Genomic DNA, 70816 nt, shown 5'->3' on the forward strand with positions numbered 1-70816 from the left:
TGGTAGTGTTTAGTTATGGCATCTTTTTATTTTATTTTCTTCTTCGCATGAGGGATGAGTTATTATAGATCCTTTCCTGATTTCATGTTATAACCTAGATTCTTCATTATGAGGTAGCTATTTATACATTATGGTGCTTTAGAAAATATTCGTTGCAAAAAGTATGTAGTTTTCTTTATCTATTGCCAAAAGTGAGTTGTTTTCCCTACATTTTATCGGTTCATCTATGTAATAGACTCACTGTTATTTTCTCATACTTGTGCTTATAAATGCAGCCATTGCTTGTGGATGTGATGAAGCTGAAATGTTGCAAGAGACATAGGATGACTGTTGGGTTCGGTGTGCTAATGTACCAAAGTGATTCAACAGGTAAGGTCTTGTGAATATAGTTTGTGAGATATGAATTATTTGATTTTCTCTTTGAAAAATATCTGGCAGCCAATGTGAGTAACATGCACCCTCAAACTACTAGCCAGTTGGCTATTGAGATTCACACATCTAATAACACAGAAAAACTAATACAATGGGGATGATGCCAAATAAATAATGACTCCTTTCAGCTGTTTCATGACCTATAAGCTGAAAGCAATATATTAGTAGCCATTTTATTATTTCAAACATCAGCCACATCATTCAACTCCACCACCCAACTAATTCGTGCGAAACTGGCTGAAGGATTTTTTTGCTGTCATCAGTATTCATAAGAGATATAGCTCATCTTTTTTTAGAGGCGGTATCATATAACTACCCAGTTGGACAGAGAACCAGCTACACCCCTTCTAACCCCAACCCCGGCAGATAGTAACCTAGTTCCAGTTGACACAACACCGTCTCCACCACAGAGCACCCAAACACGAGCAGTTAGTAAGGAAACTGCAGTGCCCAAAGCACGAGGACCACCACTCCGAATCCCAACTCAACGCTTAAAGGAGAAGAAGATTTGTTCTCAGGTCAGGTTCTGTAGCTATGGTTCATACTCCTTTTCTCTTGCATGATTGTATTTACTCATACCAACTATTTTCAAATTTGAAGGATGGAATTGAAACTCCAATGGCGCAACAGGTATGTTTTAAACCTGTTTCTTTAACTGGTTTGCTGTTGTAACCTGCTCTATGTTGATTTCAGTTTTAATTGAATAAACAGTTATGTTCTCATGTCATGCACATTACAAGTGTTGTTATTGCTCTATAGTTACCCACACTTATATTCTGTCTATTCTGCATTGTCTTGAACGAATATTATTTGAACTGTTTCTTTATCTTGATTTGGCACCAAAAACTAGAATGGTATAGACCATAAAGTGACCATGGTACATAGATATGTGTTTGTTTCATGCTGTTATCCTGTCCACTTTACTACTGAACTCATTTACCAAAATGAGTTTCATATACAACATGGTAAACATGTGATGTGTCTGCTTGTTTCTCTTTTAGAATGCGGACAAAATATTGGAGAACAGTACCGCGTTATCCAATGGTAAAGGAAGTAATGCAGATAAGGTTCAAGATAGTAAGACATCCCTGTTGGTCTCCAAGAAAGCTGATAAAAACTATCTTGACGACAGTGAGGGAACCCAAAAGTCCTGTATTGATGTAGTGTTCGAGTTATTCGCCACTACTGCTGGCACAAACTCTTCGAACTCGCTGCCTGAATCAGTTCGTCTTCTTGAGTCTCAACTTCAAGTTGAAAGACATCGATCAGATGTGCTACGACAGGAAGCTGAAAGACTGTGGAAGTCCCTGCAGAATTCAGATCCATATTTTCTGGTGCAACAGCAAGCGCTGGAGGATTTAAGCGCCAAACAAGAGAAAGTTAATAAGCTTGCTAAGCATCTTGCCAGCATTATGGGTACCCAGGATATTGTTTCTTGAGATCTTCTGAAGTGGTTTCATTTCTGGATTTGTTTTGCTGCGGCGTTTATTTGCGTTGGTCGCCAACTTTGACAACCAGTGTATATGATATGCTGCTTTGTTCCCTATATTTGCACTGGTGGCGAACTTTGATGCCTAGTGGATGTAATATGTGTAATAGCCGTGATAGCCTAGCGTTAGTTGCTTGCTTATTTATTTCCTTGTTGTCTTGTTTATTTGTTTGCTTGTAGTCATTGCAGTTCTTTTTCTGCGGTTAGCTAGTGGCTGCAATAATCTATTTTTTAAAACTAGGCTACAATAACCATGGGCTAATATTTACTGTAGTGACACTGGGCCTCCTACTGGCCGTAGAAACTGTTGGGGAACGTAGCAGAAATTCAAATTTTTCCTACGTGTCACCAAGATCTATCTATGGAGAGACCAGCAACGAGGGGAAGGAGAGTGCATCTACATACCCTTGTAGATCGCTTAGCGGAAGCGTTCAAGTGAACGGGGTTGATGGAGTCGTACTCGTCGTGATCCAAATCACCGATGACCAAGTGCCGAACGCACGGCACCTCCGCGTTCAACACACGTACAGCCCGGTGACGTCTCCCACGCCTTGATCCAGCAAGGAGAGAGGGAGAGGTTGAGGAAGACTCCATCCAGCAGCAGCACAACGGCGTGGTGGTGGTGGAGGAGCGTGGCAATCCTGTAGGGCTTCGCCAAGCACCACGGGAGAGGAGAAGAACTTGGGAGAGAGGGAGGGGCTGCACCAAAGGCAAAAGGTGTGTCTTGAGAGGCCCTCCTTCCCCACTATATATAGGGAGCCCAAGGGGGGGGGGCGCCGGCCCTAGGAGATCCAATCTCCTAGGGGGTGGCGGCCAAGGGAGGTTTCCCTCCCCCCCAAGGCACCTAGGAGGTGCCTTACCCCCTTGGGACTCTTCCTTGGGGTTCCCCCACACCCTAGGCGCACGGGCCCTAGGGGGAAGTGGCGCCCCAGCCCACTTTGGGCTGGATCCCTTCCCACTTCAACCCATGGGACCCTCCGGGATAGGTGGCCCCACCCGGTGGGCCCCCGGGACCCTTCCGGTGGTCCCGGTACAATACCGATGACCCCGAAACTTGTCCCGATGGCCGAAATAGGACTTCCTATATATAAATCTTTACCTTCGGACCATTCCGGAACTCCTCGTGACGTCCGGGATCTCATCCGGGACTCCGAACAACATTCGGTAACCACATACAAACTTCCTTTATAACCTTAGCGTCATCGAACCTTAAGTGTGTAGACCCTACGGGTTCGGGAACCATGCAGACATGACCGAGACGTTCTCCGGTCAATAACCAACAGCGGGATCTGGATACCCATGTTGGCTCCCACATGTTTCACGATGATCTCATCGGATGAACCACGATGTCAAGGACTTAATCAATCCCGTATACAATTCCCTTTGTCCATCGGTATGATACTTGTCCGAGATTCGATCGTCGGTATCCCGATACCTTGTTCAATCTCGTTACCGGCAAGTCTCTTTACTCGTTCCGTAACACATCATCCCGTGATCAACTCCTTGATCACATTGTGCACATTATGATGATGTCCTACCGAGTGGGCCCAGAGATACCTCTCCGTTTACACGGAGTGACAAATCCCAGTCTCGATTCGTGCCAACCCAATAGATACTTTCGGAGATACCTGTAGTGTACCTTTATAGCCACCCAGTTACGTTGTGATGTTTGTCACACCCAAAGCACTCCTACGGTATCCGGGAGTTGCACAATCTCATGGTCTAAGAAAATGATACTTGACATTAGAAAAGCTTTAGCATACGAACTACACGATCTTTGTGCTAGGCTTAGGATTGGGTCTTGTCCATCACATCATTCTCCTAATGATGTGATCCCGTTATCAACGACATCCAATGTCCATGGTCAGGAAACCGTAACCATCTATTGATCAACGAGCTAGTCAACTAGAGGCTTACTAGGGACATCGTGTTGTCTATGTATCCACACATGTATCTGAGTTTCCTATCAATACAATTATAGCATGGATAATAAACGATTATCATGAACAGGGAAATATAAATAATAATCAATTTATTATTGCCTCTAGGGCATATTTCCAACAGAAACAGTGGACCTTCTACGGGTCGTAGAAACAATGGGCCTTCTGTGGGCCGTATTATCAATGGGCCTTATACGGGTCGTATAATCGATTGGCCAAACATGGGCCAAACAGACCGCATTATGGCTATAAACGGGCTAGAGTTGGAATCGTCCGTTCATGGGCCGACCATAACGGGCCATCGTTAATAGGCCGTATTTGATGACGCTATGAAATCGGCCCAACGTATTAACGGACCACAAACGGGCCGACTGTAACCACAGGCTGAATTTGGCCCACAAGCAGAAAAAGACAGTAACAGGCCGTAAGTAAACGAATGCTGGAAATGAGCCCAAGAATAAATGGGCACTGAGAAGGCCGAAAGATAACATGGGCTGGAAACGGCCCAACGGAATAACGGGCCGTTAATGCGTATAAAGTGATACACTGTTCATTACGGGACAGTTTTATCACGGGCCGTTAATGGGTGTAAAGTGATACACTGTTCATTACGGCCCAGTTTCACCACGGGCCGTTAGTAGGCCAAGAGTTACATAGGTCCTCATATGGGCCGAAAGACGTCATGGGTCATACATGGGCCAGAAGTGAAAACGGGCTAGAATCATATTGGATGGCCCAGATGACGCTACTGGGCCTAATTCGGATAGGGTGTAACGGGCCTTGGGTTAGCAGGCTGTAAATGGGCTATATTTGAATAGGCCGTTAACAGGCTTTCCATGGGCCGGCCCGCCAGCTTTTGACCAAGTCAAATGGGCCGGCCTTTTCATAGGAATGGGCCACTGTTGGGCCGTGCCACATGTCGACGTATCATAGGCACCTTCCGTCCAATGAGTGGTTGACATCTGTCCCAACGATGAGCCGACACATGTTTCCTCCAGCCAATGATGATTTTACAGGTGGAAAATCCCCATTGGTCGGGGTTGTTAACGGGTTATGGGATCCAAAACCAGACCCGATAGCTTAACGGTGTACCGTTACGGTGGATGTCACGTGTCGGTCACCCTTGACGAAAGCACTTCTGTGACGCGCGATTTATCATCATGGAAGTGGACACTTCCGTGATGATAATTTTGGTAATGTCATGGAACACTTCTACGTACGACAGCACATGTATGACTATCTTGATTCTGTCATAAATTTGTCATGGATGTACATGCATGACAAAAAAGCGACCTACTGTGACAAACACGTATCATCACGGAAGTGTATTTTTTTGTAGTGGTGGCACTTCTGTGCCAAGCTCGCCCGCCAATTCATGAAGGGTTGGGGTGCTAACCTTGGCCGGGACCTTAGAGAGCGCAAAAAGGCCCTCCTGTTGGCTATCCAAGCCCTGGACGCCCGCGCCGACACGACCGGGATCTCCCCGAATGAATGGATGCTACGATATGACCTTGAAGACAAGCTCTCCACCATCTACACGGATGAAGAGGCATACGGGCGTCTGTGTGGCACCCAACAGTGGGTGCTTCGGGGTGATGCCAACACCGCCTATTTCCAGGCGGTGGCGAACGGTCGGCGACGGCGCAACTCCATCCACTGCCTGTGGGATGGTGAAATGCCTCTCGTTCGCCCTTCTTTCATCCGGACCCATGTTGATGGCTTCTATAAAGCCCTATTTACCCCCACCCCTCGGGGTGGGGCTAGTCTTGCCCCCGACATTTGGTCGGGTGTGTTGGGGAACGTAGCAGAAATTCAAAATTTTCCTACGTGTCACCAAGATCTATCTATGGAGAGACCAGCAACGAGGGGAAGGAGAGTGCATCTACATACCCTTGTAGATCGCTAAGCGGAAGCGTTCAAGTGAACGGGGTTGATGGAGTCGTACTCGTCGTGATTCAAATCACCGATGATCCTAGTGCCGAACGGACGGCACCTCCGCGTTCAACACACGTACAGCCCGGTGACGTCTCCCATGCCTTGATCCATCAAGGAGAGAGGGAGAGGTTGAGGAAGACTCCATCCAGCAGCAGCACAACGGCGTGGTGGTGGTGGAGGAGCGTGGCAATCCTGCAGGGCTTCGCCTAAGCACCACGGGAGAGGAGAAGGACTTGGGAGAGGGAAGGGCTGCACCAAAGGCAAAGGTCAGAACTCCTCCATCTCCCCCACTATATATAGGAGGGCCAAGGGGGGTGGCCAGCCCTAGGAGATCCAATCTCCTAGGGGGGCGGCGGCCAAGGGAGGATTCCCTCCCCCCCAAGGCACCTAGGGGTGCCTTCCCCTTGTGGGACTCTTCCCTTCTTGTAACCCTAGGCGCATGGGCCTCTTGGGGCTGGTGCCCTTGGCCCATGTAGGCCAAGGAGCACTCCCTACAGCCCATGTGGCCCTCCGGGGCTGGTGGCCCCACCCGGTGGACCCCCGGGACCCTCCCGGTGGTCCCGGTACGTTACCGATAAAACCCGAAACTTTTCCGGTGACCAAAACAGGACTTCCTATATATATAAATCTTTACCTCCGGACCATTCCGGAACTCCTCGTGACGTCCGGGATCTCATTCGGGACTCCGAACAACATTCGGTAACCACATACAAACTTCCTTTATAACCCTAGCGTCATCGAACCTTAAGTGTGTAGACCCTACGGGTTCGGGAACCATGTAGACATGACCGAGACGTTCTCCGGTCAATAACCAACATCGGGATCTGGATACCCATGTTGGCTCCCACATGTTCCATGATGATCTCATCGAATGAACCACGATGTCAAGGACTTAATCAATCCCGTATACAATTCCCTTTGTCTATCGGTACGATACATGCCCGAGATTCGATCGTCGGTATCCCGATACCTTGTTCAATCTCGTTACCGGCAAGTCTCTTTACTCGTTCCGTAACACATCATCCCGTTATCAACTCCTTGATCACATTGTGCACATAATGATGATGTCCTACCGAGTGGGCCCAGAGATACCTCTCCGTCACACGGAGTGACAAATCCCAGTCTCGATTCGTGCCAACCCAACAGACACTTTCGGAGGTACCCGTAGTGTACCTTTATAGCCACCCAGTTACGTTGTGACGTTTGGCACACCCAAAGTATTCCTACGGTATCTGGGAGTTGCACAATCTCATGGTCTAAGGAAATGGTACTTGACATTAGAAAAGCTTTAGCATACGAACTACATGATCTTGTGCTAGGCTTAGGATTGGGTCTTGTCCATCACATCATTCTCCTAATGATGTGATCCCGTTATCAACGACATCCAATGTCCATGGTCAGGAAATCGTAACCATCTATTGATCAACGAGCTAGTCAACTAGAGGCTTACTAGGGACATGGTGTTGTCTATGTATCCACACATGTATCTGAGTTTCCTATCAATACAATTCTAGCATGGATAATAAACGATTATCATGAACAAGGAAATATAATAATAACCAATTTATTATTGCCTCTAGGGCATATTTCCAACAGGGTGATCAATTGGTCTCTAACGAGGCCAATGCGGCATTAGTGACCCCATTTGCCGAAGATGAAGTCCTCGCGGCCATTAAAGGGATGAACCCCTCTTCGGCCCCGGGCCCGGATGGCCTGTCAGTAACGTTCTTCAAAATGTTCTGGCCGACTATCAAGACGGAGGTCATGGCCTTGTTTGAGGAATTGTATTTGGGCTCCATGGATCTTGGGTGTCTCAACTATGGAATCGTGCCCTCATTCCCAAGGTCCCGGGCGCTTCCGACATCCGCCAGTTCCGGCCTATCACAGTGATTAATGTGATATTCCGGATCCTGGCCAAAGGGTACGCCAATAGGGTGACCCTGCTCACTGACGCGATTACCCATCCGAACCAATCCGCCTTCATTCAAGGCAGATTTATTCTGGATGGGGTGCTGGTATTCCACGAAGTCCTTCACGAAGTCCAGATGAAACACCATTGGGCTGTCTTTCTGAAGATGGACTTCCACAAAGCGGATGACACGGTCCACTGGCCATTCTTGCGGGAAGTGCTGCTTCGCAAAGGCTTTGATGACCGTTGGGTGACCCGTGTCATGCAGCTTGTCTCCTGTGGCCGGACTGCCGTGAACATCAATGGCGACATTGGGCCCTACTTCCCCACACTTTGTGGGGTCCGTCAGGGTGACCCGTTCTCGTCATTCCTGTTCAACATGGTAGTGGACGCCCTGGCATCCATCTTGGATAAGGCCAAGGATGCGGGCCATATCCACGGCATAGTCCCCCACCTAGTCGGAGGGGGAGGGGTCTCCCTCCTTCAATATGCGGATGACACGATTATAATGGTGGAGGGCTCCGTCCAGGACATTGCTAACCTGAAGTTCCTCCTTTTGTGCTTCCAACAGATGTCGGGCCTAACCATCAACTTCGATAAAGAGCAAAGTGATGGTGCTCGGGTACCCCCCGGCGGAAGCCCAGGCTATTGTTGACCGACTCAACTGTCGGTTGGGTTCTTTCCCCCACGACTTACCTGGGGATCCCCATTAGCGACTCACGCCTCATCGTGGCGGATATTCGCCCCACAGTGACCCATATGCAACACCGCGTTGAGCCTTGGAAAGGGCGCTAGCTGTCGAAGGCTGCTCGCGTCATCCTTATCAACTCTTCGCTTGCTAGCCTCCGTTGGTTCCTCGTGAGCTTCTATAGCCTCCATGAGACCCTCCATCAGGAAATCGCCAAATACCAATCTAGATTCTTCTGGGCTGGGGAGGGGGATAAGCAGAAGTACCATATGGTAAGCTGGCCCGATATCTGCAAACCCAAGGACCAGGGCGGTCTTGGGATCTTGTCCTCCCGTCGCATGAACATTGCCCTCCTGACCCGTTGGCTCTGGCGCATTGCCAATGGTGATGGAGGTCTTTGGCTCACCATCATCCAGAACAAGTACCTTCGAGGACAGCCCCTTGCATTCTGTCAGCGCTCGGGCGGCTCCCAGTTTTGGTAGGCCGTTGTCCAGCTGCTGCCTGTGCTTCGCATTGGCACATCCATCTCGGTTGGTACTGAGTCCTCGACCCTGTTCTGGTTTGATCGGTGGATTGGCGACACCCCCCTGGCAGCTCGCTTTCCAGGGCTCTTCGACATTGCAGTTGACCCTCGTGTCTCTGTCGAGATGGCCCTTATTGACCTAGGGCGCCTCGCTTTCCGCCGACCCTTTGGCCCAACTGAAGTTGCCGCTTGGGATGCCCTCCTTCAGGACATCGCCCTCCTCCCCATAGACGTCGCCGACACCCCGGATGCCATCTCTCGGCGCCTGGAACCCTCTGGCTGCTTCTCCACCAAATCCCTCTATGCGGCCATCGCCCCCTCGACGGCCCCCGAGCCCTTCAGCTTGATTTGGGACATCCGCCTACCCCTGAAGATCAGGATCTTCCTGTGGCAATGGATCCGCGGCCGCCCCCCGTCCGGCGTCGAGGTCCGTAAGCGTAATGGGCCTGGTGATGGGATGTGCCCCATGTGCGGCACGGTGGAGGATGCTAACCACATCTTCTTCTCGTGCTCCACGTCTCAGTTCCTTTGGTCCTGCTTCCGCGAGACGGTTGGGGGGCCAGTGGTGTAACACTAACTTCCCTGACCTGCTTGTGGAAATTCACGCCTCCCTCCTCGCTACCGCCATATTAAATGGCTTTGCGTTGGGGTCCTTGCCTGGACGCTTTGGACCATTCGCAATAAGCTTGTCATCCAGAAGGTGCCTCTTCGACATGCTACTGACGCCATCTTTAAAATGTGTGGATACTTGCAGCTCTGGCGGCCGCTTAGCCGCCCCCAGGACCAGGACGTCATCAGCAACCTCCTCGCGAAACCTTGTATGTGTGTGTGTGTGAAAACCTTGTTGGATATTTGGCTTGGGCAGTGGCTTTATATAATATAAAGCGGGGCGAAAGCCTTTTTCGGTAAGCACGATTTTGGTGTTGCTCTAGAAGTTATTTCGATGTTTACACGTTTGAAATAATTTGCTGTCTATATTTGGTTGAAATGATTGATGTGACAATTTGGTTGACAGATACAGGACTTACTTTGCCATGGGCTTGAGGTTGCTGCTCGAATGTGCTTAAGACTGAATTTTCTTCCCCTGAGAGTGATTGCGGAAGCAACTGGCTGGTGTCCACTGCTTTTCAATCATTCATATGTGCCACGCTAACACTGATGTCCACTCAATATGTAAAGGAAGGATTAGTCATTTTCCCAGCAATTTACTTGATGTTGATGATACTGGACCCGGAATTTCATTTTCGCATAATGTCTACAGTCACATTCATGATTACTGTAATGGTTGTTTCCGGCTGAAGATGCGGGACACATACGGCAGCAGCGCTTCTACAGCCGTACTCCCTCCATTTCCTTATACAAAACCATAAACTCAAATTATAGGTACCAAGATAAAATTTAATGACTGCTTTGCAAGTTAATTTTTTTTTCATTAACCGGGATCATTAATATGCCCGCATGCGTGCAAGGGAGGAATGAGAAGGAAGTAGCACAGTGTCATTACGACTACATGCATACAAGTATTAAACAAGTTGATAGACGAGAAAACATCATTAATTTTTGCCTCGATTATTGTTAGTGGCCTTGTATAGATGCAAAAGGTATTTTTTTTATAGTGGCTTTATATAAGGGAATGGAGAGAGTATTGGAAATCGGAAGAACACATAAGGCAGGAGGTTTCTTTCTTAGCTTTTAGGCCTCCAAGTCACTTGAATGGTTTTTATATGGCTGAAATTACCGCTGATTAAATCAGTACGCGTATGGCAACAAGAAATCCAACTTAAACTTTCTTATACTGAGCTGAGAGTGAGGATGCTGCTCATGTCTGCAATCACATGAAATTTGACTGAAGTTTCAGAGATAATGGTACGACTGATGTTCCAGAGATCTGTACAACAGAGCCATCAGTACTCCATGGCAATGACTGAAACGCCAACTCAATTTCTTGTTGAGACTGACGTTACTACAGCTGCTCACTGATTTGTAATGGTCCATATGTGCCAAAGGACTCGTCATTTTCGCACTAATTTACTTATCGATGATACTGGAGACCTGGACCTGAACGGTCATCGTCAGCCTATCAGGCACACTGCTATGATCATCGTCGTCGTCTCGTACAAAGAGAAGAGCAAGCTTGCTACAGGAGGAAGGAAACATAGGTTACTTCGTCCCCTCGGATGCGGGCGAGCAACCATGGTCGCTCGGGCGGCATGCCTGCAGGTGGTTGGCGAACTAGGGAAGCGGCGGAGGGGTGAAGCACCGGGGTTCATCACTTACCTAGTCCGTGCATGGGTTGATGGTGGCGGCGTTTGCGGACGTCGTGTTCCTCCTTGCAGGCTCCGTCGTGGTGCTCCCACTCCTCCCGTCTAGCTCCGGATGAAAACCGGATCTATGGATTAGACGATGGCAACGGTCCATGGTCGTGCCCTTCTTGGAGGCATCGTATTGGAGTCCTCGGTCCGGCGTTGTCCGTTGCACTTCTTCCCGGATGATCTCTCATCTTGGTGATGGTCTTCGTCGGCTACAAGCGGATCTTTTTGGTCATTTGGTTGATACTTGGTAGTTGTTGAGGTTGTGTGTTGGTGCTCGGCATTCTTCTACCTTGCCTTGGGTTGTGTATGGTGTGTGTTTGTATCGGTTGCTCGGACGTAAGTGTTGGTGCTTTATATATAGGGGAAGCCCTTTTTGGTCGGAAGGAAACATACGACACACCGAGAACAACTTTTGCCAGTTGGCCAATCTTTCAAGAGGGTTCATACAGCATAACTCCATAATATTCTTTTATGCTAGCAATGTTTCGACAACAATCGCAAATAACACTTTGAATAATATATACACACATAAGATTATAAGAATAATATGGTATTTCCATTCACAAACTGCTATTGCTCGTAAATTCGAATAATACGTGTCTTCCGGAAAGACGATGCTTACATTTCTAATAATCAAATAGTCAGAGTTGGAACATTTCATGGGGGTAACTACTACTCGTAGTAACAACATGCAGTTGAACATGCATTTCACAGTGCATACTTACGTCTCCAGGCATCCATCTTGGCCAGCAGTTTTCCCTCCGTCTTCACCAACAGCTTTACCTCGTACACGGTGGACACCGGCGTCGGGCTCCATACGGCCTTGAGAACGCAGTACCCGCGCGCCATCCTGAACGCGCCAGTGCCGCCCACCACGGCGGTCTCGTAGGGGCCCTCGGAGCTCACGATGCTGCCCACCATAACCAGCGTGCTCCCGGCGTGCTCCCCGGCCGTGAACACGAGGCTGGTCGCCGTCTGCATGCCGGGTGGCGTCACCAGCCCCGCGAAGGCGAAGAGGGACTGGAACCGCCCCACCAGCGACGAGTTGCTCGGGTCCGGGCCGTCGCGCAGCTCGTCGTCCAGCACCCCGACCATCCCGAACATGCTTGTGTTGTCGCCCACGCCCACCAGTGGCGGCACCACCGCGAACAGCGTGGCGTTCGGGCCCGTGAAGGTCTCGTGCATGTACAGGTGGATGTGCTTGAGCCCGGCGCCGCGGGCGCGCGCCATGCCCCACGCCGACGAGCTAGCCAGCAGGAAGACGAGGGAAAGCAACTTCCAGTTCCAGGAGGAAGTCATAGTGATCAGACCAGACCAACGTGTGGAGGTAGGATGAGTAGGTGTTAATTGCAAGGCTCACTCGCAGCTCAGATACACACTGAAGTAATATATGGTCTATGTGGTGGTTGAAATGTCAAGCTGTAAAGATGCTAGTCGTCTACCTCGATCAGCTTGTTGGCTATCGAGCAAAGCAACCCCACTCTAGTAGTAGATTAATAAGGGGTGGATTGATCAATGTGTGCTCACCCCAAATCCTAACAAGGAAATAGCTTAGGCAGCATACTCTTTCAAATAAAATTTCCTTGTGGTTTAGTTAATAGTTATATACTCCCTCCGGTTCAAAATAAGTCTCGGGTTTTTACTTTAGTGTTTATTATGAGAGATGCTTCGGTACACACAGTAACCCCCCCCCCCCCCCCCCCCCCCCCCCCCCCCGCCCCCCACTTCAAAAAGGTTCGCAGGAATTACCCAACCCAGGTGCCTCCCAACTGGGAGAACCTAGATAGCCTGTGAACCTTTTAGCTAATCAATAAAAGCCTAGCAACCTTTTCTAAAAAAACGCAAACTTCAAAAAGGGGTATTTTTGTCTATCAACATTAATCCAAGATTAGTTTCTCCCAAACAGCACACTAAAAATCAGCCAGGTCCCGTGATCGATGACGGCGACCTCACTCTCACCGTTAATCTCATCAATATCCTGCATTATTTTCACCAGATTGACTAATTCACAGATTCGTCAAAAAATGCTGTAATAATCAGTTGAAGTTCACGCTGAATCGCGCGGCATCTAGAGGCAGGTGCTCTACAAGTACAAGCCAAACCTGTTAAGCTCCAACTTCTCAGAACCAGCAAAGATCGACGGTGGATATGTGGATGGAGGTGTAGGCCAGCAACACCCGGCCAGCCAGCCGGCAACAGTCACCTAGAAACTCGATCAGAACGAACCTACACGGAGATGTGGAAGAAGGTCGAACAGAGCCTACGATCATGCTAATTTCTATTTTTCTCGTAACATGCCAACAATGTGGAAGAAGGCTTTTGTTGTTTCATTTTATCTCCCCTCGCTTGTGCCCCCTGTAAATTATGGTTCATTTGAACCTATCTTTTGATAGGCTGCAAAGCTTTATAGGCAACTGAATATATTAGTGATCTAGATCTTATATTTCTTTACAGAGGGAGTACTTGAAACAAAGAGTAGAATGACCTCAAGATAATTAAGTACTGCTTAGGTAAACAGTTAAATCAAACAGTACAACGCGGTATGAAAGCTAGCCTTGTCTAAATAATTGTACTAGAAAATCAAACAGTACAATGCCATCAGTATGAAAGCTAGCTCTGCCTCAATAATTGTACTAGAAAAGTATGTGGGTGCATCAACATATTGACTTATTGAGATAAGCACCACCATTATTTGTAAACATGCTAGCGATCGATCTATTATCACTTAACCAATATATAAGTTTCTCGATAGACCTGCTCTGTTGACAAAAATAAAGGTTACTACCTAAAAGAGTAATTATTTATGGCCAAACAAAAGTATTCAAGACAATGTGTTTTACAACTGTTTAAACGATTGAGTTTCTCAGAAGACTATGCCCAAGTAATCGGTCTGTGCTCAGCTGAATCCTAACAAATTACTCGGTAGTTCGAACGTCAGATCAAATATTTAATAAACTAGACTCAAGAGAGATTTTTCTTATAAAGTGTGCCGAAATAGAGACGCCTCAACTAGACCGGAAAGAGACAAGGTCCAAAAGACTCCTCGACCACTCCGTGTACGACATCGCAAATTTTATCTCTCTCAAACTCTCATCTCTCTCTCTCTCTCTCTCTCTCAAACACACACACACACACGTTATCTCACGTTCTCTCAAACTCTCAGGTCTCCCACTTATATGTATTATATCCATCCTGATCTAATCTAAAACCTTTATATGCAATGTCACAGAAAAATAAAACCTGTCCTCCCGCCCGAAATCCTCTCTATGTTCTCTCATGGATGTGGGTGGTGCTTCCCATCGATGTCCTGGCTGGTCAAGCCGTGTTCACCTGTATTCTCTACACTAGGTTCTCCAAGGGTGATCTTTTTCGGATAGTGAAAATACCCTTGGAGATGTAGTGGTGGTGGCGATGAGCGTCCTTGCAGCAGGATGGGGATAGGAGAGAAGGCGGATGTAGGAGAGGGAGAGCAGAGGACAAATGAGTGGCTCTTCCATGGCCACTTAGAGATAAGGGAGAATGTGATGGGCATGCCTGGGCCTGGACGCGTAGCCCGTGTGGGATGTGAATGATTTCTCACGATATCAGCCCGATGGTTTAAACACTTTCTCATGTAATTTTTATCTTAACCCTACAATCTACGCTACTCTTGCGATGAAAAAAGAACCAACCTGATCCAACCTACACGTAACAAAGACCCAACCTATCATTAGAAAGCCTACACATGCAGTACCATAGTGGATAGCGGCATGGTAGTTGAGGCCCTCTTTGAAATCGTCCGTCTCAATCTCTTGCATTGTCTCTCTCATGTCTCTGTCAAGCTCTCATGTCTCTCTCTAGTAATTAATTTAGTGGGTTGTCCCTATCATCCAAAAACCTCCAAACGCTGTACCATGGGGGACAGGGACGCGCACAGTAGTTGAGGCGATGGTTTTCATTTTCAGTGAGATTTTGACGAAATTCACTGAATTTCAATAATTTCAGTGCATACTAAAATATTTACCTTACGGACCAAATATTTCAGCAATTTCATTAGTACACAGGAATTCTAATATTATTTTTCTAAATCAAATATTTAATTGAATTCAAGTGAATATTTCAGCCTTTTGATCCATTCTGGCCAGAAGGACGGTCATCGGTGGCGGCGGCGGGGCGTGGTGGCTGCGGCGGCAAAAGACAGGGCGGCGCGAGGGATGGGAAAAAGTGAGGTGCCACTATTACTCGACAGTGGCGGGAGTGAGCATATTTAGGGAGATTTGGGGGGGGGGGGGGGGGGGGGTATTGGAAGGTAGAGGATAATTTTTACTCCACTATACCGGTTAGGGGATCGGCTAGGTGTGCCGTAAGGGAGGATAACCGAATTTATCCTCCCTTACGGCCTTATTAGGGATCAGTTAGAAATGCTCTAACCTGGCTAAAGGACCCTTTCGTGGGCTAGCTAGTTGATTGATGGATTCCGCCAGGACACACACACAGAGACGTATATGTGGCCAAGTACATATGCAGATCGATTTGATCACTAACCACTCTTGGTTTGCTAAGCCGTTTGATAGCCTCCTGAAAACACATCTTCCTGCCTGCTTCCAAGTACTTTTGCTACCCGAAGAAGATCACCCTTGGAGAACCTAATGCCCAGAACACAGGCGTACACGCACTGGTGGGCACGTGCCCATGAATAGAGAGAACTTCAGACGGGAGGAAGAAAAATGAATCAGGAGAGGAAGGCCGGTGGCTAGGTTTTCTTTTTCTCTCGTTTTAGATTAGATCCTGGTGGTTATAATATGCATGAGAAGGAGACATGAGAGTTTGAGAGAGATACATGAGCGATTGGGCGAGAGCATGAGAGAATGAAGCGGCAACCTGGTAAAATAATTGTAAGAGAGAGAAATGGCGGTTTGAGACGTGAGAGATTGGGAGAGAGAATAGAGAGGTGTTTGAGACCGACGATCTCAAAGAGGGCCTCAACTCCCGTGCCCCTGTCCTACATAGTACTGCGTGTCAAGGTTTTCTGATGATAGTTGGGTCTTCGTTACATGTAGGTTGGATTAGATTGGTTCGTTTTTCACAAGAGTAATGTAAATTGTAGGGTTAAGATATAGGAGCATTAATTACGTAAATCAATGGTTAGAGTTCGTAGGAAGTCCCTAGTTGAGGTTGCAACATTGTATGCAAATCTTAGCCATAATAACTTGGGCTGCTACTCCATTGCTGGATGGAGCAATCGTGACGATGACCTCAATTTCTGGAAAATCTATGTTGGCGTGGATTCTATAACGTGGTTTGTCTACTTGTAAGTTGGGTTATGTTTGGTAGTTGTTCGCGCGAGCGACGTTATAATTATGACAATGCTGATATTCACCAAATTAACATGAGGCAAACATAAACTTTCATATGAACTTCCATTTTGTTTTTCTTATTATCATTTAATAGAATAACTGAAATATTTGCATAAGAAGTCTTAAGCCATTAGATGATGGTCAAAGTACACAAACATTTTATTAATGGACTAAATGATCATCAGACCGAGAAAGAAGAAGGCAATGTTGGTTCTGTTCAAAACTATATATAGATCAATCAGTAAAATCTTTACAACATATATCACACACTTCAAATGTCAGCTAGAAACAATACATATGAACCATGTATAAAGACAATATACATCAATTTTGAAAATAGAATATCTGAAGAGCTTGCATCAGTAACATTACAAAATATAATAGATGTTAAATATAATAAGTTAGACTAATGTTGAATGGAAGCATTCGATATCATGCTTAAATTACATACAAGTGGGTTGATATAATAATTCTATATAAACAATTCAAAAAAAGAAAAAGCTACACTACACAAGGAAGCTTCATAGGTCTGTATACCCGAGACACTTTATATAGATATGTTTTCTGATGCCTTTTCTTATATTTGTACTTTGTACAAGTATTGGCGCTGCTTAATACAGGACATCCTGAGGGATCTCTGGTATGGACCTATGAAGTTTCCTTGTACAGTGTAGCTAGTTTTTTTTCATATATAGTTTTTATATCAACCCATTTGTATGTAATTTAAGCATGATATCAAATGCATCTATTCTTTCGAAACATGCTCTTACCCCGCTTTATAAAGCCCAAATCATGATACACAGCCCAATGGCATAAGGTTATGAGGCAGCCCCTCTTGCAAACCAAATGCATCCATTCAAAACATTAGTCTTGTTTATAATTTTGTAAATGTCTACTGATCCAAGCTCTTCAGGATTTTATTTTCAAAATTGATGAATGTTGTTTGTTATAGATGGTTCATATATGTCCTTTCTAGCCGACATTTGAAGTGTATGATGCAAAGATTTTCACTGATTTTCCTGAACAAAAAGGAGCACATGGTCACCCGAATCAAAATTAGGTGATGATGGTGATATGTGCATCAGATGTCACTAATAACGTTAGTTGCACGTAGTACTAGCTTAGCTAGCTAGGCCGTCCTCTATCTACATATATAAAGGTAGACGTATAGACATAGACACACACGAGAAGTGATGCAGTGGTATGTGGCCTAGACACCGCCCGGCCTAAACCATCAATGGAGCTCGTTGTGCTTCTTGCCGTTGTTCTCTTGGGCTTCTCCGTCTTGATCCGTCGTAGCAGCCGGCGTGCCCCTGCACCTCCAGCTCCGGCCGTCCTCCACAAGATCAGTGACCCTGCCGTCGCCCACCGTGTGCTCGTCGACAACGCCGACGCCTTCTCGAACCGCCCAGTCCTTCCCTTCTTCGTGGAGCTGGCAAAGAGGCGCGGTGGCCAACGCAACGAGAACATAAGCACCGTGCCCCACGGCCCGCACTGGCGTGCTCTCCGGTGCAACATCACCGCCGAGACCCTCCACCCGTCGCGCCTTGGGCTTGGGCACCTCGCGCCGCTGCAGCGGGAGGCCATCCAGGACCTCGTCGCAGCCCTGCAGTCCACCGGCGCCGGGGCAGGCCTCCGAGACCACCTCCGGGCCGCCGTCTTCCGGGTCATCGCGCGCCTGTGCTTTGGGGACGGAGTCGACGAGTGCCATGTGCGTGCCGTCTGCTCCCAGGTACATGGCTTACAGGTCGCCATTGGAGAGGTCAACCCCTTTTCTGGCCCCTCCTTGCTAGCCAAGCTCGCGGAGTGGAGGTACCAGCGGCATCTCTTGGCCTTTCATGCCCGGATCACCGACCTGTGCCTCCCTCTCATCGCGGCACGACGGCGAGGACCACACGACGACGACCTCTGTCGTCCGTACGTCGACACACTCATACAACTCCGCGTCCCCGACGACAAGCACGGTGGCCGGCGCGCTCTTAGCGACGACGAGATAGTGGACCTCGTGTTGGAGTTCCTCGGCGCGGGCTCAGGATCGTTGGTGGTGTGCCTCGAATGGACTCTCGCTCACCTCGTAGTCCAGCCGGAGGTCCAGAAAAAGCTCCGGCGTGAGGTCGACGGTGAGGCCGCTGATAGGAGCCATCTGATCCGTGGCATGCCGTACCTGCATGCCGTGATTCTCGAGAACCTCCGCATGCACCCGCCGGCGCCGGTGGCCCTGCGTCACGTCCAGGCGGCCGAAGCCGCGAGGACGCTCGTGGGAGCAGGAACAACCAGCGACGTGACTGTGCTGTTCCTCCTAGGGGACATGGGAAGGGACAGGAAGGCGTGGAAGGACCCCGACGAGTTCCGGCCAGAGCGGTTCCTGGCCGGCGGCGACGCCGAGGGCGTCGGCCCTCTGCCGGGGCGCAAGCAGACGAGGATGATGCCGTTCGGCGCGGGGCATAGATTCTGCCCGGGCGTGGGTCTCGCGATGGCTACCATGAAGTGTTTCTTGGCTGCACTCGTGCTTGAGTTCGAGTGGGCGCCGCCGACGAACGCCGCCGTGGACCTCACAGAGCTGGATGGCTTCTTGAAGACGATGAAGAAGCCGCTGTCCGCATGTCTCACGCGACTACGAACTCCATCATCCTTCTGAAATCAAAACTGCTCCCCTCAGTTCCTAAATAGTACTCCCTCCGTCCGAGAAAAGTTGTCTCCGCGGCACTTTCTGAAAAAAACCCTTCACGTTTGCCCGACCAAACCCGCACTCCCCCTCCATCTTCCTCCGAGGCTCCGACACCGGCCGACTCCAGCGCTGCGCAGCTCCTCCGCACCACCGCGCCGAGCAGCTCCCCTGCGCCACCGCGCCGCGCCGCGCAGCTCCGCCACGCCGCGCCGCCGCACAACCCCCCCTCCACCACTGTACCGCGTTCCCCCGTAGCTCCCCCGTGCCGCACAGCTCCTAAAAATCCCCCCTTGCCCCGCAGTGACGACGGCGAGGGTTCCGGGCGACCAACCCTAGCTGAGCAGCCACGGCGTGTCGGCGGCACCGTGCTCAGCTTCTCACCACTGGTCGCGCTCAGCTTCTGACCAGTGGCCGACTCCGCCCCGTCCATAGTTGCTCGAGGTCGACTCCTCCATGCCGGACGCCGCCTCGCCCACACCGCTTCGCCCTCACCGCCGTACGCCGCCTCGCCCTCGCCGCAGGTGAGTTCCTCGGCTCTCTCCTCTCTTCTCGCTGATGAAAATGTTGTTGGTGCTGTCAATTGTGGCTACTGAGACTGTAGCTAATGTTGTTGGAGTACTGTCAATTCTCGGTGCAAACTTCAATTTTTAGCTACAATCAAGAGTAGATAGTGGCCATTGTGGGTACTGAAACTGTATCGAGTGCTCTAGTGTATCCTGTTTGTGTAAATGTTTGCTGCATTGTGGCTACTGAAACTGTATGTATCTGATGATATATCAAGTCATCACACACACAGCTAACTGAATTTTGACTCTTAGAGGAATAAACTACTGTAGTTTACTGCAGTTTATTGCATAATTGTGCACTATTCGGAGCAAAATTCAGTTTACTGCTTTTCAGGTGGTTATAACAAGGAGCTTTAGTACCAATCCACACATTTATGGGTCTCTATTTATGCTCTTTTTCTGTTTATGGAGTACTGTATTGTGTAAATTCACAACATTGCAAGCACAATGATACTCAATATGCTGCCCAATCGCTGATGTTTGATGCCGTCCTATTAATAATGCTTGGAGTATGAATTTGATGTTGTTTCTTAGAAACTGATTGACATACAGCACAATGATACTCCAGTGTCACAAATCATAAGTGTTTAGAATAAGATATCTTTTGTATTGTATTTCTTTTCTTGGAGTACAGTCACATTGCTTCTGTGCTTACAAAATTCAGATTGAATTTCACTACCAAAAGAAAAGAAGTGGAGATTAAATGCTGCTTTCCACTTACTTCACCTGTGTGTAACTCTTTTGGTGCATTTTCTGCAGAACCTATGTGTAGCTGCAGCATACAGGCCAGTTCATCAACTGCTCGAAGAAGAAAAGAAGATAGCATTTCCTTGCCTTTAGCATATAAGCCAGTTCACTTAATGTCCTCTCGTGCTATATTTCTGAGAATATCCAAGTTTTTACTTATCACTTTGCTAGCATTCACAAGTCTATTGAAGCGTGCATGTCTTTGTAATGGAGTGTAAATGTTCAGTGTTTTGGAGTAGTTGCGAGAAATCTTTTGGTTTTCGAGTGTTCTGGCTAGGATGATACAGTACCTAGCAATTCATGATGGATTATGGAAGTAAGAGTACAAAAATTTAGTTTACTCTCTTTGATTCATGATGGCCCTCTTGTTCAAGTAAAGCAAGAAGAATACAAAATTCAGTTTACAAAATTCATAAATGTTGTGACATGTTCAGACTGAATTAGTAATTCAGAAATGTTCAACACTGCCGTGTTTCAGTCTTCTTTTTCTACAGTTTACTCCACTGTACAGTTTGTGCATCTACAGAACATGAATATTGTGTGTGTGTGTGTATGTGTGCGTGTGTGTGTGTCTAGATGCCCTTGATACTCCATCTAAATTCTCTTGATGTATCTGAATTTTTTCTGTATTTAGATGCCCTTGATACTCCATCTCATTTGTTGTTAGTTTCTGGAGTACACCTACCAAAATCACTGATATCATCATGCCTGAATCTTGGACATCATGACTGCGTCTATGTAGACCATGGCGGTAGTTATAGAACTATGAATATCTATTACTCCCTCTACAACATCAGAAAAGTTAATAACATCCTCTACAACATTTTCTGTAGAGATTAATGGCCAGGATTAATCTACAGCATTCTGTACATTAATGGTCAGGCTGAATTTTTTCCAAATTGTGTCCAAAATCTGGAGTAACAATATTACAGTGAATTTCAACACAGAATTTGAACAACATTTTCTTCAACATTCAGTCTTCTGAATTGTTTGAGATAAAATTCAGTTTCTGCTAATGAACCAGCCTATCCAGATTCATTTGATAAGATGCCTGCTGATCTTGTTGCTGCTGTTTTATTCAGTTTCTGCCATTACAGATCAATCTACAGATCATGTTGTCTCATTTGATAAGAACCTGCTGGTTGTAACTGCAAATCTAAATCAATCTACAGAAGCCACCGGCTAACTGAATTTTTTTATGTCAATTACCTGTAGTCACCAACAGCAGCAGCAGAGGCGATCAGCAGTCGCCAACAGCAGGAGCAGGGCGGGGACTCGATCGGGCAGCCGGCAGCGGTAGCAGCTGAAGAGGTCTGTAGGTCGTCTCGCTGCCGGGGAGGCGGGGAAGATCCGCGAGGCACTGCCTGCCGGAGTCAGCGGAGAGAGGAGCGGCGACCAACGGACAGAGGTTGGCAGCGGCGGCTGGAGTTGCCGCGGGCGTGAGGAACCCTCCGGGGACGCGAGCAGCGCGATGAGGAGGAGGTGCCCGTCGAGGTGGTCGCCTTGCCGGAGCAGCCGCAGGTGGGCAGCCGGGCAGCTCGCCCCCGTGCGGCGCAGGTTCGCAGCGGCGGAGCAGCCGCAGGTGGGCAGAGAAGGTGGGCGGCGCAGTTTCTCCGGTCGGCGGCGACGCGGTGGCTGGTCGCCCCGGTGGGCGGCGGCCGGGCGGTTGAATTGTGTAGCGGGGCGCCGGCCGGTCCTCGGATCGAAGACCAACTCGCCTCCGTGGTCGCGACGGTGGGCAGCGGAGGCAGGCAGCTGGTGGCGGGAGTGGGCGGAGGAGGGTGGTCGGGGGAGCGCTGCGAGCGCCAGAGCACGGCAGCGGAATCCCACGGCGACGGCCACCGGCGACGCGCGGGGACGGACAAAGGAAGAAGAAGGGGTCAAGGACCTATTTGTTGCTGTTTTAAAATTACGAAGTTCTTTTTGCAAAAAACTCAATGTACTGTGCGGGTGATAACTTTTCTGGGACGGAGGGAGTATAAGTCTTTTTAGATATTTCAATACGGACTAGCAAAAAGGCCCATGCATTGCAACGGGTGAAAATCAATATCACACGCCCATTGCCTTTTCATAGCTTATCTTCTTCCCTGCCCTCGTCAACGATAGTTGTGATGTCTATATGATCACAATGCGCCCAAATATGATCAATCCAAAAATGATGAGTTGATCCACCACATAACATACTATCTATGTAGGCTATCATTGACTGACAAGCTCATGTGAAATCCGTTATCATACATGGATATCATTAATAGCTAACCACCAACAATTGAAGGTTAAAAATATCACTCTAAGGCCAGCTCCAACGCATGAGCGTTTAAAATCGTGAGCAAATTAACATGCACAATCATCCAGCATTGTAGCTACATTGTGTATACTTTTTTAGTGTCCGACTCTAGGTTATGTGTCGATGCTAGGAAAGTACTTCGGACGATGTGAAAACTGCCGGATTTTATTCCTAGAGCCCGCATTATACGTGCCCTAACCAAGTTATAGGTGGCAAAAAATACTCATAATTTTCTGAAAGAAAACTGAGATGGCTTTTCTGAACTCTTCTACATCCATATGGCAAGGAGCCTCCCAAAGCTCACAAGCAAAAGAGCAATCGCGACAAGGCAACATATGTTTGTTCCGTTGTGGACATCTTATTATGGAGATGAGGAAGCTCCTTGATCTGCATGGATTTGGTCCATTGAAAATTGAGCGTAATGAGAATAAAGTTGCTCATAATCTAGCTAATATTGATTGTTCTGGAGGTGCTACTGCAAGTTGGTTGTGACGGTTTCTACCAATGTACCTAAGTTTGTATTAGCGTACTATAACACTATTACATTTATTCCGCGAAAAAAAAATGTTTGCTGGCAATTGGTGCGGACAAGCAGCTTGTCGACACAACCGACCATGGCACCGACAGCACCAGTGATGACTTGAAGAGAATGTCAAGGAAGTGGAAGAAAATAAAAGGTGCATAACCATGAGTAGAGAGAGCGCTTTTTCTCTCTTTCGTTTTTGATTTTTTTTTAGAATCTCTTTCATTTTTTTAAACAGAGCAGCAAAAAACGTCAATAGGCCACATGAATTTATACTACACTCAACACAAAGTCACATGAACCAGTTCGGTCATTGTGGCCTTTTACACCCAATCAGTGCCCTTTTTCCGTTCAATATTGCACCGACGCGCAACCTGTTTAATTCACACTGATTGAATGAATGAAATGCGTGCATTAATTCCCATGCAAGGTGGGTTAATTCTTCCCGTCCTTTCTTTAGGCTGGTCACAATGGGCAAGAACATAAGCTAACTTACACACTTCCCTAGACTATGTTACTACCTCCATAGTGGGTAGGAACATCTATGTAGTGCCATGCAACGATGTATTTATTAGGTTATAGACTCATTGTTTCTTGGAGTGTGTGATGTTCCGGTAACTTAGCTAGTTACCACAAGCACCTCTCTCTTCGTTAAATATGTGCCACATAAGCAAAGTTGTATTGAAGTGTGTGATGTTACTCCTAAGTTCCTCCCCATTGTGACCAGCCTTATTTCTGTCACGTCACTACTCCTTCCTTCTTTTATCTTTATATATATAGAAGGTCTTCCTTTCTTTCCTTATTTATTTCTTCCAAATTATTACATGGAGCGCATATATAGAAGCCCCCCCCCCCCCCCCCCCCTAATTCCTTCCTTATTTCTGTTACTACGTCACTTCTCTTTTCCTTCCTTTCATTCCTTATTTTTGTGACCTTGCTTCTCTTTCCTTCTTTTGTTTCCCGTGTAACTAGCCTCATCTCATCTTCCCTCAATCGATGCAAGGCTGCTTGATGATGTAGTACAACTCATAGACCTATATAAATTAGTGAAATTTAATTGAAAGGGGCAAGGTGGGACTAATTATTTTAGCAATGAACCATGTTTTCTTACAAAATCATAAGCCTGTTGAGTTGGATGCGGAGCTTGGAGCGGAGGTCGTGAGATAGAGCCCCAATTAGTGAAGTTATATATTTTCTTTTTTTGCTGCTCCCCAATACACGAAAAAAAAGTGTAGACCAGGCCCAGCTCGGCCCATGCGAAGGACAAACAGATGAGAGACGAAAAGTAGCAATTGAGCTGGCCGCGTGGCCCAGGCTTTGAGAGTTGTATGTAGGCGTGATAATACAGGAAACATTTCTTTCCTTGCATGAAACATCAGTTAGCTGAGTTGGCTAGCTGCTATGTGTTGTTTCCTGGACAACCTGGGTTCAATTCCGCTTGTTAGCGGGTTTTTTCAGTTTCGAGGATGACCTGCATGTAAACGCTAAAAACTCAGGAAATCATGACGTACGAAACGGACGGAAAAAATTGCGTGATGGACAAAAAAGTGAAGAAACAATCCTCCCTTTAATATTAGGTAGAGATTACTCTTTCCGTTCCTAGATATAAGACCTTTTAGAAATTCCTACATGGGCTACATACGGATGCGAGAGTGCTCGCATTCGTATGTAGTCCATGTAGGAACACTACTGGAATTTTTCTCCTTGCCGAATGCATTATGTCGGACACTCGACAATAGTATCTTTGTCGAGTACCTAACTCGGCAAAAACGTAAAACTCAGCAAATAGGCACTTTGCCGAGTGTCATGAAAAAAACGCTCGGTAAAACAACAAAAATCGGCAAACAAGGCTTTGCCGAGTGCTACAGTCGGCAAAAAGGGGTCTTTACCGAGTGTCCCACTCGGTGAAAAGGGGGTCTTTGCTAAACTGCATGGTTTTGGTTGTAGAGGTTGCATACGATCTTGGATGAAGATGGTCCAAAAATCAAAGTTGTTCGTTTTGACGAGACGGACAGTTTCCATGTTGAGAACTTATATATTTAGGCCATATTAATTACACTTTTTGGCATGCCAAATATTAATATAATCTCAAATGACCAAGGTGATGGCCATATTCATTGCATGGATTATTATAATGGTCCCAAATTAGACACATAGGTGCATATTGACATTACAAACAATGTTGCCAAATAAAATTTCCTACTTTTATGTACAAAAAATCAATTTTGATTTTTTAAGTGTAAAAAATGGATGTTTTTTGTGAAGCAAGTACAAAAATCAGGGTGCAAAATGGCACCACTCCAATTATCATAGCAAGTAGACCATGATTTATGCACAATTACCAAGTTTCATTGATTTTCAAGTTTTATAGTTACTTTCGGACATTTAAATGACTTTATGTCAATTGTCCTAAAGTAATTCAAATTTGAACTGCAAGTGTGTGATAGCTCAGTCCTAAAAATTAGCAAAAAAATATTTTTAGGTACACAAGTAGTCATTATATGGGAGAACCTCTTAAAGATTTTAGTTTGTAATTTCTTTTTCATGTTAAATTGTCTTCAAGTAATACCAATTAATACTCATAATGCCATATTCATGTTCCCAGTGAATCAAGGCTTTATCACATTCAAGCATTTTATCATTTGAATTTATTGTAAAATTGCATCACATTCAAGCTTTTGCGTGCAAATTTTGCAACCAAACATTGCTTGCAAATGTTACTTGCCAAGTTATTCAAACTTTGCTTGAAAAAATTGCATTCAAACTTTGCTTCCGAAATTTGCAAGGAAGTTTGAATACACAGGTTATTTACCGCAAATAACTGCAGCCAAAGTTCTTGTGTTGCAATATGGTACCATGTTCTTATCATGATGTACTGCAAGTTTATAACGATGTACAGTACTTTGTTCTTAAATTAATTTACTATACTCCTGACACTACAACAAGTTTATGATCTACTTCAAGTTTCCTTATCATGATCTACATTTCCAATTGATCATGTTCTTGTAATAGGAATCACGACTTGCATGTCGATGAGTATGACAACCGGCAGGAGCCATAGGAGTTGTCTTAATTTATTTGTGACCTGCGTGTCAACATATAACGTCATGTAATTACTTTACTTTATTGCTAAACCGTTAGCCATAGTAGTAGAAGTAATAGATGACGAGACAACTTCAAGAAGACACGATGATGGAGATCATGATGATGGAGATCATGGTGTCATGCCAGTGACAATGATGATCATGGAGCCCCGAAGATGGAGATCAAAAGGAGCAAATGATATTGGCCATATCATGTCACTATTTGATTGCATGTGATGTTTATCATGCTTTACATCTTATTTGCTTAGAACGACGGTAGCTTAAATAAGATGATCCCTCGTAATAATTTCAAGAAAGTGTTCCCCCTAACTGTACACCGTTGCGAGGGTTCGTTGTTTCGAAGCACCACGTGATGATCGGGTGTGATAGATTCTAACGTTCGAATACAACAGGTGTAAGCCAAATTTACACACGCAATACACTTAGGTTGACTTGACGAGCCTAGCATGTACAGACATGGCCTCGGAACACGAAAGACCGAAAGGTCGAGCATGAGTCGTATAGAAGATACGATCAACATGTAGATGTTCACCGATGTTGGCTAGTCCGTCTCACGTGATGATCGGACACGACCTAGTTAACTCGGATCATGTTTCACTTAGATGACTGGAGGGATGTCTATCTGAGTGGGAGTTCATTGAGTAATTTGATTAGATGAACTTAATTATCATGAACTTAGTCTAAAATCTTTACAATATGTCTTGTAGATCAAATGGCCCACGTTGTCCTCAACTTCAACGCGTTCCTAGAGAAAACCAAGCTGAAAAATGATGGCAGCAACTATACGGACTGGGTCCGGAACCTGAGGATCATCCTCATAGCTGCCAAGAAAGATTATGTCCTAGAAGCACCGCTAGGTAACGCACCTGTCCCAGAGAACCAAGACGTTATGAACGCTTGGCAGTCACGTGCTGATGATTACTCCCTCGTTCAGTGCGGCATGCTTTACAGCTTAGAACCGGGGCTCCAAAAGCGTTTTGAGAGACACGGAGCATATGAGATGTTCGAAGAGCTGAAAATGGTTTTCCAAGCTCATGCCCGGGTCGAGAGATATGAAGTCTTCGGCAAGTTCTTCAGTTGTAAGATGGAGGAAAATAGTTCTGTCAGTAAGCACATACTCAAAATATCTGGGTTGCATAATCGCTTGACTCAGCTGGGAGTTAATCTCCTGGATGACGCGGTCATTGACAAAATCCTTCAGTCGCTTCCACCGAGCTACAAGAGCTTTGTGATGAACTTCAATATGCAGGGGATGGAAAAGACCATTCCTGAGGTATATTCAATGCTGAAATCAGCAGAGGTAGAAATCAAAAAGGAACATCAAATATTGATTGTGAATAAAACCACTGAGTTCAAGAAAGGCAAGGGTAAGAAGAACTTCAAGAAGGACGGCAAGGGAGTTGCCGCGCCCGGTAAGCAAGCTGCCGGGAAGAAGCCAAAGAATGGACCCAAGCCCGAGACTGAGTGTTTTTATTGCAAGGGAAGTGGTCACTGGAAGCGGAACTGCCCCAAATACTTAGCGGACAAGAAGGCCGGCAACACCAAAGGTATATGTGATATACATGTAATTGATGTGTACCTTACCAGTACTCGCAGTAGCTCCTGGGTATTTGATACCGGTGCGGTTGCTCACATTTGTAACTCAAAGCAGGAGCTGCAGAATAAGCGGAGACTGGTGAAGGACGAGGTGACGATGCGCGTCGGGAATGGTTCCACGGTTGATGTAATCGCCGTCGGCACGCTACCTCTACATTTACCTACGGGATTAGTTTTAAACCTCAATAATTGTTATTTAGTGCCAGCTTTGAGCATGAACATTGTATCAGGATCTCGTTTAATTCGAGATGGCTACTCATTTAAATCCGAGAAAAATGGTTGTTCTATCTATATGAGAGATATGTTTTATGGTCATGCTCCGATGGTGAATGGTTTATTCTTAATGAATCTCGAGCGTAATGCTACACATATTCATAGTGTGAATACCAAAAGATGTAAGGTTGATAATGATAGTCCCACATACTTGTGGCACTGCCGCCTTGGTCACATAGGTGTCAAACGCATGAAGAAGCTCCATGCAGATGGGCTTTTGGAGTCTCTTGATTATGAATCATTTGACACGTGCGAACCATGCCTCATGGGTAAAATGACCAAGACTCCGTTCTCAGGAACAATGGAGCGAGCAACCAACTTATTGGAAATCATACATACTGATGTGTGCGGTCCAATGAGTGTTGAGCCTCGCGGTGGCTATCGTTATGTTCTCACCCTCACTGATGACTTGAGTAGATATGGGTATGTCTACTTAATGAAACACAAGTCTGAGACCTTTGAAAAGTTCAAGGAATTTCAGAGTGAGGTTGAGAATCAACGTGACAGGAAAATCAAGTTTGCGATCAGATCATGGGGGAGAATACTTGAGTCACGAATTTGGCACACACTTAAGAAAATGTGGAATAGTTTCACAACTCACGCCGCCTGGAACACCTCAGCGTAATGGTGTGTCCGAACGTCGAAATCGCACTCTATTGGATATGGTGCGATCTATGATGTCTCTTACCGATTTACCGCTGTCATTTTGGGGCTATGCTTTAGAGACTGCCGCATTCACTTTAAATAGGGCTCCGTCGAAATCTGTTGAGACGACACCGTATGAATTATGGTTTGGGAAGAAACATAAGCTGTCGTTTCTAAAAGTTTAGGGATGCGATGCTTATGTCAAGAAACTTCAACCTGAAAAGCTCGAACCCAAATCGGAAAAATGCGTCTTCATAGGATACCCTAAAGAAACTATTGGGTATACCTTCTACCTCAGATCCGAAGGCAAGATCTTTGTTGCCAAGAATGGGTCCTTTCTAGAGAAAGAGTTTCTCTCGAAAGAAATAAGTGGGAGGAAAGTAGAACTTGATGAAGTATTACCTCTTGAACTGGTAAGTAGCGCAACTCAAGAAAATGTTCCTAAGGTGCCTGCACCGACGAGAGAGGAAGTTAATGATGACGATCATGAAACTTCAGATCAAGTTGCTACTGAACTTCGTAGGTCCACAAGGACACGTTCCGCACCAGAGTGGTACGGCAACCCTGTCTTGGAAATCATGTTGTTAGACAACGGTGAACCTTCGAACTATGAAGAAGCGATGGCGGGCCCGGATTCCGACAAATGGCTGGAAGCCATGAAATCCGAGATAGGATCCATGTATGAAAACGAAGTATGGACTTTGACTGACTTGCCCGATGATCGGCGAGCCATAGAAAATAAATGGATCTTTAAGAAGAAGACAGACGCGGATGGTAACGTAACCATCTATAAAGCTCGGCTTGTCGCTAAGGGTTATCGACAAGTTCAAGGGGTTGACTACGATGAGACTTTCTCACCTGTAGCGAAGCTGAAGTCTGTCCGAATCATGTTAGCAATTGCTGCATTCTATGACTATGAGATATGGCAAATGGACGTCAAAACGGCATTCCTTAATGGTTTCCTTAAGGAAGAATTGTATATGATGCAGCTGGAAGGTTTTGTCGATCCTAAGAATGCTGACAAGGTGTGCAAGCTCCAACGCTTGATTTATGGGCTGGTGCAAGCATCTCGGAGTTGGAACATTCGTTTTGATGAGATAATCAAAGCGTTTGGGTTTACGCAGACTTATGGAGAAGCCTGTATTTACAAGAAAGTGAGTGGGAGCTCTGTAGCATTTCTCATATTGTATGTGGATGACATACTATTGATGGGAAATGATATAGAATTCTTGGAAAGCATAAAGGCCTACTTGAACAAGTGTTTTTCAATGAAGGACCTTGGAGAAGCTGCTTATATATTAGGCATCAAGATCTATAGAGATAGATCGAGATGCCTCATTGGTCTTTCACAAAGTACGTACATTGACAAGATATTGAAGAAGTTCAAAATGGATCAGTCAAAGAAGGGGTTCTTGCCTATATTGCAAGGTACGAGGTTGAGCACGGCTCAATGCCCGACCACGGCAGAAGATAGAGAAAAGATGAGTGTCGTCCCCTATGCCTTGGCCATAGGGTCTATCATGTATGCTATGCTGTGTACCAGACCTGATGTAAACCTTGCCATAAGTTTGGTAGGAAGGTACCAAAGTAATCCCGGCATGGAACACTGGACAGCGGTCAAGAATATCCTGAAATACCTGAAAAGGACTAAGGATATGTTTCTCGTTTATGGAGGTGACGAAGAGCTCGTCATAAAGGGTTACGTCGATGCTAGCTTCGACACTGATCTGGATGACTCTAAGTCACAAACCGGATACATGTATATTTTGAATGGTGGGGCAGCAAGCTGGTGCAGTTGCAAGCAAAGCGTTGTGGCGGGATCTACATGTGAAGCGGAGTACATGGCAACCTCGGAGGTAGCACAAGAAGCAGTCTGGGTGAAGGAGTTCATTACCGACCTAGGAGTCATACCCAATGCGTCGGGCCCAATGACTCTTTTCTGTTACAACACTAGAGCTATTGCCCTTGCCAAGGAGCCCAGGTTTCACAAGAAGACCAGGCATATGAAGCGTCGCTTCACCTCCATTCGTGAAAGTGTTCAAAATGGAGAAATAGAGATTTGTAAAGTACATACGGACCTGAATGTGGCAGATCCGTTGACTAAACCTCTCCCTAGAGCAAAACATGATCAACAATAGAACTGCATGGGTGTTCGATTCATCACAATGTAACTAGACTATTAACTCTAGTGCAAGTGGGAGACTATTGGAAATATGCCCTGGAGGCAATAATAAAATGGTTATTATTATATTTCTTTGTTCATGATAATTGTCTACTGTTCATGCTATAATTGTGTTATCCGGAAATCGTAATACATGTGTGAATACATAGACCACAACACGTCCCTAGTGAGCCTCTAGTTGACTAGCTCGTTGATCAAAAGATAGTCATGGTTTCCTGACTATGGACATTGGATGTCATTGATAACGGGATCACATCATTAGGAGAATGCTGTGATGGACAAAACCCAATCCTAAGCATAGCTCAAAGATCGTGTAGTTCGTTTGCTGTAACTTTTCCGAATGTCAAGTATCATTTCCTTAGACCATGAGATTGTGCAACTCCCGGATACCGTAGGAGTGCCTTGGGTGTGCCAAACGTCACAACATAACTGGGTGACTATAAAGGTACACTACAGGTATCTCCGAAAGTGTCTGTTGGGTTGGCACGAATCGAGACTGGGATTTGTCACTCCGTATGACGAAGGGGTATCTCTGGGCCCACTCGGTAATGCATCATCATAATGAGCTCAATGTGACCAAGTGGTTGATCACGGGATCATGCATTACGGCACGAATAAAGTGACTTGCCGGTAACGAGATTGAACGAGGTACTGGGATACCGATGATCGAGTCTCGGGCAAGTAACGTACCGATTGACAAAGGGAATTGTATACGGATTGATTGAATCCTCAACATCGTGGTTCATCCGATAAGATCATCGTGGATCATGTGGGAGCCAACATGGGTATCCAGATCCCGCTGTTGGTTATTGACCGGAGAGGCGTCTCGGTCATGTCTGCATGTCTCCCGAACCCGTAGGGTCTACACACTTAAGGTTCGGTGACGCTAGCGTTGTAGAGATATTAGTATGCGGTAAACCGAAAGTTGTTCGGAGTCCCGGATGAGATCCCGGACGTCACGAGGAGTCCCGGAATGGTCCGGAGGTAAATATTTATATATAGGAAGTCCAGTTTCGGCCATCGGGAGGTTTCGGGGGTCGCCGGTATTGTACCGGGACCACCGGAAGGGTCCCGGGGGTCCACCGGGTGGAGCCACCTATCCCGGAGGGCCCCATGGGCTGAATTGGGAGGGAAACCAGCCCCTAGTGGGCTGGTGCGCCCCCCCTTGGGCCTCCCCTGCGCCTAGGGTTGGGAAACCCTAGGGGTGGGGGCGCCCCCACTTGGCTTGGGGGAGAAGCCATCCCTGGCTCTTGGCGCCTCCCTCTCCCTCCGTAACACCTCTCCTCCCCGCTTGCTCTTGGCGAAGCCCTACCGGGATCCTGCTGCATCCACACCACCACGCCGTCGTGCTGCTGGATCTTCATCAACCTCTCCTTCCCCCTTGCTGGATCAAGAAGGAGGAGACGTCTTCCCAACCGTACGTGTGTTGAACGCGGAGGTGCCGTCCGTTCGGCACTAGGTCATCGGTGATTTGAATCACGTCGAGTACGACTCCATCAACCCCGTTCTCTTGAACGCTTCCGCACGTGATCTACAAGGGTATGTAGATGCACTCCTCTCTCCCTCGTTGCTAGATGACTCCATAGATTGATCTTGGTGATGCGTAGAAAATTTTAAAATTCTGCTACGTTCACCAACATAGAGATGACCGAGACACATCTCCGGTCAATAACCAATAGCGGAATCTGGATGCTCATATTGGCTCCTACATATTCTACGAAGATCTTTATCGGTCAAACCGCATAACAACATACATTGTTCCCTTTGTCATCGGTATGTTACTTGCCCGAGATTCGATCATCGGTATCCTCATACCTAATTCAATCTCGTTACCAGCAAGTCTCTTTCAGTGGTGGAGACAGGGGGCGAGCAGGGGCCTGCCCCCCCCCCCCAACGATCGAGCGAACCTGAAGTACGTATAGGATTGACGAGACATAGGCAGGTACGCATGTATTTGGCCCCCCTATCAGATACCTCAACGTGACAACGTCAATATTGGTAGAAAGAAAAAAAGGCATGTGTGAAAAAAGCCCACTAGTAGCGGCCTAGGCCCTAGCTTCCATCGTAACTCTAAGTCCATAATTCGCGTATACATGGGATTAGTCGCCGCCGCCGTTCCAGTTTTCGACGCCCTCGCCCCCGTTCGCCTCTTACCCTTCTCGCCCATCGCCCATTCGCCCTCCTCTGCTCAGCTGCTCCTGCCCAGGACCCAAGCCTGCTTCTCGCCTTCTCCTCATCTCCTGGCTCGGTGGTGGTGGCTCCAGCTCTTGATTCTCGATCAGGTATCAGCGGGTCTGATTCACATATTCAGGTAAATGGCTGCTGCACCTGCACTTGTCAATTCTTCCTGCAGTCCCGCTTCAATCCACAAACTAGCAAGTCGATTCTCATCCTGTTATCCTGTATCCGTGTCGAATTCAGTCATGGTCGAATTGATGCTCTAGATTTTCTTTGCTTTGGTAATTTGGTTGTGTAATTTGTGATTCTATGGTCTTTGATTCTACGAAGGATTCCCTGTTCGGCTGTTCCCATCTTCGACATGTCCACAATTATCATGATAGTGTTGTACTGTGTGTGCCGGCCAGCGGCGAGTTCTTATTTTTGTGATGCAAATTATCCATTATCTTGTATTAGTTCCTATCTGCGATTATGTCGAACTTATACGCATGTTAATTCTTCATGACTCCATTCCAATATGCAGGCAGCAGCTATGAAGAGAAAAGCAGGGCCAAACACCATTAAGATTAATGCTTTTTTTAAGCCGGTTGCTTCAAGTTCTCAACCTACTGAAATTGTTGGTGAGGCGGATGTGCAAGTTACAAATCCGAATCTAGTTAACGCTTCTGATCAGGATATGCCGGACGTGGTAACTGTTGCAGAACAAGCAGAAGTTATAACCACACCTTATCAGAGAGACCCCGGTAAACGTTGCCAAATTTGGGAGCTCCCACTGGACAAGCAAGATGACGCTCAGCATTTTTATATATCTAAGGGAGCATATCAACCGGAGTTGAAAGAATACCCATTTGATGAAAAGTCTAAACACCGTCGTCGATTTGAAAAAGATTGGTACACAAATTTCTGGTGGCTTGAGTATTCAACACACAATGATAGCGCATATTGTTTGCCGTGCTTTCTCTTCTCAAAAAAACCTGTTGGGAGATGTGGGTCTGATACATTCTCGGTCAAGGGTTTTAGAAACTGGAAAAAGATTAATGATGGAAAAGCGTGTGCTTTTTTAACTCATGTTGGGGGTCCGGACTCTGCTCACAACTATTCTGCTCGGTGCTATGAAGATCTCAAGACCAGTATGGCTCATATCGACAACGTGATGGAAAAGAGAAATGAGAAAGTAGCTACTGCTGCGAGATTGAGGCTTAAGACTACTATCGATGCCATGAGGTAAGCAAGTTTTTTTACATCAACTAAAATTTGACATGACTTAATGTTTTGGTATCTAACATCTAGTCGCTTTGTCCCATTAGGTGGCTGATATTCCAAGCTTGTTCTTTTAGAAGTCATGATGAATCTGCGGGGTCTAAGAACCAAGGAAATTTTCTTGAAATGGTTAAGATTCTCGCTTTGTACAATAAGGATGTCGCAGGAGTTGTTCTTGAAAATGCTCCAGGTAATGCAAAGTATACATCCGGAGAAGTTCAGAAAGAGGTTGTTGGCATACTTGCTCTAGAAGTGCAGAAAGCAATTAGAGAAGAAATAGGTAAAGCCAAGTTCTATATAATGGTTGATGAAGCTCGGGATGAATCAAAAAAAGAACAAATGGTAGTTGTTCTTCGATTTGCCAACAAAAAAGCAGAAACAATTGAGCGTTTCCTTGATCTAGTTCATGTTAATGACACTGCTGCCTTAACTTTGAAAAATGCAATATGTATTGTACTGTCAAATACTCCCTCCGATTCTTTTTAGTCTGCATATAAGATTTGGTAAAAGTCAAACTTTGTTAACTTTGACTAAGTTTATAGAAAAAAACATCAAGATTCACAATATGAAATCAATATTGTTAGATGCATCATAAAATGAATTTTCATGCCATATAGCTTTAGTATTGTAGATGTTGATATTTTTTCCTACAAAGTTGGTCAAACTTTATAAAGTTTGACTTTGACCAAATCTTATATGCAGACTAAAAAGAAACGGAGGAAGTAATAACTTGAATGTACAAGACATCAGGGGCCAAGCATATGACGGTGCAAGTAATATGAGAGGGGAGTGGAATGGACTGAAGGCACTTATTCTCCATGAGTGTCCGTATGCCTACTATATTCATTGTATGGCTCATCAATTACAATTGGCGCTTGTTGCTGCATCACGAGAGGTACATGAGGTACATAACTTCTTTCAGAATGCAAATTTTGTAATAAATGTTGTTAGTGCTTCCACAAAGCGCAGCGATGAGCTACTAGCAAACCAAGCGGAGGAAATTGCTCGTGAAATTGAGTTGGGAGAGCTTGATATAGGCAGAGGGCAAAACCAAATAGGAACCTTACAGAGACCAGGAGACACAAGATGGAGTTCACACTATAAGTCCATATAGAGCTTAAAGAAGATGTTTGCTGCTACAGTTGCCGTCTTAAGAGGTATAGCAAGTGACCGTTCAGTCTCAAAATATTCTCGTGGAGATGCCGTTGGATCCCTTAAAATTCTCATATCATTTGATTTCGTGTTCATTCTACATCTGATGGAAAAGATTATGAAGATCACTGATGTGTTGTGTCAGAAATTCCAATACAAATCTTTGGATATTTTAAATGCCATGGATTCTGTTTCTAACACAAAGTTCCTACTTGGTGAGCTAAGGGAACATGGTTGGGACTCTCTTTTAGAGGAGGTCAAATCTTTTTGTGTGAAGCACGAGATTGATATCCCAGATTTGGACCGCAAGTATGTTTTTCTACTTTCTAAAATTACTTAACTTATATTAAGTTATATCTTGGTTGCTTTTTATCTTGAGAATTTAGCTGACTTTGTAATGCAATTAATAGGTATGTTGATGTTACCAAATCTCGAAATAAGCATGACAACACAACAACGCTCCACCACTACAAAGTCGATGTTTTCAGTGTTGCAATTGATCAACAACTGAGTGAACTGAATGATCGATTCAGTACACAATCAACTGAGCTCCTTACTCTCTGTTCATCATTGGATCCAAGGCATGAATCTTTTGATATCCCAAAGATAAGCACTCTTGCAGAAAAATTCTATCCTGCTGATTTTTCAAGTCAAGAATTAGCTCAGTTGGAAAGTCAGCTACCTCATTTTCAGCTAGATGTGTACAACCATCCAGAACTGATGACCTTGTCATCTATTGCTTGTTTAACAAAAGGGCTAGTTAAAACCAGAAAAGCTTCTTCATATCCAATGGTTGACAGGTTGCTGCGACTAGTTATCACTCTCCCAGTCTCAATGACAACTGCAGAGCGGGCTTTTTCGGCTATGAAAATATTCAAGACACGTCTTCGAAGTAAAATGGGAGATGATTTGCTTCGCCATTGCATGATAATTTACATAGAAAAAAATAGCAGCTAAGATATCTTCTGATGAAATTATTAATATTTTTGATCTTATTAGCAGTCGTAGAAGCCACTTTAAATTAATAGAAATGTAATGATATTTTTATGTCGCTTCAGCAAAACCTTGTTCTATATGATTATTTTTGTACTGGATAATTTTTTTTCTTTGCTTGGTTTGGCTTGCCCCCCCCCTATATCCAAATCCTGGCTCCGCCCCTGGTCTCTATTCATTAGTCACAATGGTTGCAAGGCTTATAGTGATGTGCATTACCGAGAAGGCCCATAGATACCTTTCCGATACACTGAGTGACAAATCCTAATCTCGATCTATGCCAACTCAACAAACACCATCGGAGACACCTGTAGAGCATCTTTATGATCACCCAGTTACGTTGTGACGTTTGATAGCACACAAGGTGTTCCCCCGGTATTCTAGAATTGCATAATCTCATAGTCTGAGGAACATGTATAAGTCATGAAGAAAGCAGTAGCAATGAAACTATAACGATCATAATGCTAAGCTAACGAATGGGTCTTGTCCATCACATCATTCTCCTAATGATATGATCCCGTTCATCAAATGATAACACATGTCTATGGTTAGGAAACATAACCATCTTTGATAAACGAGCTAGTCAAGTAGAGGCATACTAGGGACACTTTGTTTTGTCTATGTATTCACACATGTACTAAGTTTCCGGTTAATACAATTCTAGCATGAATAATAAACATTTATCATGAAATAAGAAAATAAACAATAACTTTATTATTGCCTCTAGGGCATATTTCCTTCAGGCGTCGTTCAATGATGGTCGCCCTAGGCGCCCACGGGGTCCACCCGTCATGGACCTTCGACACGGGCTTGGCCAGACCATTGGGCGGTGGCGGCTTTCAGCTGCGGGCACCGTCCAATGACGAGTGGACCGGACGTGCCCGGCGGCCCACCCGTCTTGGACCCTCCAATCGGGTTGCCAGGGTTCGAGCTGTTCGGGTAGATCGGGCGGCCCAGAGCCACCCCGAGAGGCTCCGCCGCAAGTCACCCTGCAACGGACGGCCGGGAGACTCTCTTCACCCTCGACGAGCTCCAGGAGGCGGGTAGCCCAACATCTTTTATAGGAGTAATCTATAAACGTTTCATATTTCCACAATGTAAAGCACAGTACAAGTGAAGCATGACAGTGTCAAAATACCAAGATGGATGCTCTTGTCGTATATGCTTTAAAACCAGAAGATATGACAAAACTACGCCCTGACTTGATTGAACACTCTAACTTGCTAAACAATATATGCTTGGAAGAGAACAACAGTCTATAAATTTCATAAGACATAATTAGAAGTGGAAGTTTCAAGTTAACAGCACACGTGTCTACAGGCTGTGTTTTGAGTCATCTCTGCAAAATTCGGTTGACTTGTTACCCAATCTAAGTTGAAAGAATAGAAGAATAGCATGAAACAGAGCAGAGAGAAAAAATAGAGAGACTTGGGAAGAAAAGAAGGGATAGTGAGAGAGGATTGAGGGTGAGGGTGCTGAGCAACTCGAGTTCAAACAAGTCTATGATCTACTTCAAGTTTCCTTACCATGATCTACATTTTCAGTTTAGTTTAAATCTTCAGAGATCGAAATTTTTAGTTTACAAATTTTAGTCCTGTCATTTTGTTGTTGTTGCAAATTGTACTCGTGTCAAGTTTCAGTTTACACGGTGCTCCATTCAGTTTAAATTTGGCTAATGTAAATTCAGTTTACGCAGTGCAACATTCAGTTTGCAGAGTGAACTCTCATCCTTTGCCTGATCATCTGCATCAGCGCAACATTCAATTAAAACCCGTTTTTTTTTTTTGGTTTTGGAGAAAATTCAGTTTAAACTCGTGGGCTTGAGATGCGGAGGTGGCTCCGGGGAACTCTTGGGCCGACGGGGCCCAATAGCACGATCATGTATATAAGAACACGAACCCTAGCCCCCGAGTAGGCAGGCACCCGGACCTCCGCCTTGGCGGCGCGGCCGTTCCCAAATCGACGCGAGCAGAAATGGCCGGCCGCCGCCGCAGCCGCTCCCGAATCCAAGGCGACGGGGCGGCCCGTCCTAGTCGCCGCCGCTCCCGAGTCCACGGCAGCGAGAATGGCGACGGGGCGACCCGTCCTAGTCGCCGCCGCTCCCGAGTCATCAGCAGCGAGGACGGCGACGGCGTGACCCGTCCTAGTCGCCGCCGCTCCCGAGTCGTCGGCAGCGAGGACGGCGACGGGGCGACCCGTCCCAGCCGCCGCCGCCGCGCCAGCTCGCCGGAGGTGCCAGACGAAGCTGACGCTGATACCCTGTGGGAGTCGCTGCCGTTGGATATGATTTGGGAGATCCTGCTCCTGCTTCCACCGGAGCGGCCCTCCCTCGTGCTGCCACCGAAGCGGCGCTCCTTCCTGCGCGCATCCGGCGTCTCCACGCTCTGGCGAGGCGTCGCCACCGACCCAAACTTTATGAGCCAGCACCGCAGGAAGTGGAAGCCTCCACTCCTCGGCGTTTTCGAGCGCCGCCAGCAGAAGTTCCACTTCACCCCCGTCTTGCATCCTCCCGACCGTATCCCTGCCGACAGCATTCACATCTCAGGCTGGATGACCTCCCGCGACTGCGACGCGACCGACTGCCGCCACGGTCGGGTGTTGGCCATACACAGGCGGTTGGCGCGTTTTGTTGTGTTCGCCCCCATCACCGGCCAGGAGCACTGCCTGGCCTTTCCGGACGAGTTCAGGGAGTGCAACTACCACCACGGGGCTGTGCTCTGTGCTGCCAGCGGCCCGGAGGACCACGTGCACGGCTTTTGCCACGAGAGCCCATTCAAGGTGGCATTCCTGTCGAGGTACCCTACACGCTATCGATTTATCACATCTGTTTACTCATCAGAAAGTGGCACATGGGGCGGCCTTAAGGAAATAGAAGCTCCATTTAAAGTTGCTCTTGTTGATGTTCCAGCGACCCTGGTTGGAAATGTGCTCTACTGGATGCTTTCATCAAATGATGTTTGTGCTGCCATGCTTGAGTTTGATTTGGATAGGCTGTGATCAAGGGACCTTCTGATATGAATTATTCCGGCAGCCATAGGATCATCAAAACAGAGCAAGGCACAGTTGGCTGGGTCAGGTTTTCATTTCCGATCCTAGAAATATGGCTGAGGAAGAAAAATTGTCACGGTCTTGCCACGTGGTTGCAGCATAAGACAGTTGATATGCATGACATTCTTGGGATCCCTCCTCGTGTTAGTAAGAAGCCAAGGCATCAGAAAATCCTCTCCTATGACGAGGAAAACAATGTGATCATTCTGTATGTTGATGACAGTGCCTACATGCTTGATCTTAAGTCGATGGAATCCACAAAACTTGATGAAAGCCGTTTGATGAAATACTGCCACCCATTCACCAGTTTCTATCCGCCAGGTGATTGCTCATTCTTAGTTTTCTTTTATTTGGAAGTAACCGAATTTAGTTGTGTTATGTACAGTACATGATTGCTCGCACACAATGATTGTGGTACTTCAAATGTTCAGTTATAACTTGAGCTTAGTAAGCAATTTCCGGTGATAAAACTTAGTAAGTGCCCCTATGCTAGATGGATGAATTTATAGTCATATTGTTTTAGTACAACTTATCTTAATACCCAAATCAAATGCCAAATTAGCAACTCAGTTGGCACTTTGAAACCCCCAAGCGAATTCTATTCTTTATCCATTATTATATGTTTTCATCTTGGCATTAATCTTAACTCTAATAAAACAACGTCGTTGAATCCATACACTCTGAAATAACTGTGTTTTTGTCATTTGTTCATTTATTACATTTGTAGCACAAAGAAACGATATGAATTTTCTTATGTTGGGATCTTTTTATTTAGAACAGAATACCCAGCATCAATTTTTGTGCCAAGAGTATATTATTTTGGCATAATCTTGTTTGCTTGACATGATGAGGGATGAGTTTAGAGAACATAAGTTATAAGCCATATTGTTTTTGGTCTTTTTGCCAGCTAAATTCTCCATCCTTAATATTCCTTCCAGTTGACAACAAGTATGGACTTTTTTAATCTATTGCCAGTATCAAGAGCAAGTTATAACACATCTATATAAAAATAAATTACGGAAGCGAGTTATATTTGTCCGCACATGTTTCTAACTGTCTCATTGTTGCCTTTTCCGTTCCATTTGTCTCTTCATTAGAACTGTTGCTAATTGTCTGACTTGTTATTCTTCTAGACATGGCCATCTAAGAAGCATTGATATATGCACACGGACACAGGGATACAGATACAGATATCCCAGAAACAACCATACAGGGACACGGCGAGTATATACATAAATAAATAAAGTACAACATGTAATGTTGTGGGGACAAAAGTATATTTGTAAGATGTGCGATCAAAGTACTGCCCATTTGTGTTTTCTGCCTTCATCTCCACGTTTGTATATGGATGAGCTTAATGCAGCTGATGCTGCAAGTACGTATATGTAAGTAGATATTTCAGGAAAAAGAAAATACAATGCAGCATGTAATATGGACATAATTATATTTGTGAGATCTGGGATCAGGTCTTGATTCTGTCATGTAATGTGGACAAAATTATGTTTGTAACATGTGAGATCATTTGGTTTCATTTCCATGTTTGTATGTGACTGAACATAATGCAACTGAAACAGTGGATAGTGTGACTGGAAAGACAGACAGTCAGGACCTGAATACCCAATATGTCCTGGGTTCAGGTCGGATTTAGTTGTATCTTTGTCATTTGTTTTTTTAAATTTAAGGAACCTGTCCATGTTTTTCACATTTTCGTCTAATGCTTTGATTGGAGGAATTTGCATTCTCGGCTAAAATTCCTATGAGGTTACTTGCCATAGGAGGACCGGACTACACGGCTGCAAGACACTGCTAGAAACTTACTATTCATGTTCTGAATTCTAAGAGGAAAGACAAGTGCGATGGCCACCGGTGGGTAGCTGCCGCATTCAAGCACTATTGCCGGGGTCGCCGTCGACGGGGGAGCGCTGGTCTAAATGGGGATCATCTAATGCACCAATCAAGGCCAATTCCTGTTCGGCGCTCGTAGCGCCAGTTATAGCGCTTGTAGTATGCTGCGCGCACCACCTGCTTCGGTTGATTTTCTGTGGGCCGGCCCATCAATAGGTATTCGAGCGCAGTTTCGGCCACTGGTCTTAGGAAGCTTCCGGCCTGTTTTTCCCTTTTGGTTTTTGGATGGTTTTTATTTGGGTTTTTCTTTTCCTTTTCCTTTTCTTTTTAAAATTCATGAAATAATTTAATAAATTCTATATTTCCCTTCGAACCCGTGAAACTATTTTATTATACATGTGCATTTTTCTTCAAACTCATGAAAGTTTTTAAAACATGTGTATCTTTTCAAATTTGTGCTTCTTTTTGATCCATGAACTTTTTTAAAATGCATGAATATATTCAAACCCTTAAACCTTTTCAAAATTTCTTTTCCAAAATCCATGAACTTTTTCCGAGTTCACAATCTTTTTTCCAAAATCCATCAACTTTTTTGGAGTTCATCAACTGTTTTCAATTCCGCAAAGTTTTTTTCAACCCTTGAACTTTTTTCCATGAAATTTTTTCAAATCCGCGATTTTTTTAATAGTGCGATCTTTTTAAACCCTTGATTTTTTTGAGTTCGTAAAACTTTTCAAATCCACGATTTTTTTGAACTCGTGAACATTTTTGAGTTCGTGTACCTTTTTTGAAACCATGATTTTTTCGGATTTAGGATGTTTTTAGAAATATACCTGCTTTAGAAAAACACTTTCTCTCAGAAAAGTCAATGGGTCAACGGTGAACCGGTCAATCACGACCAGTGAACTGGGGAAACAACACGTCCCGAGCAGCGAACGGGAGGAGGTATGGCAATCAAGTGCGGGACCTCCTATTAGACGCTCTTTGCATCAAACTGGAGTCAGCACGCATAGGGAGACAGCATGACTGAGCCGGCCCATCGCACTGTACCGCTGTAAGGAAAAAAATGCAAAACAGAGAGGCAGGCGCAATGGCAGGATTCAAACCACCAACCAACAACTTAAGACTGCATGCTCCTAGCCACTCCAACTGACTAGCAATGCTTACAATATGTAATAACATAGCACAACCGTATAACCAGAGCTGTCTACTGCATAGAAATGGAATTAGTTACTGTAGCAAACATCTTAAAATAGTGTTCATTTTTTCTGAAAGTGTATATTTTGAAAAACTATGAACAGTTTTTTAATTTCTGAACAAATTTTTATAGAAGGGAACATTATTATGCATATGCGAACAAAAATTTTTGAAACTACAGAATTTTTTTTTTGAAAAACGTGAACCATTCTTTGAAGGAACAAATTAGGAAATTTCGAACAAATTTTTAAACCACCACTTTTTTGAATTTTGAACAAATATTTGGAAAATGGAGCATTTCAAGAAATTATAAAAATGGAAACATGAACATTTTTTGAATTTTGAACAAAAAGTTCAAAATGGAACTTCAGGAAATATCGAACATAAAATTGAAACCGCGAACATTTTTTAAAATTCCTGAACAAGTTTTTAAAGGCGAACGTTTTTTAAATTTTAGACCAAATTTTGCAACCGCGAACATTTTTGATAATTCAAATATTTTAAAAAGTGGAACATTTTTTGAAAATCTGAAAAAAAATTGAATTAAAAAATATCAACTTGAAAAAGAAAATGTAAAAAAAGAAAAATATAATAAAAAATATAAATAAACAGAAAAAGGAAAATAAAATAAAAAGAAAGAAGAAAAATAAACAGAAAAAAATAAAAAGTAAAAAACCAAAAACCAAAAAGAAACAAAAAAACCGGCTGGGAATCTCTAGAAGGTTCTCAAAACCAGAAACGCTGCAACGCTTTAATGGGCCGGCCCAAGTTGTCGCTCGAACGCCAGGTCTGTGCGAAATGTCGACACTTTGACGCAACGTCCGGCCCAAAGTAAATGGGTCAAGGACGACGTATAAGCAGCATATGGAATAGCGTCGGGCCGCATGGATGTTCTCGGGCTTGGCCGCAGTGGAATTCGAATTCGAGCATGCACCCACCACTCTCTCCCCAGCCCCTAAAAAATCCACTCGCTCGCTGAAGAAATTTTCCGACTCAAAAGTCCACTAACTGGTTGTTTGCTTTTGCTTTCTTTCTTTTCCTGTTGGAAGACTGCTTTTGCTTTCCGTTTCCAAGTCAAAATTCTCATCAATTATTCACAAATTGACCAAAAGCTTACACCTGATCTTTCCCTTCTTACTAATGACCACGACAACCACGCCCATTTATTATTTATATGTGCAAGTCACGCTCAGCCGGAATCACCAAGCACACGGCAAGACGTCGCATTGAACTTTAGGAATTCCTCCACACCAATTAAGGAAGTGACTCTTGCGCATCTACCACGTCATTCTTACCAACTGCTAACCCACGAATAATAATTATTTGCAAGTTCAAAAAATGCAACCAAAAGGAATCATACAATTCCAAAAGAAAAAAATAAACACATGCGCATGCAGTGCCCGCTTGTCGTATGTATTTGGAGCATGTCAATGAGAAATATTTCTTTTTGGAAATTGGATCCGGCCTATGGTATAGTATTAGATAAAGAAAATAGCAAACACAACCTTATAATTGGGTGACTAAACCCACATATGCAGAAATGACCCTAAGCAAATAAAATTACCAACAACTAGGGGCCTCAAATTATGCGAAAATTGTGAGCAAACTTCTTTTGCTGCTGCTGCGACATCGTAGCTCTCGCCAGTGGTAGAAAACATCGAGAAAATTAGGCACCTGACACCTACAAAAGACGAGTAAATAGCATAAAACTACTACTTTACAGGCTAGGGTTCCAAAAAACTATCGGTTTTTAATTTTTCTCAGATAACTACCAAGTGGGTGGTCGGCTGTTTCAAAAAACCCAAAACATCTAGTGCTTTACAATTGATCCTGATTATGACAATTGGGACCCGCACGTATGAAAACTGATTGTTTGACCGTTAACCGATATGTGGGGTCCACATGTCAGCTCTCTTCCCCATTCTCTTCACTCCTCCTGCCTCTCTTCTTCCTCCCAGGAAATCGATGGAGTGCCGGCCGCCGCTCCTTCAACCAGTGGCGGTCGCCCCTCCTTCCACCTCGTCGGCGTCGGCCGGCCGCTCCTCCGCCTCCACTACTGCCCCCTCTCCCTGGAACCTCTTCTCCCCCAACGTGACGCTAGCCACGGCCTGCAGGCATGGCGTCATGTCTCACGAGGCCGCCACGCCCGAGCCGCCATGGACGCCGCCGCCGGTCAACCACCACGCTCGAGCCATCGGAGCCGAGGAAGAAGGCGAGCTAGGCAGGAATCGGTCGCTAGCGGGAGGCAGAAGCGAGGTCGAGGTGCTCCTGCACGAGCTGCCCGCGAGGCCACCGTGCTCCGCGTCCATGGCGTCGGTGGCGGCGCTGATGCCGGGCAGGGGAGAGACCGTGGAGTGTGGTTCCGCACTCGTGGGGTTGCTCCGGTGCTCCAGCCACGCGCCCTCCTTTCCCAGCTCGAATCCCCTCCATAGTTGTGGTCAACGCTCGGGTCCGAGCTCCCGAGGCCGGCCGCCATGACTAGGCTCAAGCTCGAGCTCGAGCTCCTGCCTCGCGAGCTTCCTGGCCTGCACTTCCCACGCCCGCAAGCCCGCCTTCTACGCCCAGCCGCAACGGCCATAGCCGGTGAGCGGTGATGCCCCCTGGCGCCCGTGCGGAAGGAAGCTCCACGGCGGGCCATGGCTGCTCGTCGCGACGGAAGGGAGCACCACGCGCCGCCCGTGACGGAAGGGAGCTCCACGGCAGCGCCATGGCTGCTGGCCGGCGACCCTCACGGCGGCTGCTGGCGCACGACCACGGGAGGGACCCGATTGCTTTTTTCAAAAGTTTACAGGGACCTGATTGCGTTTTTGAAAAGTTTGCAGGGGCCAGATGGCATTTTTGAAAAGTTCGCAGACACTGACATGTGGGACCCACATGTCAATTAACGGTCAAACAAGCGGTCAAATAGACGGATCGTTTAGGTGCGGGCCTGATCTATCATAAACCTGTTTAATTTTTTAACAACGAAGATTTTGGGTTTTTTGAAACAGTCGACCACCCACTTGGTAGTTATCTGAGAAAAATAAAAAACCGGTAGTTTTTTAAAACCCTAGCCTGTATAGTAGTAGTTTTATGCTATTTACTCACAAAAGACATATGAAGATATTTTAATTCAGCCACTTAAGAGCATGGTTAATAATATAGCCAACTGATTCAACTAGATGTGGTTGGTAGACATACACTTGCACTGTTTTACAAATTGAAGTTTCTTTGAGCATTAGACCCGGGGATGACGACGATGACGTCTATTTCTTCACAATAGTGCGGTTCGGAACGACGCACTATTCAGAATTGGAATTCCTCCATGATAATGCACACGTCCATTTCAGCATCTCTGACTAAGGACTAAAGCACAAATACCGCGGCCAGAGTTCGCACAAATACCGCGGGGTGAATCACTGCACGCTGTGGTACCGTGAGTCCTACCTACGTGTCTATAAAATGTCAACACAAAAATATTTCCGACCTGAGAAATACACACACACACACACACACGACATTTTTGTGGATTTATGGCAAACTATATAGACCCACAATTTTGTGTGCTTAATGTAACACACAAACGGAAACCTTTCTTCTTCAAATTAACACAAAAAAATGAATAATCAAAATGGGGTTCTCGATTGAGCTCACCAAACCCAGGATCTATTCGGGGTTTCCGAGTTACGGTTCTTCATCTTCCAAACATCTGCCTAGTACCTGAAAACATGATTGCTTTCACCAAATTTGAATAAACATTTCATACAAAATTAATTAGCAAATATTTAGTGCTAACGGCCCAGCTTTTTCATCAAAGCATCATGGTTCATACAAAAGTTTGAGCATGACAGAAAACACAGATCAGCAGCAGCTGAAGCCAAATATCATATATAAATGGCCTGAACATATACACAGCACGCAGGGAAACACAACAGATTATTTCATAATTGATACAACTACAATCATAATTTCATTTCCTCGTGAGCTAATTGCATCACTTCATCGTACATTACGTCACACATCAATATTTTCACTCATATCCTCCTCGGAGATTTCAGTCAATTCGGACGACAAACTGTAAGTATCCTCCGTATGGATGTGCCCTTCGTCGCAGAAGAATGGCCTGGAAGGCATCTGCAAGCTGTTGGCGTTTCCTTCCAGCATCTCTATAACCTCGCTCATCATTGGACGGTCATGGGATTTCATTTGGATGCACCATAATCCGACGATGCACAACTTCTTCTCCAACTCATGCATCTCAGTATCAACATGAGTGGATATCTCACCTACATGTTCTTGTTCGATTAGCCGGTCATACACCCATGAAGGGTAGTATGCTTGGCTCGAGTTCGCTGCGTTCGGATCGGCGTTCCTTCTTCCTCCAGCCATCTCCAGCAGCAGCATCCCAAAGCTGTAAACATCAGACTTGTTCGATATGGCACCGAAGCTCCGAGATATCATCTCAGGAGCTATGTACCCGATTGTTCCCCGTAGGGCTCTTGATGGCACAAAACTGTTGTCCCTTGGGTATAGTTTGGCCAGACCGAAATCAGCAACTTTGGGGACAAAATTGCTATCAAGAAGGATGTTGTGGGGCTTGATGTCAAAGTGGAGAATCTGCATCTCACACCCCTGATGTAGGTAGTTGATTCCTCGGGCAATGCCCAAAGCGATATCGATGAGCTTGTCCCAAGAGAAACTCTTCTTGGCGGAGAAGATGTACTTGTCGAGAGAACCTCGAGGCATGTACTCATAGATGAGAGCCCTCCTCATTTCTTCCGAGCAGAACCCGACAAGACGCACCACATTAGCATGGTGGATCCTACCAATGGTGGAAACTTCACTGATGAAATCTTCTCCATTGCAGTTAGAGTTACGCGCTAGCATCTTGACAGCCACATGGAAGTCATTAAGTAGCACACCCTTGAAGACGGAGCCGTAACCACCTTGGCCCAACTTATCTCGGAAATGACCTGTAACTGCAGTGATGTCTGTGTAGGCATACCTAGTTGGGGTGAGCATTTGTTGCATGCGGAGAAACTTCTCCACTGCATCAATTGTTATCCTTGTTTTCCAATACTTGGAAGCAAAGAAAGTCCAAACTGCCAAGTACCCCCACAGGAATCTATATGGTCCTGCATAATTTTTTTATTACGAAGTGTAATTAAGTATTTATAACCGTGCACAGCTAGATATGACAACACACATGTGTCATACAAATGTAACAACAATGTATATAAAAAATACAAAGGTAAACATGGTTCCACGAGCATCCACATAAATAGTAAATTCAAAAAACTACTAGGAAAAATTTAAAAAGTCCACATGAATTAGGAACAGTTAGCAGCTAGCGTAAGAAATCAATCCACATGAATTAATTGGTAGCACCGTTCCTACCATCCAAAGGATACGAAAGAAAATAATTTAAACTGGAGTCCGTTAATAATATATATGAAAATCTAACAGCCCGAAAAGGCCTTCAAAACAGTGGGGACGCATTTTAACCCAGTAGGAGTTATAAAATAAACAGAAGTTTTTGATGTACCATTAATCCACTTGAAAGTCCTCGTGACAAATAGTAATATTATCAGGCACACACGGATGTAGGGTGCTGGAGCTGCTTCAATTCCACATTCAATAATATATAGATCAGGGTTCAAAACTATGGATCCTCTTTGCATTGGTTCTTCGCGAAATGTGCTGCAGAAAAAAGGGCGAAGATGTAGGGCAATCGAGTGGGCATCCATGCACGTGCTAAAACATGCAACAGCTAGATCTCAGAACTCACCGGATGAGGCGCAGTAGGCAGTCCTTGAAGCTCGCGAACGGTGTAAACCGAACGGCGAACCCGGTCCTCATGGACTTCACCACATCCGTGTAGCTTGCGTTCTCCAGCGCAGTCGCCCCGATATCTAGACGATTCTCCGGACCACCCAGAGGAGTCATGGCCAGATACCGGCACCAAGGCTCAAGGTTCTCGACACGAGAGGCACCTGGACCGGTTAACACATAGACAAAAGAATCGCTGGTGCTCATGCAAGCGACGGGCATGTACATACCGTAGTTCCTCACTTCCTGGGAACATTCAACGAAGCTAGCCAGATTGTACGTCACGAGGGCCAAGTTGGCTCCTATGTCGTCGTAGTCAAAGAGCCAGAGTAGGTGTTCTTCTGTCCCGTCCAGATATTCATGGGGTCGCCGGTTCCACCGAGGAAGACGGGGGCAATTGCTGTGGAGATCCAGGTCGGTGTCGATGATCTGGAAGGTGGAATCGGTGTAGTTGATGCTGGTCACGTAGTACGTTGCATCTGCGATGCGAAGCGTGGCCTTGGCATCGGCGCAGGCTAGCTCGCCCGATTTGTCGCCGCATCCCGCTGGATCACCTGCCCGGCGGAATGGGAACGACACGTTCCTGAGAGGGCCGCACGAGAAGCGCGGACAGGCAGCATCTCCTCGGTGATTTCTTCCCTGCACAAGGACTGCAAGCATAGTCAGGAAGGTTAAGGCTCGGAGCGCAGTCCACCGGTGGAGTGCACTGGGAGTAGCCATGGCAGATGATTACTGGTTCACAGAATTGCATATTGGTTCACAAAGCAAGCTGCCACCAAAGTTAACGTTGCCTCATCACACCCAGCCACTTGCTCTATGCTCTAGCCACATGATTGTCACTGGGAATATGACAACTGGAACGGGGCTGAATGCCAGAAGTGGTGCACTTGGACGGTTCCTCATCTGTATGCCAAGAGTTCAGTCGGCAGATGAAATTTCTCCTCGCCGGTCACTCAAATACAACGACAGGTCAACAGGACTTGTCAGAATTCAGAATTCTGTGTATGGTGCTTTAACATGTCAGCTTCAGGATTTTTAGCATGTTTCCTGCAGCTGAATGTGAACAAGTTTGTCGACGGCGGCCGCCTGGCAAAATGACAAGAAAAAGTTATGATGTTTTAGTCACAAGAATAGTCTAGACAGTGATAGCATTTGATTCCAAAAAAACAGAGCTTTCCAAGCCATAGAATACCACACAAGTTTCAGTGGCAGGCACCTACCATGAGCATCCATCTACCACAAATTAAAAGCCAGTAAATAACTCCTTAGAGAGAAACGCAAACAGGGGGTCATTTCTAATACTGTTGGCCTTCTTTTGTTCACTCCCTTCTCATCTCCGTCAGGCTTCATGGACTTGCCTGAATTTCTTGTCGCACTGCTGCTGCTGCTCTCTCTTCTGGCCTATGAGTCCTGTGTGGGCAGAGCATCAGATGATGAAGATTTCTTCAAGAATTGCTCATCGCATCGGTGCAGCAAACAAGCTCCAGAGATCCGGTTCCCTTTCCGGCTTTCAACCAACCCTCCATCATGCGGCGCACCTGGCATGCAGTTATCATGCTCCGGGCAGGACACAATCCTGGATCACCATGTTCTTGGCTCCTGCAGAGTTACTGAGATCTATTACAGGCACCGTGTCATCAACGTCATCCCGGTTGTAAAACCATCGACACAATGCCCTCTTCAGAAGCTCATCTCAACAAACTTGACAACTGATGTGTACAACCAACCTCAATCATCACAAGTTACGACCCTGGTACGTTGTTCAAGAGATTTCACTCCTGTGGATCAATATAGTATAGTAGGCCCAGCCTCTTGTCTCAGTAACAATGCTAGCCAATTCTGGTATTTGGCATCAGCTTCCGCATACATGTCTGACCTTCCACGGGACTGCATAGCCGTTTCTAAAGGCATCTCCATACCATTCACCTATGACAAAAATGGCCAAAACACAGATGAGTTCACCTTCAATGAAAAAGCAAATGCAGTCCTCAACTCTGGTGAAACAACATTCACTTGGCACCTCAATAACATTACCCGTGTCTGCCAACAGTGTGAACACGAAGGTCGACACTGTGGATTCAGCTCACGAAGGCGTCAAGCATTCTGCCAGCACCATGGTATTGTTTCTTTCCCTAGTTGAAATCCCAATCATTATGGCCTGTCAATTTATTTTGGAACAACATTGCAGATTTTCTGTTTCTCCATCTACTAGTTTGTCAATCTCTTATATTCTGATGTTAAACTGTTTTTAATCTCCTGACAGGAGTTTCACCTATAGTTAAATTATTTCGCAAACAAAATTGTAGCACAAATCATAGAAATTGTTAACTTGTTCAAGCACATACAGTCTCTAGGTTCACATCCATGAAAATTCCCACCCAAAAAAATTAGTCAAGAGATGCAAGTGCCAAATTATATGGGCAACCTTGTGACACTTGACTAATTTGTAAAATTCTCACAAAACACAGTAAGAGATAAACCTTAATTGACCATTTTTCGGATGGCTTTAGTCTTCTAGAACTGAAGATGAGTAAACAACTGTGGAGCTATAAGATAACAAGGTAATGCATTAAGCAATATAACACCGTATATCTTAGGTCCAATATACCTGAAGCCAACAGGAGAAGCTACAATATATCTTAGGTCCTCCCTATGTCCATCGAGAACTCGTTTCAGAATCAGGAATTAGTTGTTCAAAACATACATTGTACAAGCAATGAAGTAGTTCTTCTGTTTTTGTCTACATTAAGCCATGGCAAAACTAATGATATTCTTCCTACATGCAGGCACGCATGTTATCGCAATTGCAGGTAATGATGCAACTCTTATTTGTTTCCCATTCTAAATGATATTCTTATTGTGTTTTCTCATTGCAATAAGCGCTAGGAACCCATGACTTCTTATCTGAATGCATCTCACTAATTTCATTTCTTTTTAATCAGCAGCATCATCTGTAGCTGCATTTATAGCTCTTTCATTGGTGGTAACCGCAACGCTCTACCTCTCCTTAAAGTCAAGGTATAATGAAGAGATAAATAAGAAGGTCGAAATGTTTCTCAAGGCATATGGCACATCGAAACCCACAAGGTACACTTTCCCTGAAGTTAAGAAGATAGCAAGACGGTTCAAGGATAAACTCGGCCAGGGTGGATTTGGAAGTGTATACAAAGGTGAACTACCTAATGGAGTGCCTGTAGCAGTCAAGATGCTAGAGAGCTCTACAGGAGAGGGTGAGGAATTCATTAATGAAGTTGCAACCATTGGACTAATCCACCATGCAAATATCGTCCGCCTCATGGGCTTTTGCTCTGAAGGAACAAGACGGGCTCTGATTTATGAATATATGCCTAACGAGTCACTGGAGAAATACATATTCACACATATTTCCAACATTTCTCGACAACTCCTAGCACCAAACAAAATGCTAGGTATTGCTTTAGGCATTGCCAGAGGGATAGAATATCTGCATCAAGGTTGCAACCAGCGAATTCTCCACTTTGACATCAAGCCACACAACATCTTGCTGGACTACAACTTCAACCCAAAGATCTCAGACTTTGGCCTTGCCAAGCTGTGTGCAAGGGACCAAAGCATCGTTACCTTGACTGCAGCAAGAGGCACTATGGGATACATCGCACCGGAGCTATACTCTCGGAACTTTGGAGGGGTGTCATACAAGTCAGATGTGTACAGTTTTGGCATGCTGGTGTTGGAAATGGTGAGTGGAAGGAGGAACTCAGACCCAAGTGTTGAGATCCAGGACGAGGTATACCTCCCTGAGTGGATCTACGAGAAAGTGATATCTTGGCAGGAATGGGAGCTTACTCTGGAAATGACAGCAGAAGACAAAGACAAGATTAGACAGCTGAGTATTGTGGGGCTGTGGTGCATCCAGTGGAACCCAAAGAATAGGCCGTCGATGACGAAGGTGGTAAACATGTTAACTGGGAGGCTGCAGAACCTGCATATTCCGCCCAAGCCCTTTGTGTCGTCTGACATTCGTCCTATGCCACAGAACACGACGAACACATGAACATGCATTGTGTGTGTTTTTGTGTGTATCATTACACGCCTGAGGGAACTTATCTCGCATCTGCGTTGTAAACTGTAATTCCTTGGCACTAGCTTGGCCAATGTTCGATTACATACTGAACTACATGGGATTTTGCAGTACCGCTAACACTGCATCTGTATCTTACTACCATATTGTAATTCTATTAATTAGAAACACACGGCACCGGATTTTGCAGCCATTTCCTGGCAATGCTGTGTTAATATGAATCTTAACCAGTCATTGATGTGATTTTATCCACTTTCCGCCATAAATGATAGTACTACTGTAAGCTCTTTCTAATATAGAGATGCGCATATAGGGGGAAAGTCCTTTCTGAGCCCGAGCTCAAATGAGCTTGGGTGAACAGTAAAATCGAAAAATAATTTTAAAATTTTTGTGGTAAACCTTGACAAATATTCCAACTGCTTGCAAAATTTCGTCTTCAGATCACATTCGTACAAGGCGTGAAAAAAAAACAAAATCAGTGCTCCAAAATGCTTTGAAAGTAACATTTTCAGAGTATCGATTTTGTTTTTTTTGTCACGCCTTCCACGAATGTGATCTGAAGATGAAATTTTGCAAGAAGTTCGAACATTTGTCAAAGTTCACGACAAAAAAAATTCAGAATTTTTTGAACATTTTAAAAATGTTTTTCGATTTTACTGTTCACCCGAGCTCATTTGAGCTCGGGTGTAGATACTCCGCGTCCGCATATAGGCTGCTTATTCTAGAAAAGGAGAGGAACTGCCATGATTACTTACTACTGGTAGAAACTCAGCATTCTTGTTCGGAAATCAAAAGAAGAGCAAAGGGGATTACTCAGCAGAGCTTCCGCCGGAGTCCCTCGCCAGAGCAGATAGTTTCCGCGGGAGCCCCGATGAGACGCGAGCAGGACGAGGAGCTCGCCCAGCCGGCGGAGAATGTGAGCGGTAACTGGGCGAGCTCGACTGCGTCGCCGGCCGCCGGCCGCCGGCAGCCGCCTTGGGTACAAACTGGCACCCGTTCCCCATTTGGATAAACCAGTTTTTTTTTTGTTTTTGGATAAAAGGATAAACTTTTTTTTTGAGGTGAGATAAAAGGATAAACAAGAGTAGGGCCTTTGTTGGGCCGCCCTGTGGGCTGACCCATCTCATGCTAACAAACAATACGAAGAATTGGTCAGAAATTTTGATCGTACTGGGGATTGTTGGGCCGCCCTGTCGGCAGCTATTCGTTTTCAAAATTTATACTTAGTTCGCAAAAAAAATACTATCCATTTTTTTTCTTCCACACGATTCTATAAAAAAATTGGGTTCCACTATATACAAACAAAAAGGTAAAATAAACTATTCAAACTTTTCTTTTCTTCCATATATGATCCCTACAAAATAGGATTCCACAATCAAAAGACAACGGAACAAAAGGTTAAATTTGAGATGAAAATTTCTGTTTTAAGGTATTAGACATCATCTAACAGTCCCCTGATCATATACTCCTTAACTTATAATTTTTTATCTCTTGAAACTTTGCCTCACTTCCCTACTTTTACTTCAATATAAAGATGCGCAACTCTCGGGATAAGTGAGGAGTTGTTCACCTTCCAAAGTAATGCATAAGTGGTTCGCGCGTCACCCGAGTTGATCACCACCGGTTATAAAACCCTGGCACCACGCCCCCAAATCCTAAGGCTAGCCATAGTGGGGGTAACTTAGATAGTAACTTAACACATCCCAAGACAATTTTGTTTATGTGGCAAGTATTTAATGAGAAAATAGGAGCTTGTGGTAACATAATATGTTACTGTAACATAACGCTTTCCGAGGCGAAATGAGTCTATGAGCTACACTAGTAGAAAAGGGGGCTAAGGTTCAGGCCGGGGCAGCCCATTAGTCCCGGTTCAGACCAGAACCGGGACCAATGGGGGCATTGGTCCCGGTTCGTGAGCCCAGGCGGCCGGCCGGGCCACGTGGGCCATTGGTCCCGGTTCGTCTGGACCTTTTGGTCCTGGTTGGTGTGATGAACCGGGACCAATGGGCCTGGCTCCTGGCCCACCATCATTGGTCCCGGTTCGTGGATGAACCGGGTCCACAGGCTCCCCTTTAGTCCCGGTTCATGGAACGAACCGGGACTAAAGGGTCCGCCCTCGTTGCACCCAGAGTTTAGTCCCACCTCGCCAACCGAAGGGCGCCCACACCTGCTTATAAGCATGTCCCTCTCTGTGTTGTTGAGCTCCTCTCAAAGTGAAAATAGATGCACCTATAGAGGAAAATTGGACCTAAATTCATAAATAGAAATGAATTATGAATTTATGTGTAATTTTCTCTATAAGTGCATCTATGTTCACTAACAGAGAAGTTTTTATTTTTTGTGACCTAAAAGAAAAAAGAAATCACTAATAAACTATAAGTATTTAGTTCTAAGTAGAAATGAAAAAAATAATGGCACTAGTAAAGTTAATCACAAACTTGAGATTCACACAAATTTCAAAGAATTCAAACTTTAACTATTCTAATTTGACACTAATGGCACTAACAGAGAAGTTTTTATTTTTTGTGACCTAAAAGAAAAAAGAAATCACTAAAAAACTATAAGTATTTAGTTCTAAGTAGAAATGAAAAAATAATGGCACTAGTAAAGTTAATCACAAACTTGAGATTCACACAAATTTCAAAGAATTCAAATTTTAACTATTCAAATTTGACACTAATGGCACTAACAGAAAGTTTATAATTTTTGTGACCTAAAAGAAAAAAGAAATCACTAAAAACTATAAGTATTTAGTTCTAAGTAGAAACGAAAAAATAAATAGAAAAAAGAAAAAAATGCCACCTACTGGACCAGCACGGCCTGAATACGACTAGAAACCCAAGCATGGGCCAGGATTCAGGCCCGCAGGAGGCCCAGTAGGCCCACAGGCATTGTAGTGTCCAATTAGGCCCACACTAGTAGAAAACAGGGCTATGGTCCAGGCCGGCTCAGCCCATTAGTCCCGGTTCAGTCTAGAACCGGGACTAATGTGAGCATTGGTCCCGGTTCGTGCGGCTAAGGCATTAGTCCCGGTTCATCTAGACCTTTTGGTCCCGGTTGGTGGGATGAACCGGGACTAATGGGCCTCGCTCCTGGCCCACAACCATTGGTCCCGGTTCGTGCCACAAACCGGGAATAAAGATTAGACCTTTAGTCCCGGTTTGAGACACAAACCGGGACTAATGGGGATGAGACCTTTAGTCCTGGTTCGTGCCACGAACCGGTACTAAAGGTCCCATTTTCAAACTATACCCCCCTGTGGATCGCCTTTTCAGTTTTAAAAAAAATAAAAGAAAATGATGGAAATGTCAAAAAAATAAAAGAAAATAAGTTTCACATGTGATATGTGGTCTAGTTGTTGGGAAAATTTACAAATATGAATTTCGATTTTATTTACAAAATCTCTCTGGAATTTGTAAAATGGGCATAACTTTTGCATACGAACTCGGATGAAAAAGTTTTTTATATGAAAAATCATCTACTCAAAAAGTTACATCCGATGGAGACCGCCTACGGCCTGTTTGCAAATTTCTAGAATCCTCAAATTCCAAAAGGAAAAAAAAGTTATGCTCAAATTTCAGTTTTTTTAAATTTTCAGTAAATCTGGTCAAACTATGGTCAAACTACTTATTCAAGAAGCATTAGTGTTACTAAATAATTATTCAAGAATATTAGTGTTATTAAATAATTATTTCACCTTTTTTGAATTTTGGTCAAATCTGGTCAAACTGTGGTCAAACAATGGTGAAACTACTTATTCAAAAATATTAGTGTTACTAAAAAATTATTGTTTTTTAGAACAATAGTTTTAAACTCAAACAGTGAAATATGTGACTTCATGCTCAAGCTAAATTCCTGAGGGTTAATAGGATTGACATCTTACTATTGTCAGGAAAACAACAAGTGCAGACTTGGAAACGAGGGAGAATAGAACCCGGAAGTTAAGCGTGCTCAGGCTGGAGTAGTGAGAGGATGGGTGACCGTTCGGGAAGTGAGATGATTTGGAATGATGAGGGGTGATTAGAGATTAAATTGAGCAGTGATGAGGGGTGATTAGAGATTAGAGGTTAAAATAATTCAGAAATTTGAAAATAAAAAAAATTCAAAAAAAAATTCAAAAAAAAATCAGGAAATTTCCTTTAGTACCGGTTGGTGTTACCAACCGGGACTAAAGGTGGACCGGCCGGGACTAAAGGCCCTTTTTCTACCAGTGCCATAAGCCTGCATTTCAGAGGAGTTCGAGAGGGAAGAGGCAGCGGAGCTTATAAACAGATGCTGGTCGCTCTCAACTAGCGAGGTGGGAGTAAACTCCCACCACCGCGCCAGCGCAAGGCCATTGGTCCCGGTTGGTGGCACCAACCGGGACTAAAGAGGGGAATTGGTCCCGGTTGGTGCCACCTACCGGGACCAATGGCCTTCGCTTCCCGCCCTTTGGGCTGCCGAAAAGTGGCCTTTGGTCCCGGTTGGTGGCATCAACCGGGACTAAAAGGGGGCACTAGTCCCGATTCTTCTTCTCCTCTATTATTCCTTCTTCTTCTCCTCTTTTTTTCTTCTTTTTCATCTTCTTATTTATTTCTTGTTCTCCTTTTTTTTTCTTCTTCTTCCTCTTCTTATTTTTGTTATCGGGTATGTCGTTGTCGATATACCCCCCTCCCCGATAACTTTTATAGTAATTAGTACTACTTAGAAAGTGTTTAATGGACTTAGTTAGAACTAGGTAAACTTGTTTATTTTTAGTAAGTACTACATTATTCTATTTATAGTAAGTGCTTAGTAGTTGAACTAGTTGATTTAATAAAACTGGCTTATTTTACTATAGAAGTAGTTTATTTTTAGCAAGAAAATTAATAAAACTAGTTTATTTTTTTAGTTAAAGCAATTATTCCCGCATCGACGTGGACGATGCCTATCCCGCATCCTCGTCGTCGAGTCGGCGGAGGACGACACCTGCTTGACCAGATGGGCCATGTCCGGGACTGGGCTCCGCCGGGGTGGTACTGGGAGGCGCTACCTTCCGGGGGGCGTAGCTTGGTGAGGAGCCAGCCCGTCATTGACCCGATCCTTGTTTGGTGGCGGTCGCGTGGGCCAGTGATGGTGCCGAGGCTTCCGGACACCGCGGAGGTGGTACGTCACCGTGTCAGCGAGGAGGACGAGCACGTCCGTCGCTACATGGTTGCGTTGGACGGCAGGTTCGAGAATACCTGGCAGGTTCTTTAGGGATCTCACTGGAGCTATGATCCTGTGATGGTTCCTTCCCTTTGGGTGTCCACCGCCCGCGCCGATACCCGTCGGGCGCTACAGTTCTAGCTGTACTGGCGATATGTATGATATATAGTATTCGACGTGTATTAGTGATAATATTCGATGTACGGACACATGGAGATGATGTAGTTTTTCTTAAAATTGAAGGCATCCTAATTTGAATACTACTTAATTTTGCGATTTGATTTTTCTTATTGAATGCTCAAATTGGAGAGCACTATGCAAGGCATATGCATATGATTAGTTGAATAATAATGATCTAATTTAGTCTTTGAATTATGAACGTATAGAAAATGTCATCATCGGACGACGAAAGTCTCCCGGGGGAGTGCGACTGGTGCCACGACGATCGAGGTGAGTGCGACAGGCCTCACCTGGACGATGGTCGGCGCTTCAGCATTAAGCTCGAGGAGACCTTCGAAGTTGAAACGGTACGCAACGACGACAAGTGTTTCATAATTAAGCATGAATTCAACTATTTCAACGTGTAATTTTCATCTTTTACAATTCGAGTATAGCTTATCCCATGCCATGCAAGACGCTATGTCTTGGAGAGGATGGATTTTGAAGACCATGAAAATTTTGAAACGAAGAAAATTCACCTAAGGACCCATCATGATGTGGATTTTGAAGTAAAGTTGTATAATGCTGAGAGCGTAACCCATTTTGGTTGCAAAAATTGGGAAGCATTTTGCAAATTGTATGGTTTTGATGAGGGTATGCTTGTCACCATGGATCTTGGTGATCCTGAAATCGAGCAAGACAATATGGACATTTGGGTCCTTGTTGATACTCCTCCAGTTCTACCGCTATGTGAGTTTCTCAAACATAGTTAATTATTAATAGAACTTATATTGTTCATTTCGAAATAGTTGACAGCTTATTTCCATTGACAGCTTATTTTGAAGTATCAAAGAATGTGCAGAAGATGGTAGATAGAACTTACTACACCGATGGCTCTGAGTTAACTTACAAGGAGAAAACTCATCTGGTTGGATTTTGTAATGATATTGAGAATTACAATATCTACAATCGAACTCCTCAACATTATGGTCAATACGTGCCACTAGTGCACGTGTTGAACTACGGTAACTACCATGGAGATACCCTGGTAAGTTTTTTTACTATTACGACATCCGTGCATCTTTTTGCATACTTCTAAAACTAGTACATCATTGCTAACTACGAAGTTATTACTATGTTTTTCAACAGCTTATCCCAGAGGATTGTGTGCCTCATTTGATGTATCAGAATGGCGGCTACCTTCGTGTTTTGAACATATATCCAGGTCATCCTACGAATCTCAACTGTTCATACCGGATTTCTAAAACAAGTGGAGACATGTCAATCAAATGATGGAAAAAATGTATGGACAGTCGTAAGGAGCTTCTTGGAAGCAAAAGGAAGCGAGGCGCAAGAATTGGAGACAGGATGATCTCCATTCTTCATAATGGAGAGTCAGGGTCTATATTGTTTTATGCTATTTTACCTTAAGTGTGTTTAGGTCCGATCCTACCTGATACTGATGATCATGTGCTAAGAACAATTATGTAGGGCTGGGTTCGATGACTATGAGGATGATGATCGTATGACTTATTATTAATAACGAGTAGAAGTTGTATGATGATGCTTGATTAATTAGTAGGACTTGTTATTATATATGATGATGTATGATGCGAGCATGCATGAGTTATTATATATATATATATATATATATATATATATATATATATATATATATATATATATATATATATATCTGCGGGTGAAATGAACATATGTAGTCCTTGCAAGGACTACATATAAGAGAGGACACTTCTCTCTATTAGCTAGCTAATAACAACCTAAAAATAACCCCCTAAACCCCTAAAACAGCCACTTTTTTTTTAAAAAAAAAGAAAAACCTCCTGCTGACGCGTGGAAGCCTTTTGGTCCCGGTTTATGTCATCAACCGGGACCAAAGGCCCCCCCTGCCTGGGCTGCCGGCAGCGGCCACGTGGAGGCCCATCTGTCCCGGTTCTGGTTTGAACCGGGACTAAAGGGTGAGGGTATTAGTAACGACCCTTTAGTCCCAGTTCAGGAACCGGGACTAAAGGCCCATATGAACCGGGACAAAAGGCCGGTTTTCTACTAGTGCTAATAAATAAAGCAATCTATGACACTATTAGTATGTTACTTTGTACTATGAAGGTAGTAACTTAGATGCATGACACTAGTATAAGTTACTCCCCACTAGGACCAGCCTAAAACTTACCTCCCCCACCCCATTTTTGTTGCCTCCTATCGATTTGGTTTGCCGCCTCCGCCATCCTCGAGCTTGACCTCGTCGCTACCCTTGAGCACTGCCGCACCCAAGCTCCGCACTGCCACCCCAATCTCCCGTGCCTCTTTGATACGTTTCCAACGTATTTATAATTTTTTTATTATTTAATGCTATTATATTATCAATCTTGTCAGCTTTATGTACAATTTTATATCATTTTTTAGAACTAACCTATTACTCTAGTGCCCAGTGGCAGTTCCTATTTTTGTCTATTTTATTATTTTGAAAAAAACAATACCAAACGAAGTCCAAACGCGATGAAACTTTACAGTGATGAAATGGCAGAGCACCACCATGTTGAGCCCCTGACCCCCTGGACTCCCAAGGTCGAGCCTTCACGAAGTAACCGACGCCAATGTGTCGTCACCACCCAATCAAGAGGTTTTAGCCTTTCACCCGGGACCAGGGGGCGGAGGGCAGGGAGAAGATCTCGATGTCTCCCACCAGAGGGAGAAACGGCGCCGAGAGCGTCGCCAACATCGTGACCGGCACCGCCGGTCAAGGGTTTCACCCGACCCTGAGCCCGCATCTCCACTGCATCGCCAACCATCAAAGCAGGATGCCCAGGGGCAGGCCACATCCCAGCTTGCGGAGGAGAACAGGCGCCGCTGCAAATGCCATCTTCAGATCGGGACCAGGCCCGCCGCCGCCTTGTCGCCCAACACAACCAAGACGGCGCACCGCAACGCCGACGCCACCCTCCGTCGACGAACGGGAGGCGCCTTCTCCATGAGTGGCTGCCGCTACCCTCAGCCTCCGCAAGCCCAGCCGCGCTGGGCTAGACACCAGCCGCGGAGCTGCACCACCGCCTCCCAGCGCAGCCGGCACCGGATCCATGCGTCCCCGTCGGACCCAGGTCCCCCATGAGCGGTAGCCCGCATAGCCGAGATCCCGTCCAGGGGAGGAAGAAGAGAAGCCCCGCCACGGGCATCGTCCGGCGGACACCCTCCGGCAACAGCGAGGTGGAGTGGAGGATCCGGACCCGACGTGACGTGCTTGGTCTTCTTTTACATGTTTGTTTTTCCCATCTTTTCTTGTCGGCAATGGGTGTTTCATGGCCGATTATCATCGAGAGCTATATGTTTGTTTGTGTATGCTTGACAGATGTGGTATGAAAAGCATGTCATCCATATTAGATGTGGTCGTGATCCATCGGTGCTCTTTTTTTCCCCTTGCGGTTAATAGCAGGAAATTACTAGTGCCTTGTAGGATATGTGACAAGAGAGTGTGCAAAATGCTATTTGGTCTGAACTAACAGGATGCCAGGAAATTGCTGTAGAATGTGTTACAAAGTGGCATGCTGGGTGCGGAAAGCCCACGTGTTCAGTCGTTTTAGCGGGAAGGCAATGTTTGGCCGAACCGTGGTTTGAATGGTAGAGAACTATAGCTAGTCTGAACCCTGTTGATCCCGTGGTGATGCCATGAAGTATTGCTTATCCAAACAAAGTTTCGTGACCAGTAAGCACGAATTCGGTTTCAGTCTGTAGTCTTGCCAACTTTGTAGACAGAGGACTCTGTCTGGAATCACAAGAGCATGCCAGGAGAGGCACGCACGCAACCACCAATTCCAGCACATTGTTGCATGCTAGTTCAAAGAAGAGTTAGATCATTTGTTAGACATGTTTGCAACAGTAGTTTGTGCTTAGGGTTAATGACCAGGTGAGCAGCTTGTACTGACAGAAAACATCTTGACAGATTCAATAACAAGGTGAGAGGCTTTCTTTTTTGAAAGATGCAAAAGTGTTACCTGCGATGATAACAGAAAGCAAACTAGTACTCATGAAGACTTTTTGCCATGAATGTACTCATGAAGCACATGTATCGTTTAAACAGTGCATGCCATGCACGTTCCGTTAGTTGGACATGCACCATCCGGTTCTTGTTGCCGTCAGTTCCTTGTTGGATAGCTCTTCTGCACCTGAAACGCAACGATTCTCGAGTGTAAGTATGACCGAGCGAGCTGCGGTACGTTGGGCGGGTCCCCACCCCACACAGTGGTTCTGAATTTCCTAACCGTCTCTGCTCCGATCCAGCAAATATAGTATATAGCTCCCAATGTTCCAGACGTACTCTCTCCCAAAAGTTGAAACACTTATTCTACGGCAGAGCAAGTACGTAGTAAAGTATACGTGTATACGAAACAAATCCTAACTGGAGGAAGGAAGGTACGAGTGCGAGTCTACCATGTTCAAAGTTAGTTTCCGACTGCAACAAGAGATCAAATCGACCTACACAAAGAAAAGCAAGATTATCCGGACACCAGGGATCGGCCCCCCAAAGAAACAAACCCTTGCGTTTGGCCCTAGCAGCGTGGCAGCGTCGTGGATCGGCCGAGAGCGAGGGCGCCGACATGACCCGCCACCGCCGCAGCCGCTCCGTGCTGGCCGTGCTGGAAGACGACGATCTCCTGTGGGAGATACTCCTCCACCTCCCACCTCAGCCGTCCGCCCTACCGCGTGCCTCCGTTGTTTGTAAGCGGTGGCGGCGCCTTGCCTCCGATCCCAGGTTCCTCTGCCAGTTCTACAAGCATCACCGGAAGCCGCCCCTCCTTGGCTATTTCGAGTACCACGAAGACATTGTGTTCACTCCAGTTCTGGACCCTCCCGACCGTGTCCCACCCATTCGCTTTGACCTTGTACGATTTGGCAGACGCCGCGATGATGACATCCGCTTCCCTCCCGCGAACAAAGTGCTTGGGTGCCGACACGGCCTTGTCCTTGTCGGCCACCATTTGTGGAGAGAGGTCATTGTGTGTGACCCCATCACAGGCGAGCAGTGCCCCGTGGCAGCACCTTTGGAGTTCCAGAGGGGGTGGTTCAACGGGGCGGTGCTCTGTGCTGCCCGCGATCAGGGCCACGTGCACGGCGCATGCTATTCATGCCCCTTTAAGGTGGTCTTGGTGTCTATGTACAGAGAATACAGAGATGTTTATGGATTACCCATCACCCGTGTTTATTCCTCAGAGACTGACACATGGAGCGGTCTCATCTCTACAGAGGTTTCACGAAATAAGTGCTCTTATTTTGGTCCTAGCACCCTTGTTGGTAATGTCCTTTACTGGCCTTCATACAATTGGGAAGATAACATACTTGAGTTTGATTTGGACACACAAAGCCTTACAGTGTTAAAGGGGCCTCCAGGTATGAATGATTTCGACAACTTACAGATCATCCAGGCAGAGGATGGCGCCATTGGTATTGCCGTGTTGTCTTACCATACCCTCCGACTATGGCAGAGAATGGTAAACTGCCGAGGCGTTGCCATATGGTTATCGCGCAAGCTCGTTCCATTGCGTATCCTTCTGAACATCCCTCCTCGAACTGAGAGGAAGAGGGAATGTCCTCGATTGGTGGGGTATGATGAGGATACCGATGTAATCTTTTTAGGTATCCGCGACAGTGTCTATATTGTTCAGCCCAAGTCAATGCAAACCAGGCAACTAAATGTGACCCGTTCTCCAAATTATTGTTACCCATTCACAAGTTTGTTTCCACCAGGTTACTTGCAGAAGTGATGATTTTATAATGATAAAGTGATCATGAGTTTGTACACGGGTGCTTCTGTTAGATATTATCTTTATCTATATTGGGTCACTGGCAGGTTAATACTTTTATGTTCTCCATATGAAGAAAGGGATGCTGCAGTTTTTTGTTCTCCCTGAGTTTGTCGTGCATCAGTGTGGTCGGCAGCGTTGAAAAAACTGTTATCTGAAGAAACTTACTGAATGCATATGCCTTGGTCTAGCTATGTTTCCAATGTAGCAATATGATTTTGAATACCTTAGTATTAATGCAAGTTGGTTTTTATTATCTGTTGCTTATGTACGTGCTTGCGCTTGGGAGCTCCTATCTCTCAGGTGTGTGTTGAGTGTGCTTCTCAGCTTTGGTTTGAAAAGCATGACATCTCCGTCGATACAATGTGATCATGATCCACCCGTTCTCTCTCTTTTTTTTTTGCTCAATTTGCCTTGAGATGAATATCAGGAAATTAATGGGTTAGCTGTTGCACACTGCAAGATAGTACCAGACTAGGGAGGGAGGAAAATGTTATTTGGTCTCAACTAAATGTTATTTCACTCTCATTACAGTGATGCAATATGCCGCTAAAGGTGGAAGCTGATTGTTTGGAGATTGTGAACACAGTGCAAATTTTTATTTCTTTTATTGCATATTAAAATTTGTACAAATCTTAAAAATGAAAACATAGATAAGAAAAATCTATATTACAAAAAGTTCTTTCATCGTGGTAGGCATATCGACGACCCTCCTGCAATTGTACGCATCAGAGGCGGGGCATGTTTTTTTTAGATTACCGCACAACATTGATTTAATGCCGTGTTGTAACGCCCCGGATGTAACTTTCTCAATTTGTACTCCAACTCTTGCCGTTTCCGGCGTTAAGTTATATTTATTTTCTCGGGTTCGGGTCTTTGTATCCGTGTGTTGTTTTCGTTGTTATGCATCTCATATCATGTCATCATGTGCATTGCATTTGCATACGTGTTCATCACATGCATTCGAGCATTTTCCCCGTTGTCCGTTTTGCATTCCGGCGCTTCGTTCTCCTCCGGTGGTCATTTCTAGCTTTCTTTCGTGTGTGGGGATTAAACATTTTCGGATTGGACCGAGACTTGCCAAGCGGCCTTGGTTTACTACCGGTAGACCGCCTGTCAAGTTTCGTATCATTTGGACTCCGTTTGATACTCCAACGGTTAACCGAGGGACCGAAAAGGCCTCGTGTGTGTTGCAGCCCAACACCCCTCCAATTTGGTCCAAAACCCACCAAACTCTGCTCCATCATCTAGAGCGTTCGTTCACGATCGCGTGACCAAAAACCGCACCTCATTTGGACTCTCCTAGCTCCACTTATGCCTATTTAAACACCCCCCTCGAAAAATTCATGGATTCCCTCCTCCTCCAAACCCTAAATCCCAGATCCGCGCCGGCCGGACACGTCCGCCCCGGCCGGACGCGTCCGCTCCACCGCCCGCGCCCACTCCCACGCTGCCACGTGGCGCTGTGCCCACTTCGTCGTCGCCCGCCGCCGCCGGCCCGCGGGGCCCGCGTCTGGCCCGCGGGGCCCGTTCTCCGCCGCCCTCCGTGCCAAGCTCCAAGGAGAGGAGCTCCCGAGCCCGGCGACCTCCGCCCGGCGCCCTCCGCCGCCCGCCGCCCGGAGCCGCACCATCGCGCCGCCGCGGGCGCCTCTCCGCCGCCCGGCCCGGCCGCCCCGCGACGCCGCCGCCTCCGCAGCGCCGCCCCACCGTAGCCACCGCCGCCGACGCCGCCCGGCCAGATCCGGTCGCCGCCCCACCGGATCCGGCCACCGCCTCCTCTCGCCGGCCACCGCGACCTTCCCGGCGATCCTCATCGATCGTGCCGCTACAGTACCCGAGATCCAGATCCAGATCTGAAAATTCGACGGTTGACTTTTATCCCCGAAACCCTAATTTTTGTGCTAACTTTGACCGGCCATATCTCCGCATCCGTAACTCCGATTTGGACATATAGTATATCAAAATGTTCGCCTCGACGAGTACATCATTTCATTCCATTGCATCATTTTCATTTGAGTGCATCTTGATGCCCGAAATGCTGTTAGAAGAGGGCTTCGTGAGTTAATTGCTAGATCTGCTAGTTCATCTTAGACTTTTGTCATTTTTGCCATGATTATTGTGTGCATGATATGCCCATGAGTCCTACATATGTTTTATTAAGGGTTTTGTCATATTTCCAGAGGTGCAACCCATGTATTTTTGTGATATGTGTGGTGTCTTGTGCAAGCTTGCAAAGTGAGGCACCCGGTAAATCTGTTTTCAGGGACTTGGTAATTTCACTAAGTCCTGGGATTATTTAGTTCATGATGCCATATGTTCATGCTGTTTCCTAGTGATCCGTGCCTCTTTTGAGGATGATCAGTAAAGGAGTTTTGTTAAGATGGTAGTGCTCTATCCATCCATGTCTTTGTTTGCAATTATGGAGCACCCTAGCTTGAGTCAATCGAGCTCTACTTTTGCTTCGTTGTGAATCTGGGCAGATCGTCAACTTGTTTGCGATTTTGCCGATGTTATTGTAGTTGATCCGTGCATGCTATGCCATTGTTCTTGCCATGTATAGCTTGCATTTTGTGCCTTCGTAATGGATGTATGCTTGCCTTGCCATGACTTGCACCGTAGTGAGTGCATCGAACTCGTTAACATGCCTTCGTGAGTTATGTTTCAACATGTGTCAGTTTTCACTAAGTCTGAAAACTGATTATGTTTTAGCTATGTTCGTGTGCATGTTATTATATTTTCGGATCCCTTTTGGCTCAAGGTCACTAAGGGACTTTTGTTAAACTTGTTGAGTAGCTCCATGCCATGTTCTTCTTTGCCATGATCAGGTCCTGTAGCATGTTGTTTTGTTGCTCTGAAGAGGGCTTCATGATCTAAAATTTTAGACAAGTGTTAATTTCACTAAGTCTGAGATCTGTTTTCCATTTGCGTTTTTGCCATGCTTGTTTGAACCTGTTAATGGTTGAATTGGCCGTGGCTCGGTGCTAATCTTTTGTTTAGCATCTTGAATGCTTCCCTGCCATGTATTTTGATGCCATGTTTGAGTGCTGTAGCATGTTCATCTCATTGCATTTAGAGGCCTACTTGCTGTAAATCGCAGACCGGTGTCATATTTGAATCGCTTGCCATTTCCAAACCGTAACTCTGATTCCGGCGATCTTTATATCGTTTTCAAGCAATTTCATCTCATCTTTCCAGTGGCACACTTGGAATTTCAAGTTGAGGCCAGGTTCATGCATTTCCTGTCGTATCTTGCATTTTGCATCCCGCATCGCATCCCGCATAGCATACCATCATTGCATCTTATTGTTTGAGCTTGCACATGGTTGATTGTATCCTTGTTGCTTGTTTGTCTTGTTTGGGTAGAGCCGGGAGACGAGTTCGCTAACGAGGAGCCCGTTGAGTTTGCTTTTGAGGATCCAGTCAACTCTGACAGCTTTGCAGGCAAGATGATCATACCCTCGAAATCACTACTATCTTTGCTATGCTAGTTTGCTCGCTCTTTGCCATGCCAATGCTACGATGCCTACCTTTTGCTTGTCAGCCTCCCAATTGCCATGTTGAACCTCTAACCCACCTTGTCCTAGCAAACCGTTGATTGGCTATGTTACCGCGTTGCTCAGCCCTTCTTATAGCGTTGCTAGTTGCAGGTGAAGATTGGAGCCGTTCCTTGTTGGAACATTTATTTACTTGTTGGGATATCATTATATTGCTATATTATCTTAATGCATCTATGTACTTGGTAAAGAGTGGAAGGCTCGGCCTCTCGCCTAGTGTTTTGTTCCACTCTTGCCGCCCTAGTTTCCGTCATATCGGTGTTATGTTCCCGGATTGTTGCGTTCCTTACACGGTTGGGTTATAATGGGAACCCCTTGATAGTTCGCCTTGATTAAAGCTTGTCCAGCAATGCCCAACCTTGGTTTTACCATTTGCCACCTAGCCTCTTTTTCCCTTGGGTTTCCGGAGCCCGAGGGTCATCTTATTTAAACCCCCCCGGGCCAGTGCTCCTCTGAGTGTTGGTCCACCTGTCAGCTGCCGGTGGCCACCAGGGGCAACTCTGGGCTGGCCTACCCATACCTAAGACAATCTGAGTGTGCCCTGAGAAAGAGATATGTGCAGCTCCTATCGGGATTTGTCGGCACATTCGGGCGGTGTTGCTGGTCTTGTTTTAACCTGTCGAAATGTCTTGTTGTACCGGAATACCGAGTCTGATCGGAATGTCTCGGGTGGAGGTCTATTCCTTCGTTGACCGTGAGAGCTTGTCATGGGCTAAGTTGGGACTCCCCCTGCAGGGATTGAACTTTCGAAAGCCGTTCCCGCGGTTATGGGCAGATGGGAATTTGTTAATGTCCGGTTGTACATAACTTGAACCTTAATTTTAATTAAAATGAATCAACCGTGTGTGTTACCGTGATGGCCTCTTCTCGGGGAGTCCGGGAAGTGGACACGGTGTTGGAGTAATGCTTGCGCAGGTTGCTCTCTCTAGATTCTCGCTCGCGCTTCGGCTCCTCTTCTCGCTCTCTTTTGCGAATAAGTTAGCCACCATACATGCTAGTCGCTTGCTGCAGCTCCACATATAATTGCCTTACCCTTCCTATAAGCTTAAATAGTCTTGATCGCGAGGGTGCGAGATTGCTGAGTCCCTGTGGCTCACAGTTTACTATTACACCAGATGCAGGTCCAGGTGATTCCGCTCCAGGTGACGCGTACGAGCTCAAGTGGGAGTTCGACGAGGATTCTCAATGTTACTATGTGTCCTTTCCTGATGATCAGTAGTGGTGCCTTGTTGGGGGTGATTGGGACCGTGTCGCATGTTGGGTTTTCTTCTATTTTGCCGCCGTAGTCGGGCCATGAGTATTTGGATGATGTATGTTATTTATGTACTTGATTGACGTGGCGAGTGTAAGCCAACTATGTTATCCCTCTTCATTATCTATTACATGGGATGTTTGTGATGATTACCTGACTTGCGACATATGCCTTCAATGCGATTATGCCTCTAAGTCGTGCCTCGACACGTGGGAGATATAGTCGCATCGAGGGTGTTACAGTGTCGCACAAATTTTAGTTAATTTTCATTTTGATTCAAACATTCCAATTCCATTCGCATTTTAGGATATTTTACATAAACTTGAACGGAATTTAAATTTTAACATAAAAACAACCTAACCAAACTACTCCTGATCGCTCTCCATGGCGAGGTCGATGACCTCCACCATGCCGCCGTAGCCACCGTCACCACCATTGTCGCCACGGTCGTTGTTGTCGGCGCCGGCAAGGACCTCGTCATCTTCCCAGTCTTCCTCATCGCTCTGCTCCGCCGCAACTACCGCCTCAATAGCCGCCAAGGCCGCCGCCTCCTCCTGGGGCTCCAACGCTGCCACCGCGGCAGCCTCTTCCGCTGATCGGCCCAGGGCCGCCGGGAGCCCAGGTGTGTGCTCTGGGTCGCCATCCCGCGGGAGCACCGCCTGCTCCGACGGGATTGGAACATCCACCGGGGCTGGTGGGGCGTGGGCGGGGACAGGGGCACGCCCGCGCGAGCGGGAGGGGCCGGCTCCACCGGTGTCGTCGATGGGAATCCCTTGGGCGGCGCGTTTGAAGGCGTGGATCACATCGTCGAACCGCTTGCTGTTCCAAAAACGGCGGCGGTTCTTCTTCTCGTAGCGCCCACGGGGTGCGCGGAGCTCCTCTTTGGTCGCGGGAGGGCTCTGCGTGGGGTAGCCGTTGGCGGAGATCCTCCACGGCCGCGGCACCTTCGCCGACGGTAGAGGCCATACCGGACGAGGTCCTCCGTCTGCCCTAATGTAAGGCTCGACGGCCAGACGCCCCCCGGTGCCACACCTTCGCTCTCGGACTCGCTCGACGACATGGTGGCGCGGGCGGCGGAGGAGAGATCGCCGCGGGGAGAGATATGGGGCAAGGGAGAGAGAGAGAGAGAGGAGAGAAGGACATGCGGTGTGAGCATAGACATCGGGTGGGGCCGCTTTTATAGCGGGCGGGGCGGGACGGGGCAAGCGAGGCGCCAGGCAATTAAAGTGTAGCAGGCGAGGCTCCGAGGCGCGGCAGGCGATGGGACGTCTCGGCGCGCGGCAGGCAAGGAGGCGGCATGGGCGGCGTGCGGCAGGCGGCAAGTCTGTCGGCTGCCGGCTGCGGTCACGCGGCGCGGGACACGAGATCAAGTGGCAGCCGACAGCTCAGGCGAGTGCGGCAGCCCAAGGAGCCGGCGGCAGGGGCATTGAATGCGGGCGGCGGTGCGTAATGGCATGCGCGGCATAATAGGAGGGCACACGCGTTGTTTCCGGCCACGTTCAACAGCCACATCTGCATACGGGCAGGCGCGCATCCCACTTAAAAAACCCACCGCGTATTTGTGTACATACACGCCTCGGGCCCGCGGGCGTGCGGGCGGGCACTTTTTCAAAAAATGATCGTCATGCCCTTTGTTATGAAGGGGTATCGGCCAATCTCAGCCATCCTTGTGTTAGGGGAAGGGGGGGGGGGGGGCTACCGAAGCAAAAGTGGTTGATTTTTTGTATGAAAATATCGGGATGCCATTGGGGGCAGCTTGCACTCACTTTCACTTTAAATCTTAGTAATGTCTACTGTCTTAATAACTAAATGTAATCTGGTTGGTGGTAAAGGAGGATTCTTGGTGTAGTTGATCTATTCGACTTGTGACAGCAACCGGCAATATAACATTGAAGGAAAACACATGAAATGCTCCGATCTGAAGCTTCGAAGGTACATAAATAAGCTTTCTGGAGAAGCTTTGGTGTATTATTTAGCTAGAGATGATTAGTATTTGCATGAAAGTATTACGAATTTAGTTATGACTTCTCTCAAGAAACTCTAACTATTAACCCATGTAATTTGACGGACCCATGGTGGATTTGAAGAACTACGGTTGGCATAATTCCATGTTCCATCAGTTCAATATCATTTTGGCAATGTGCTACTTCTGTGACAAGAAAGATAGGAAGGGAAA

General features: G+C 45.8%; 6 protein-coding genes and 2 pseudogenes across 8 annotated transcripts; 6 read left to right on the forward strand and 2 right to left on the reverse strand.

The window, feature by feature from the left end:
• Positions 1-322, forward strand: part of LOC147977706 (uncharacterized) — a 2664-nt pseudogene extending 2342 nt beyond the window's left edge.
• Positions 323-11762: 11440 nt separating this feature from the next.
• Positions 11763-12608, reverse strand: LOC147977707 (pterocarpan synthase 1-like). Its single transcript, XM_087545909.1, has one exon. The coding sequence runs from the start codon at positions 12525-12527 to the stop codon at positions 11937-11939; it is 591 nt and encodes a 196-aa protein (XP_087402035.1). The 5' UTR covers positions 12528-12608; the 3' UTR covers positions 11763-11936.
• A 4994-nt stretch (positions 12609-17602) lies between these two features.
• On the forward strand, positions 17603-22623 carry LOC125542324 (cytochrome P450 89A2). Of its 2 annotated transcripts, none has more exons than XM_087545910.1 (2): positions 17603-19753; positions 21761-22623. In XM_087545910.1, the coding sequence occupies exon 1, from the start codon at positions 17802-17804 to the stop codon at positions 19200-19202; it is 1401 nt and encodes a 466-aa protein (XP_087402036.1). In that variant the 5' UTR covers positions 17603-17801; the 3' UTR covers positions 19203-19753; positions 21761-22623. The 2 variants fall into 2 exon arrangements, with proteins under 2 accessions (XP_087402036.1, XP_048561265.2); XM_048705308.2 differs by lacking the exon at positions 21761-22623 and adding an exon at positions 20558-21043.
• A 10625-nt stretch (positions 22624-33248) lies between these two features.
• Positions 33249-36559, forward strand: LOC147977708 (uncharacterized; annotated as a pseudogene).
• Positions 36560-38657: 2098 nt separating this feature from the next.
• Positions 38658-41262, forward strand: LOC125542325 (uncharacterized). The gene is made up of 3 exons (XM_048705309.2): positions 38658-39533; positions 39647-40107; positions 40920-41262. Exons 1-2 carry the CDS (start codon positions 38713-38715, stop codon positions 39690-39692), a joined length of 867 nt encoding a protein of 288 aa, XP_048561266.2. The 5' UTR covers positions 38658-38712; the 3' UTR covers positions 39693-40107; positions 40920-41262.
• A 5411-nt stretch (positions 41263-46673) lies between these two features.
• Positions 46674-49977, reverse strand: LOC125542326 (LEAF RUST 10 DISEASE-RESISTANCE LOCUS RECEPTOR-LIKE PROTEIN KINASE-like 2.4). Its single transcript, XM_048705311.2, has 4 exons — positions 49857-49977; positions 48596-49722; positions 48353-48507; positions 46674-47942 (listed from the first exon to the last, which is right to left on the reverse strand). The coding sequence occupies exons 2-4, from the start codon at positions 49354-49356 to the stop codon at positions 46822-46824; spliced, it is 2037 nt and encodes a 678-aa protein (XP_048561268.2). The 5' UTR covers positions 49357-49722; positions 49857-49977; the 3' UTR covers positions 46674-46821.
• A 4-nt stretch (positions 49978-49981) lies between these two features.
• On the forward strand, positions 49982-52948 carry LOC125542327 (rust resistance kinase Lr10). 2 transcript variants are annotated; one of them, XM_087545911.1, is made up of 4 exons: positions 50180-50389; positions 50687-50753; positions 51423-51446; positions 51582-52948. In XM_087545911.1, exons 1-4 carry the CDS (start codon positions 50180-50182, stop codon positions 52667-52669), a joined length of 1389 nt encoding a protein of 462 aa, XP_087402037.1. In that variant the 3' UTR covers positions 52670-52948. The 2 variants fall into 2 exon arrangements, with proteins under 2 accessions (XP_048561270.2, XP_087402037.1); XM_048705313.2 differs by having other exon boundaries at positions 49982-50753.
• A 9683-nt stretch (positions 52949-62631) lies between these two features.
• On the forward strand, positions 62632-63795 carry LOC147977709 (F-box/LRR-repeat/kelch-repeat protein At2g27520-like). The gene has a single exon (XM_087514509.1). It carries the CDS (start codon positions 62632-62634, stop codon positions 63793-63795), a length of 1164 nt encoding a protein of 387 aa, XP_087370635.1.
• Positions 63796-70816: the final 7021 nt, after the last annotated feature.

The sequence above is a fragment of the Triticum urartu genome, chromosome 3A, assembly GCF_056163025.1.
Source record: "Triticum urartu cultivar PI428250 chromosome 3A, HENAU_Tu73, whole genome shotgun sequence".
NCBI classification, from domain to species: domain Eukaryota; kingdom Viridiplantae; phylum Streptophyta; class Magnoliopsida; order Poales; family Poaceae; genus Triticum; species Triticum urartu.

Coding starts and splice junctions, on each gene's coding strand:
- LOC147977707 (XM_087545909.1), bottom strand. CDS start 12,527: ATGACTTCCTCCTGGAACTGGAAGTTGCTTTCCCTCGTCTTCCTGCTG.
- LOC125542324 (XM_087545910.1), top strand. CDS start 17,802: ATGGAGCTCGTTGTGCTTCTTGCCGTTGTTCTCTTGGGCTTCTCCGTC.
- LOC125542325 (XM_048705309.2), top strand. CDS start 38,713: ATGGCCGGCCGCCGCCGCAGCCGCTCCCGAATCCAAGGCGACGGGGCG. Junction 39,534..39,646: donor AAGGTGGCATTCCTGTCGAG/GTACCCTACACG, acceptor TTGATGTTCCAG/CGACCCTGGTTGGAAATGTG.
- LOC125542326 (XM_048705311.2), bottom strand. CDS start 49,356: ATGGCTACTCCCAGTGCACTCCACCGGTGGACTGCGCTCCGAGCCTTA. Junction 48,508..48,595: donor TGCCTACTGCGCCTCATCCG/GTGAGTTCTGAG, acceptor TTTTTTCTGCAG/CACATTTCGCGAAGAACCAA. Junction 47,943..48,352: donor GACTTTCAAGTGGATTAATG/GTACATCAAAAA, acceptor AAAATTATGCAG/GACCATATAGATTCCTGTGG.
- LOC125542327 (XM_048705313.2), top strand. CDS start 49,985: ATGGACTTGCCTGAATTTCTTGTCGCACTGCTGCTGCTGCTCTCTCTT. Junction 50,754..51,422: donor AGCATTCTGCCAGCACCATG/GTATTGTTTCTT, acceptor TCCTACATGCAG/GCACGCATGTTATCGCAATT. Junction 51,447..51,581: donor GCATGTTATCGCAATTGCAG/GTAATGATGCAA, acceptor TTTAATCAGCAG/CATCATCTGTAGCTGCATTT.
- LOC147977709 (XM_087514509.1), top strand. CDS start 62,632: ATGACCCGCCACCGCCGCAGCCGCTCCGTGCTGGCCGTGCTGGAAGAC.